Here is a 70599-nt window from a genome sequence, read left to right on the forward strand (position 1 = left end):
CTCTTATATTTCACTCAATTGAAATAAAAATTTAAGTAATAAGGTGGTACACAATACACTCTTAAATAGTATACTTTTCAAAGTAATTTAAGGTCTCTATAGATAAATTTCAAAATAAATACTTAGAAGAGAAAAAAAAGTTTTTCATAAGCTAGAATTTTTCTTTATTAGTTTCTTCAAAACTTGTTTGTAACTTATATATAAGCTCCTCTAAAAAAACTTATATATAAGCTAATTGTAGTTTATAAAAAAATATTTAATTTTTTATAAGTATTTATAAAAAAAATTATCCAATCAAACTCTTACATTTACTTTACTCTGCATAGACACGTAAATCTATTCAAATAACTTGAATCCCACCAAGAAATTACTTAAAAACAAAAATAATTTAAACATTAAAACTATACAATAATATAATTTCATAGAATTATAATTTATGAAATATATCTCTAAAATATAAGCAACAAATAATCCTAAATTGAATCTTGATTTTTGCATATGAAATAATCCGGATCTTAGGTTTTTTCTGGTAAATACATATTTTCTCTCCTATTTTTTCCCATTTGTAGTTTAATTTTCAATATATACTACTTCAATCTCCCCCATAGAAAAGAAGGGACTGACTTCTTTCTTGACAAGGATCCTGGATAAATCGCGCATGCTCCAAGGACTTCACGGAATTAGGAGGCACACAGGTAGCAAGAGAAATGGGGTAAGCAGGACCTCAAAAAAACAAGTTTTGATTTCCTGAAAGATCCCCACGCTGCGGGATGAACCTCGCCATAAGAAAAGACTTTCTGTCTCCTTTTTGTTTTCTTTTAATTTAAAATATTATATTATATAAATTTTTAATTAGTTTTAAAATTACTTATTTATTAAATTAAATTTTATAATTTTGTTTTTTTAAAGAAAAAATATACAGATAAAGAAAAATAAAAAAATTAGATAAAATTAGAGTACAATTTTTTAGTTACGTTGTATGTACCTTTGTAGTTAAATTTATATGCTATTGATATTTTTTTTATGTCCGTTGATTAAAAAAATAAGAAAATTAGTTAGTAGTATTAAAATAAACTAAAGAACACAGTAAAAAAAGTAATTGATACATTTATCTTATACAATAGACATAAAATTAAATTTCAAAGAGTAACAACTGCTATATTGAAAATATCTTTAAATAAAAATATATTGAAAATATCTTTAAAAATATTTATTTAGCTTTAAAAACATTTTTGGTTTAAGTGATAAGAATTGATATTTTTATTATTTATGACTTGCAGATCTGAAAAGAAAAGATTAAAATATCCAAAAGATATTGATAACCGTTAAATATGAACTATTTTTTATAATAAAAATATCTTTAAAGATATTTAGGGTGTGTTTGGTTTGCATTTTCATTTTCTGTTTTCATTTCCTTTTTTCATTTTCTGAAAACCGTTTTCATTTTCAAAAGATTTGAATTCTGAAAACATGTTTGGTTTGATTTCTTGTTTTCTGTTTTCATGAAATAAAAATACTGAAAATTTATGATATATTGACTTATTGTCTTTTTGTATTTTTAGATTTGCTTAAAACTACATTAATTGTCACCACAATTTCATTTTAACCGGAATGAGGTTTCTAAACGAAAATTTATTGTGTTCATTTTCTAGTTGTTTCCTGATTTCATTTTCACTGAAAATGTTTTCAGAAATCAATCCAAACACATTTTCATTACCGTTTTTTGTTTTCAGTGAAAATGAAAACAGAAAACAACCAAATCAAACACCCCCTTAATTAGCCATTACTTTTTGTTGCAACTTCGAATCAATGTGACAAAAATATGAACGAGATTGGTGGGTCCTCATCCAAGGAGAAAGAGGACGACAAAGGGTCATCCCGTTTCAACTCACATTCGTAGTGCGATGGGCGAACAAGAAAATGACTGGAAAAGTAGAAAAAAATGTGGAATATTGTCCTAATATATCTCTATCTTTAAATTTTTTCTTAGCCAAGTATAATTGTTTAAGTATTTTATTGATAATACAATATAATGTTCTTCTATAAATAAGTTAATAAACAAAAAATCTTTTTATTTTTAATTAAATCTAATGACATAAACAAATTAATTATATTTAATAATATAATTATATTAAAAATAATGAAAATTCAGATTTTAAATAAAAATATTCACCTAAAAATATGTTAAGTAAATTAAATAATAAAACAAAAATAATTATATTTAATAATATTATTTTCTTTAAAAAAATTAGAAAACAAAATTATAAAATTTAATTTAATAAATAAGTAATTTTATAACTAATTAAAAATTATATAATAAAATATTTATATTTTATAATATTTTAAATTAAAAAAAACGAAAAGGAGAGAAAAAATTCCGTGTATATTGAAAATTAAACTGTGAAGTAATGTAGAATGAAAAAAAATTTACCAAAAAAAAACTGAGACATGCAGAAAGTTTTCACAATCTTTCAATGAGAATCATGTTTTCGGATATTCCTCAATCAATAATTGAAGATTAGTTCTTTTTAAAATTCAGAGATCATCAAAATCAAAATGGTTTTTGTCTCTTCCATAAAATATTCTTCATACACATAACCAGACATCATAATATCATACTCCTAACAATTACCAATCAATCAACTGTACATAATGGAACCTAAGTTGCATAAGGGGTTTAATTGAAATTTTTGAAAGAATCTAACTTGAGTGATTCAAAGAGAGATCATCAACAATGAAAAGTTAAAGGAATATATCTAAGTTCAACATGCATGATGAAGAGAAGGGGAAGGGATATTCATATTATACTACAGGGAATGAAGGAAGGAATGGAATTATTTGGTGTGTCGCGGCTTCACCACGAAACATGCAGGACACCTAATCAAACCGTTGGAATTGCAAGACGAACAGCTCCTGAATCCGCCACTCTTCTCTCCGAACACTTTGTGGCTTCCATCGCACTCGTCGCAAACCACGAATCTCAGCCCTCCGCACAAATCACACATGTTCCTCTGTGACTTCGGCAACCGTCTGATCAACTCGTGCAACTCGCCGTTCTCGTAGAGCTTCCTCACCTCGTCGGCACCGCCGATGTACACGCCGGCGACGAAGACGCTCGGCAGCGGCACGCTGCGGCGGACGAGGATCCGCTGCAGTTCCTCGCGGAAGCGCTCGTCGACGCTGACGTCGCGCTCGTCGATCGCGACGGCGAAGCCGCGGAGGATAGATCGGACGGCGCGGCAGTCGTCGAAGGTGCGGCGGACGACGCGGAGGCTAGTGTAGTAGACGACGACGGCGGTACGGTCGGAGTCCGGAGGCGGTTGGACGGCGGAGGAGGCGGCGCGGGGGCTGCTAAAGGAGCGGATGAGGGAGGGAGAGACGATTAGGCGGCGGAATAGAGAGGGAGGTTCAGGTTCGGATTCGAGTATGGATTGGATGTCTTTGAAGGAAGAGCAGGAGATGGTGCAGGATTGGGATCGGTTTGAACGCGAAGCTGTGGTTCGGATACGCCATGGTAGCCACATTGAAACAAGCAGGTTTTGTTCTCTGTGTGTAATTTGTGGTGTGGTTTTATGAATGAGTGTTACTGTTTAGTGTGTAGAGTGATGAGTGATGAAAGAAAAAGAAAAGATAAAAAGCAGTGTGTGGGGTGGGGTTGGATTCGTGTATGTATTTGTATGTACGGATAATAGGTCAATTAAGGCAAGGGTCATCCTCATTAATGATTAGCATGTTTCTTTTTCTCAACCTTGTTGTGTATTTTTTTGTTTCTTTTTCTCTCACTCATGTTTTATTAATATTAAGTTGAAAAATGCTAATGAGTGTCTTTTGAATATTCAACTTAAAAGTATAAATATTTTATTGAATAATAGAAAAATTATATTATTTATTATTTTTTTATATATTTTCTTATAGTTTATATAATAAATATTTTTCTCTTCTAATTTCTTAATATATATGAAGGATACATATTAATTAAATACTAATAATTTTAATTTTATATTCTTAAATACTTTTTCTCAACCTTGTACAAATTACCAAGCACACTAATCATTAATCAACTACTCAGCCAGAATTATTTCAATTTAACTATTTTTTTAATTATGCATTAAATATTTTAGAAGAATAATTTTGTCACCCACAATAAGAATATTTAGCTTGAATGAAATTGTCAAAAACAAAATATACTTATGTTATATATATATATATATATATATATATATATATATATATATATATATATATATATATATGAGAAGAAATAAAAATTACATCCGTATAATTTTAATAATTATTATATTATTTTTATATATAAAATGTAATTTTTATTGATTTAACCATTAAATTATATCTAAATATTATCAAGATTTTATGTGTCAAATTTTATCAAAATTGAATAATATAACAAAAGAAGATAATCAAATGATTCATATTTTAATATATTTTGAAGTATTTATATTATGTTAATTTTAATCTATGTTAACGAGACAGTGAATAAATTTAGGATAATATGAATTTTTGCATATGTAATTCATATGAAAGAAATTTTTAATCTAATAATGAGTTTTAAAAAAATACCATCTAATTAAAAGTTACAGAATAATGTAATAATAGTCAAAGTTACACAATACATATAATTGGTTTAAATGAAATTTAATAAATATAAGTAAAATTATAAATCAAATAGGTATAATTAATAAAATGGGATGTAAATTTGAAATTATATAAAAAATGTAATATATATATATATATATATAAAAATATCACTCTTTAAAATAAAATAAATTAAAAAATTTAACTATTATAAAAATGGTCTTTTATTATACTCATAATAGCATCTCCAATGCATTTAAGGAGTTACTTATTTTTAATATTATTACTTAATTTATTTTATTATTGAAGATGATTCACAGCTTAAAATTAAACTTTGATGGTTTATATAAACAATAATTATTTATAGATAAAAATATATCTTTTTATCATTTAAGAGTTCCTTAAATTTATACCATTAAAACAAAATATATATAAATTTTTAATGATAATATAACATTATAAGAACCACTTAACATAAATAAAAAACTCAAATTATTTAAATTTCAGATTATAGATGTTCTAGTATACATCATTCTATTACTAAAAATATTGGCATTTAATATGGATAAAGATACAGACATGCACCCAATTTTTTTTCCCCACTCATTGTCCACCCGAAAAACATGGTTTTACACACACACATTAAACATATTTATAAATGTGATTAACTATGTGGGCGTATAATAAGAGATGGATACTCATTTAATATATAACAGTTATTATAGTAAAAAAAAATCATTTTTTAATAATATACCAAATAAAATTTTCATGAAATCCTTCCACTTAATAAATAAAGAAAATATTAAACCCCTTTAACTTTATAAATCATTAAATATTTTGACTCTTTCATTTAATACTATGTTCATAAAATATTAAAAATTATAAGAAAAGTTTTAGAAAATATAGCATTACTCATATTTAATAATATATCAAAATTATAATCATTTCTACTATTGTAGGATAATTCCTTCTCGTATAATTACCTTTCTGGCCTAAGCAAAATCTCAGTCGTGGCTAATTTGCACAAAAATCTTTAGTGTTTGACTTAAGGTCTGACTTTATAAATATGGGTACCTAAAATTGTCTTGGAAAGTAGTGAAAGTTTTAACTTTCATCAAATAAAGTTTTATTTACATATTAGTTTTATATTTCTTTAAATATTAAATAATAATTTAATTTTTACATAAGTTAGTTTAAAGATTTTTACACGATCAAATAAATTAGAAATCGTTTTAGATATAATTTTTAAAGTAATTCTTACAAACATAAACAATTTTATCATATTTTATGATCATCTATGATTAAATAATTGCGTAAAAATATTTAAACATCAATTATTTTAATTAAATTATCATAAAAGTAACATAAGTAATATGAATCGTTAATGAGAAAATCAACGGTTGATATGTCAGCACATACAAAGCTAATTTATTTTCTAAAATAAATGATTTTTTAAATAGAATAAAGAGTTTTATGATTTTTTTTAATTTAAATTATTTTTACTTGAAATAAATATATATTTTTTTATTTTTTAAAAAAGCAAATTCTATTGCTTATTAAAAAATGTTTATTTTAAAATTATCTTTTAAAGTTTAAACAAGCTCACCCACGCTAATATAAATTATTGATTTTTTTATAACATTCAAATTTTTTTACTTTATTCTTTTTAAAGTTTTTAAAAAACTAGAATCACAAACTATAACCATGAGTGAAAATTTGAAAAGTGATTAAAGACATTTACAATTAGATAGTAATAAATATTTATAAATTTTATACCAATTTTTAATTGTTTTGAAGAATAAAAAAAATGTACTAAAATTTTATTTTTATAAGTTATTTGAATCATTAATTAGTTATTAATAATAAAGATTTTATCAAATTAAAAATAGGCATGTTAAATTTTAATTTTTTATGCTTTTGTTTAGGCCATTAATTAGTAAATGATGGCAAAGATTTTACGAAAATAAAAATAAATATTTTAAAAACTTGGAATCATATTTTATCGTTATATTATCATAATTATTTAAAGATTTAATTAATCATTTAATCCCTATGCTTTTCAAATTTATCAATTTTAGTTCCTATAGTTGATAAGTAAATTTTTTAGTGACAAAAATTTATATTTTAATTATCAAAGGATCCAAAGGTGCTGTTAAAATTTTTTAACTAATAGAGTTAAAAAAAAAGGGTTTAACGGCAAAAATATTTTGAGAAAATATAAACTTAAGATTAAAAAATTCACTTATTAATTATAGAGATTAAAAGAGATAAATTTAAAAATTATAATAATTAAACGAATAATTAAATCTTATTTAAAATAACCTATCATTATTAATGAGAAATGGATAAGAATAGACGTTATGACGATTCAAACATGAATTCAAGTACAATGTTATCAACATATGATTGTAATTTTCATGCCTATAATGTTTGACCCACAAATGCTAAAAAATAATGATAATGCAGAGGACGATGAGAATAGTAATGGTAAGAATCTCGTGCCACAATGCAGACTGGGAGGCGGGAGCTATACATCTCCGATATACATAGACTAATTAATTTATATCATAAGAAACTAGTGCAGAAAAGATATATATATATATATATATATATATATATATATATATATATATATATATATATATATATATATATATATTTGAGTGTTACTTGTTTTAAAAGATATAATTATTATTAGAAGTTAAAATGTTATAATGATTTATAATATATTAATATTTAAAGATAAAATTATCCAGAAAAAAGATAATATCAAATGAGACTTTTTTCTTTATAATAGTTGTAGATAATAATTTTCTTTGTATTTTTTTTCCTAAATAAATGTCTCATCTACAGAATTTCCATTGACAGTTTGCCAGCCAAATTTTCCTTCTTTAAAACATTTTTCTATCAGCATTCCTTCCCCAAACTTGATGTACAACTTTTTATTTTATAAATGTATTAGAGTAAAATAAAAATGATTAAGCTCTCATAGTTTGATGGTATATATAAAAATTCGTCATCACTGCCAAAAAAGAGTAAAATAAAATAAATGATGAGCAACCCTATTATTGATCATTCATTCAGTTTCTAGGGCCTTGGACGCCAAAAACTCTTCCTACCAACAAGAAACTGATTTTGATATAACGTTACAGACCAATGAAGTGAACGCAGGACCGGACCGAGCTTGTTAATTATTTCCATAGAGTCCTGAACCAGGAGATACCCATCTGGTCTCATTATTCGATCTATCTCCACAGCCACAACTACAATGTCACATCTGACAATAAAGATTATTGCAAACTGTGAGAATCATAATTAACACATATTTATGCTACAATATGATAGAACTTTTTATCTTTCCTACTATGTAGCATAAATATAGTAGGAAAAAAAAATTCTACAAGAGAAAGCATTAGACACATATAACAATATAGAAGAACTAAACTAATGTAATTCTAGATAATAACAAGAGAAAGCACTAGCCACTAGACACTTTAGTTCTAGACATTAGTTTCCTCAATATGTGTACCTTTGCATAAGATGTTTGAAGAGAAAGCTAGCATGAACAAGATCATAAGTCCGAGGATATGTGTTTAAGGACTCGCACCAATCATGGTACATTCCTATTAGCCCTCTGTCAAATATAGTAGTAAGAGTATCTGGCATGTCAATGGGTACTACATTCATCACCCAGACTGGTAGATCAATGAGTGCTGCAGCAAATCTGAGGGGAAAAAAAATGCATGGTATCAGTTCAAAGAAAACTTGGAAGGTATTAGATTAATGAGCAAATTTTAGTTTATGTAATGACAAACATATATGTGAACGTAAAGAGAAATGTTAGCAGTACAGAGTCTCTTTTATCGGTTGAAATTTATTGTAATCTTAATTAATGAACCTCTACCATTTTACAGTTTTTAATAAATTTTAACCAATAATAAAAAGTGCCTTAAAGAATGTGTTGCTAGCATTCCTTAAACATAAATGTCAAAGAAGAGTGACATAATAAAGCTAATCTACAATTGAATATACTTTACCCTGCATAACCTGCATTCATGTCCATTATATTTCGAACACTTGACCAGTTCATAGAAAGACCATCCCTATAAACGTCTGAAACTAATTCTGACCAGTGTTTGCTGTCCTTCAAGAACATCTCGCTGGCATCGGATTCAATGGATAAGCTCGGAGGTATACTGGTAAGCCTCTCGGGCCAAGGCATTGGCCAGCTCTGCAGATTACCCTCAGCATCAACTGGAAGAGGTATAAGGCAGCTACTGAGTTTGGTATACCTAACCACAATCATGCAAAGAAAATTAGCAGAGATAGAAGTTAAACTAACACTAACAGTGATATGGTACATGAACATTTTCTATTGTCTCCTTTTGAACAACATATGTTATAAATTGATGCAAAATGTCAGGCCATTCCATACTGTGTATATATACACATATCAAAAAGCTAAAGCATCATACATGTTGGCATTACAGAAAAATAAAATTTGGTGGAAATATAAATGTCAAAAAAATACAACCAAAAACTTTAGCATATATACCATGATGAGATACTTTTCCTATCGCTAGTTTCACATAAAGGAGGAGTTCTCTCTTTGCGTTCCTGATAACAGGAAGTTGAGGTAGGCTTTTGGTATATAACAAGCCCAATTCCAGATGAATCAAGAGTCTTAGCCACAACAGTCCAGCACATTGCTTTTGTTACGGTCACCATGGCTGCAGAAAACAAGAACAACATTCATCATTGGAAAAATTTGCATGTTTTGTAACATCCTTCAAGAAATCATAAACTATGGTTCTTTCAATTTTTTTTCTCATCACATCATTGTTCACGTCTTTCACTTCTCTTTCTTCCCTTCTCATCTCTCCTTTCCTCCTCAATAAGGTGTATATATTCCAAAGAGGTGTAAAATAATCTTTTTTTTTTCAAATGACAAAAGAGGCATATGCATAGGGAGTGAGGGACAAACCATTCCATACTTTCTGATCTCTTTCATCATCGCGATAAACTGGTGTGGCAGACCATGCAAAGAAACCACCAGGTCTAAGAATCCTATTGAGCTCAAACAACGGTTTGCCACCTACAGATTTGTGAACAAACACTCTTGTCATATAAAAATAATACAAATAGAACTTGGAAGTCAATTAGAAGAAGGTTGTCCTGATATGGACATAACTAAGTCACAACACAACTCAGAAGAATGGAATTCAATAAGTACCATCTGCATCCCAATGCACCCTGCATCTTGCACAATGAATCAAATCAAATCCGTTGTCAGCAAATGCCAACTTTTGGGTTCCAATGACAGAAAGAGTTGCAGGAATTCCTCGTTCCAAAGCAAACTGTATCTGAGCTTCGTGCTCATCCTTTGGTGCAAATGACATGGTAATAACATTTTTGTCCAGAAGATAGCCGCCAAAGCTAGCAACTCCACAACCAGCATCAAGAACAACCCTGATATTCTTTCCCCATTGGATTGCTGGTAGTGTCTGACATAAAACAAAAGTCATTCAGAAAACTACAAGACATAGTAAGCATTCAAAAGCTACATACTAATCTAGCTATTTCAGTGGAACATGTGTAAGATACTAATTAAGTCATTTTCTACAGCTCTGATAGAACGTGGGTTTTTGTTGGCAGTGTGAGATTTTTCTACTATCATAAAATATCCTTGAAGATTTTGTGGTTGTTTGTAAAATTGGTTGAAGGCTACTTGTGCTCGATAAAGCAACTTGTAGCTGTAAGCCAATGATGCCTAGTTTTAGGTAGCCATAATTTTTTTTCTTTTGCTTCCATGTTGCTGTTCTGTTTTCAAGGTTTTTTTCTTCTCTTTTCTTTTCAACATGGTATCAGAGCCTCATTGATCTTTCGGGTCTTCGAGGTAGAGAAAATCAGATTAATATATTGAGGGAGTGCAAAAAAGGCTGCTAGTCATTTTTGACAGCAGAGTTTCATTGATCTTTCGGGTCTGTGAGGTAAACAAAATCAGAGTTAATGAGGGAGTGGAAACTGAGGTCAGATTTGGATCAGTTTTGCTCTACGCTTCTACCCTTATGCCATGGTGCTGATCGCATATTACAGCCCAAATGCTTATATAAAAAGAGGCTGTATGTCGCCATATGTCAGCAGTATGATATCCCCGTTTATGCCAAAATAATGCCATGAAAGCTGCAAGAAGATGCCAATGTAGATCAGCTTGAAGTATTGAAGAAAAATCTGAAGGAGGAGTGTTGGCGGTGTGAGATTTTTCTACTATCATTAAATATCTTTGAAGATTTCGTGGTTGCTTGTAAAATTGGTTAAATGGTTACCTGTGCTCAGATAAAACAACTTGTAGCTGTAAGCCAATGATGCCTAGTTTAAGGTAGCCATAATGTGCTGTTTATTTCATCCAATGAGGGACTTGTTAGTTCTCTATTTAAAGCCTTGCTGTAACAAGTTTAATGTGCCCAAATTCTGAGTTCAGTTTTGCTCCACCCTTTTGTATGTTGCTGTCCCATATGAGAGCTTCATAATCATAATATATGAAAAACCAGGTTGCATGTCTATTTTGACTGCGGTGATGCTGCTTCCATGTTGCTGTTCTGTTTTCATTGTTATTTTCTTCTCTTTTTTTTCAACATTTTTAAGCCTAACTCAACCTTATAAAATCGGATTCTATGGTGAAGATTATTTTTCACTTATATAATCTATCTTGATAATATCTTTAGTCAATGTGAAACTTTAACAATTGTTCTTTTTGTCTACTGCTATTTGTCATGTGTCACTTTCAACACACCTCTAGGAGTCACCACAATTTAGTTGACTTTTCAAACAAACTCCTTCCTCGTAAAAGCCAATTCTAAGCCTAGAATTTTATCCCTCGACAAAATATCAATACGTAGGAAAAGCAGCATAAATTTGTTCAAATTTAACTGTACCCTAGATTCAAATATCTTAGCTCTTGGACTAAAACCATTATTATGGTAAGTGGTTCACTCTCAAAGGAACTTTCTGCAGGTATATAAAATAGAAGAAAAGAATCCACCTTGGTCCTTATCCCTCTCCTCCCAAATCTCTCTCTCTCTCTCTCTCTCTCTCATGGCTTCTCATGGTTTTGTTTTCAAATCAAAATTGAAATTTCAGTTGAGTAACCTATATTGACCTTTAATGCAAACCTTCATCACATGAATTATCAAGGTGAAACTCTAATTATAATAACACTAGAAGCACCTAAACTGAATGGATTAATTTTGTTCTGTAACTTAACTGAATGGATTAATTTCTACAGTTTCTGTATTTTTGTAACAGCTTAACATGGATGGGAAATAATGCACTTGACATATCATAGTTTAGGCAAATCATGAGAAGCCAAGTAACGATATACCTTCTCTATGAATTTAATATAATGGTTAACTCCTTCTTTGAATTGAGTACCACCTCCGGGAAAGACAAGATAATCGCCAGACTTAACCACCCAGTTTTGCTCCTTCTTGTATTCAACAAGCTTTGTATGAGGGACATTATCATACCAAATCTGAAAACCACCAGAAGTAGTACATCACTTAAACATCAAGCAAGTTTCTTCCATCCATTATAAAACACTACTACAGTCTTAGGCCAATATCAAGGAGAAATTATTACATGGTCCGAGATCCCATAGCAATGACACATGATCAAGTGTTATTAATTTATGTTTCTTTTGTAAATTGAAAATTTTGATACATGTCACATAGTGTCTCGGATTACCTAATAATTTTCTCAATGTCAAAAAGATTGAAACAGCCATAAATATTCATGCATCAAAAAAATGGAAGCAAGAAAGCATTGATTAAAAACCAGAAAATCTTACCAAACTATCAATCTCACCATGTCCCTGCTCTTAGGCCAAGGAAGGGGGACTTTATATCCTTTGGGGAGAGGCACCAAACAGTGAGGACTAGAATGAGGACAGTGCCTTTCCCTGTGCTCCATGTGCCTCCTTTTCTTGAGAGCCTTAATGGCCTTAAAGTTATCCAAACATGGTATATAATCCATCGCCAATGGACCCTTACAAGGCTTCCAATCAATGTTTGCATCAACCAAGAAAGGTTCTCCCTTGAGTGGCAATCTTTGGCGCTTAGGACTCGGCGAAGAAAAATGAGCGAGTGGTTGCGGTTTGACATCGGGGTAGAAGCCAATGGGGTCTAAGGTGGAGGTGGAGGTGGAGGTGAATGTGAGGATCGTGAAGCAAATGAGCAAGACCATGAAGGTGAAGATGAAAGGATACTTCCTCTCTTTCAATAGGCTTTCAACTGAAATTGCCATTCTTGAGGATCAAGAATTGTGTTTGCAATATTTGTGCAATGTGTTGATGGTTAATGAACTGAAATCATGGGATGGAGATGCAGTGACGGTGAAAGTGGACTGAGTTAGGTAGCTGATATGTTAGTATGTTGTGTCAGTCAAAGGTAGAAGACCCAAGATCCCATGATTCCTCACTACCCAAATGATACGCAAATCAGAATGACACATCACATTTGAAACCTTCCACTTAACTATTTTCCCAATTTGTCGTCATATATTTTTTTTTTCCTCACCATCTTATTGGTATCAATTAATCCCATTGGAATCAATAATTAATATTCGCCCAAACCATAAATACAAATAAAATTATATTTCTTTTTTAACATAATTTATTAATTGTCATATAGTATAATACACCTACTAACACTAAAATAATTTATCTTCCAGTTTATTCACCGGGGTACGGATGTTTGTACATTCAAAACTTCTAAGACTCATCAAATACTTCGCATTTTTGTTATATTATATTACCAACCATATTAATTATTTACTATTATCTTTTTTCTTTCTTTCTCTGTCTAGGTAGACATCGAAAAAATATTCAAGAATAATTTTCTTTTCTTTTTTGGTAAGGATCATTTTTTTTTTGGGTAAGGAAACATTTTCTTTTTTGACAGGCAAGAATCATTTTCTTATTCATTGGCTATTTCTTTTTTGTTTCTCTCCATCAATCATCATAGACTCTTCTCTTTATCTCTTTTATGTTTTTTTTTTATTTATTTTATGTAAAGCAGTTGTAAGTACAAATACTATATAATGTTTAACACGATAGACATCGATTTTTTTTTTTTGTTATATCATATTACCAGCAATATCAATTATTTACTAGTATCTTTTTTCTCTCTTTATCTAGGTAGACACCGAAAAAATATTCAAGAATCATTTTCTTATTCATTGGCTATTTCTTATTTTATTTCTCTCCATCAATCATCATAGACTCTTCTCTTTATCTCTTTATGTAAAGTAGATGTAAGTACAAATACTATATAATGCTTAACACGATTCTGTATACAGCCTAAAAATGTTGCAATGTTGCAAAGATAGAGACAGTCCTCTTGAAAACAATGTTGTGAAAACATACTCTAGTGACACATTTTTTAAAACATTCTTTATTTCTTTTAAATATTAATATTAGTGAAAACAATGTTTGAGAAAATGTATTACTAGTATAAATCACAAAGTTGTATTAATCCTATTTTAATAAATTTACACTCCTACTAGATGGTTTTGAATTAATTTCAACTAAAATAATAATAATAAAATAAAAGAAAACGTTACCAGAGCTCCTCCTTTTGCAAACATTTGTTTATATACCTTCACAATAAAAAAAAACTTGATTTCCAAAGTCTAAAAGAGCCAAATCTTATAAGCTGGATTAACTGGATTATATGGCTCTTACTAGAATTTTGGAAAGTAAACCAAGTATTTAGAAAATAGAAATAGCAAGTAATTATTGTGTGAAGTTAAGAGAATTACGTTCAACAAATATCTAATAATCAATAGCAAACCACGTAGAGAGCAAGGGAAGAGAAAGGCGATGGTAAATTTGAAGTAACTGTAAATCTCATTAGTTTGGGTTGAACACCCTCGTCAAGAAACTCCAAAATCGCTTCGCAAGTTACAAGACATCACTTGACATCAAAAAATAAAATACAAGACATCTCAACATAAAGTAATTCAAGCTTGTATTATACAACCGCATTTAAAGACAGTTTTGTAAAGAATAATAATAAAAAAGACAAAATTAGTAAAGCCGTACTCTGCTATCTATGCCTTACTATACCTACAAGTTTTTTGTCAGTCCGTTATCCCGGCACCATTATCCACATCAACCTCGCCCATTCCTGTATCTTCTTCCTCCTCACTGTCTTCATCACCACTGACCTCTTCATTATCTTGGCGTAGCTTAGCCATGTGCTCAGCAAGCAATTTATCATCACGTTCACTCACCTGAGAATCACAATGCAGTGTCAAACCTCCCAAAATAAGAAAGTAGTAGAATTATACTGTTCCTATACTGGCATCAAAAGATATAAAAGGAGGATCCAAAGGCAGATGGACAAAATTTTGTACATGGATCGAATATATAGTTGATAATCAAGAAAACAAATATAGAGGAAGTTGACACTCACTGCTCTAGCTGCCTCCTTAACCACAAGTTTACCCTTGTGTTGTTCTATTGCTTCAGTGCAAGAAGCTATGGCATTGTTGAGAACCAATATTCCTTGCTCCTGTCCAGACCATAACAAAATACACAAATTAGCTTCAAATACCATATACATGTTATGGTGTCTAACAGTTGTGATATTAAAATCTTTCCAGATGTTTTCCTATAGCACAATTGGAATTAAAATCTCTGCAGGGCATCAATACAGTAACAGTACCCATAGACAAGACATGACTCAAGTACGAATTGCTTATAACAGCAAAAGTAATGGTTTCTTGAGAAACCACAACTTCTAGATTTATTAACATTTGACATTAGGTTAAAAAAAAGTTCCTGTATAAAAGATATCTATTCTCAATAGGTAACAGAGAAACCAGATCAAACAAATTACATATAATATTAAGTAGCTGCAAGAGAGATGGTGAGAGGTATGTGGGGAATTTTGGTACAAACAGAAAAAAAATTTCAAGTAACTTCTAATGCGCACTCCTAAAAATATGATTGAAACAAATATTCACTCAAGTTTTTTTATTTTTTACTTAGACACCCTTAAAAACCAACATTACCAACCCACAACAGAGAAATATAATTTTACAACACTGCAATGATGTTGAAGATATGGAGTTATGAGAATGTTCAGGGGCGAATCATTTTTGGCTAATGCATGGCTTACACATCAATCATAATAGGTTAAACAATCGCCAACCTAAATCTACATCTCAAATGCCCCCAAACATTATCTACAATACAACAGTAGGGGCAAAATTCATACATCCAAAAATTATATACATAATCAAGATTTATGTGAAAATTGCACTAACCTTGTCCAGTGTCTGGGTGGTAAGAACATAAAGTGGGGGAGCAACAAGTTTAATTTTGACGGGGCAGTCATCATTTCCTGCAGCTTCAGCCTTATGCATTGCCTCCTGCATAATCAAATCATTATAAAACGTGAGAATACTTCGGAAGATAAGCTATAGGAAATAACACTTCACATAACAAATTAGATGCTTAAAAGAAAAGAAGCCAAAATAAGAAACAGGAGGAATAGAAATAATCAAGACCTTAATGTGAAGAACTCCATCAAATTGAAAACATTTCATTTCAATATCTGCCCTAATTTTCAAGGGTTGGGGGGTCATTCGTCTTCTAATATTCTTCACAAGAGAATCCTTCACTTCTTCTGATACAGCTGGCACCACCTTAGTCACCTATGAGCGACAATAAAAAAAATATTTAGTCATAAACAAGAATTGCAAGATGTGGTCAGTTTTACTCTGATAAAAATATTTACCTCTTGCCCGTCAGGGCCAACTTCCTTAACTTCACGAGTGAGAGTACTTAAAACAGTATCAGGATCAGTCACAATTATTTTGAAAGCCTGCATGGAATGAAGTTTATTCAGTAACTACAACAGTCAGGGAACCATCAAAGAATAAAATATATCCTTACCTCAAAAGCATGACCATATTTGCGATACAAAGGCCATCCAATGTGAATATAAAGTTCCTGCACATTTGAATTTAGTTCAATAGAAAAATTGAAATAGTAGCACCAGGAAAAGGAAAATATTTAATTATACGGGTCATACAAAAAAAAAAAAGTTATTGAACAAAGTGCTGAGAAATACAACCAACAAACTTTTTTACATATTAATTTACTATTATTAATGTTCTGTAAATAGATGTACCAATTGTATTATACACATATTTAGACTAATGATCCCTATTCTAAATAACACTCCTCTCTAAGATGCTAGTCAGTGACATTCACAGAAATAAGGGTTTCTCTCGATAATTCTTTATCGGTAAACATGTTTCACAGGGAAAAAGTGAGCAAATACAGCAATATAAAAATCATAAAGAAACAAGACAGAAAAATATAAAAATGAATAACAATCAAGCAAAAAAATTCCAGGGATCATTTTTAAATTTTAGGTTAAACACATAATTTAGTCCTATATGTGTTGCAGGTTGGTTCTCAATTTGGTACTTATACAAAAAAACTGAACTCAGGCCACTTTTCCTCCTCCTAAAGACAAGAATAGACTATAGCAATTAGTACCTCCAAATCGATGTTGAGGGTTTCGGCGACGTGGCGCATGATGGAGTGGACGAGCTTGCTCTTGTTGTACCTCTCCTCGCAGGCCTGGATGTCTTCTTCGGAGACCCTGCGCTTGCTGAGATCGATGTAACCCTTTTCCTTGTCGACACGGAGCACCATCACCGGCTCGATTCGTCCAACCTTGATGAGGCTGCTCACGCTCCGAATCCGACGGCGGGAGAGCTCGGAGAACAAGATCATTCCCTCGATGTTGTTGTACTCCAGCAGCGACACGTAGGCCCCCATGTCCGCTATGTTCTTCACCTGTATCATCACCGCCATGTCCACCTCCGGGTACTTCGCTTCGTACATGCGACATTCAAGATTCGGAGCCATCTTTCTTCTTTCTCTCTCAAGAAGGAGGGTTTTGTTTTTCTTCTGTAGAACTCTCTCACGATTCGCGTTTCGAACACCTTCTTGTTGGGCTCTTCTTTATTTCTGTAAATCCCAGCCCAAAAACGCACCCCTATTTTTGTTTTTGTTAAGTTTACTTCCAAATTTTTCAAATCTAATATTATTATTTTATTATATACACGAAGGCTTTATATGATTAAAATTTGTCACATGATATTTTTTGTCTCATTCTTCAATTAAATTAAATGTAATTAAATTAATTCTAGTTAGTTAAATTAAATAAATTTAATAAATAATAAATTCATATCTATTTATCTATAAAAGAATGTTGTATGTAATTAGAAGACTCTCTGACTCATTCTTCAAATAAATATAATTAAATCAATTCTAGTTAATTAATTAAATAAAATTAAATTAAAAATAGTAAATTTTTAATCATTGATTTAATAATTTCATTCTTTCATTTTTTTTTTTAAAAAAAAAATCCATTCTTCCATTTTTAAATTGATTTAATTTTTCGTTGAATCTTAAATTTTGATTTTTCACTATAATAATAAATAATAAATAAAAAGATTAAGTAAATAATGATATATAAGATAATAATCATGATATATGATGCAATATAAATTCAGCAAAAAAAAATGATGATGTATAATCTTAATATTTTCTTTTTTGAGTTTGAATTAAAAGTTCATACTCTATCAAAACTTATTAAAACAAAATAATAGGCAGATCATTGGACTGTTATATTTTGTCAATGTTTTTTATTTCAAATTCATACAATGGCTTTTTGTTTGCCATCTTTTGTTAATATATATTTTTTTGTTTGTGAAATAATAGTATTTGTTTAATATATATGATTGTGTTTGTTTTTCTTTGCTTATCAAATAGAAGCTTATGATCTTCTTATCTATATTGATAATTTGAGTTTTCGATATAAACGACAAGAACTTTGGAATAACTTCATAAATTTGTTGGAAATTCATATAATATTAACATATTAGTAATTGACTCATGTTGTTAATTGAGCAAGTCAGCACACTGTTAAGTGCCGATTAAAATAGGTCTCGCCTTTTTATCTCAAATTTGTTGTGTAATTAATTTTTTTTATCTGTGAAGTCAATTAAAATTGCAATCAATTAAAATTTATTTTTTGTTTATATATTTTGCTACCTACTTTTGATTGATTTCACCTTCTTCAATTAAATCAATTGATTTGTGCTCATAAATATATATCAATTCGTGAAATGATAAAATTTTTAAAGTAGTAAATATTAAAAAAAACAAAACTTTATTTTGAGTTTGTATATTGTATTTGCTTCATATCAATTGATTTAATTTGATGGAAGTGCATTAAAAATATCAATTCAAATACTAAAAAAAAAGATAATCAAGCAGCAACGCCCTCCTCATGCAGCAGCATCTGATCAAAGTGCCACACACCTGAAAGTTGATGCCATAAAAGAAAACACAGCGTTTAGATTCCGTTTTGTTTTTTGCTAAAACAATTTCTTTCGTTGAAAGAACTAGGGAAAGAAATATTCAACCAAGTTTTGTGTAGCTTAATTAGAATTTCTTACCATGTCCTTTACCAACTCTTCTGAGCTGAGCAACGTACTCAGAGATTTTTTTTATGGCTTCCACCTAACCCAATAAAAAAGAAGTGCTGAGTTTTAGATCTACAAAAGCTTCCTTGCAGTGTTTTGCATACAATCATGTGCAAATCATTATGCCAGTAAGCTATAAGAAAGTTTTATTAAATTGCAACGTCACTTTACCTGTTCACCCAAAAACTCGCTTTCAATAAAATCTGCCAATTGCACATCATTGTTCTTTGAGGCAACCTGTCAAACAAAATCCAACATGTTCAAAGAAATGAATTTTCACTTTTGACAACATTGAAGTGAACACAAATGAGACAAATGGCGTGCTTGTTTGGATAGCTACTATAATTGATTCTAAGACCCAAAATTATGGTGAAAATTTGAAAAAGTGGAAATGACTATTTGTTGCTTTAGCTTTCAATGTGATTTTGGAATTGAATATGAGGAAATTGAATTTAATGATCCGAACATGCTATGAACCCAAAACTAGGACCAAACAAACTTATCTTACACTGTGCAAGTTAAGTAATTTTTCATTGGTTAGCTTCTCCAACGACAGAGCAAGTTCCATTGCTGCCACAAGAAACAAACACAAAATACATTTAGTTCCAAACATACAAATTTCTGCAGGGGAAGTTCATCAGACAAAGCAAACACTTTGAACAAGTTGGCTTACATACATCATGTGTATTTGTATGCAACGTTTCTGCTAAGAATTAAAGCATAATGTATTTCCTAACATAACTAAATCAACATATGTGCATACAAACAAGATAAATGCAACGTTAAATCATAATTCATTTCATTTTATAGAATATTTCAAGTGGATGATCGAGCTCCAGATTAGGGAACATCCAAAGAACAAGATACTAAAAAACAAGTAATTGGAATTCATATGATTTAAGATGTTGTGAATGCTACTCATTTCAGTTTTGCTAAATATGTTTTCAAATTCTAAAAATATAAGCCTCAACAAACTAAAACACACATATCTCATCATTAAAATGCACAACAATGCTCCGCAAAAGTGAAAAGTTTAATTATAAATTATAAAATACATGAAAAAAACAGAACAAGGGATGACAAACACACTAACCATACAGGGCATCTCCCTTTTCCTCATGGTCAAACTCAGAAAGAGGCATCACTATGGATTGCAACTTCACTTTTCCACCTCGTTTGTTCTTAAAATTACATTAACACACACACAAAAATCTCAGTATCATTTTCTAGAAGATAAGATTGAAAATTTGCATATTCAATTGACACATGCAACATATTCTCGGAGATTGAAAGCTGTAATTTATACTTGATATTCCATTAATTTCTCAGCATGCTCCCTTTCCTCCTCGCTTGACTCCTTGAAAAACCTGTAATAATCACAATCATTAATGAACTACTCCTCACAAGGTAAATCAAAATACTACACAGCAAAACCTATAAATATATAACGAAATCATTACTTGGCAAGACCCTTGAGCGCGACATTGTCCCTATCGAAGTAGGCAAACATCGCATGATAAACATACGAAACATTGTACTCCACACTGCAAAGTGAAAAAAAAAATAAAATTAAAGACCATCAAACAAGATAAACCCATAAACAGATAAAAAAAAAAAAAACCTTCTTCATCTCGTACCCATAAAAGTCATGTTAATTTATAACGATTCATGAATATAACTAAAAGGAGACTTAATTTGTTAATTTTTTTGAAGTGAGAAAGGAAAAAAAAAAAGAGAGGAGAAAAGTTAGAAGCAGGGTAACGCACTTGATCTGTTCGTTTATGGTAGCCTCGCAGTCATCGGTGTATTTCTGGCGAGCGAGGGAAGCTTGTGGGACGGTGGGAACAAGGTCGAGCTCCTTCTTGACCTCTTCAAAGGGTTCAAAAACGACGCCGGTTAAGGGGCGGTTGTTGGTGTCCTTGGTAGCGCATGGAACCAAGTTTTTCCCCAGAGACTGAGAGTAGCGAATAATACCAGAAGAAGAAGAGTTGGGGAGAGGGAGTATATGGTCGGCGTTGGCTTTGAGGAGAGAGAAAGATGAAGCTGTTCTGAGAAGCATGGTTGCAGAGAACACAACACAACAAGGGGAATGAATGAATGAATGAATGAACTATGAAGATGCGTTAGTTGAGTAATTGAGGTAGTGTTGTGTGGTGGAGGAAGTTGATATAGACGTTGGAGTGGGCGCGTGGCATGCTCGTGGTTCGTCTCAGGATTCGTTGAAATATCTATTCTAGACTCTTCTTCTTCCTTTCCTTCCAATTATATTGCTTCTTGTTTCTTTCATCATTTTCATGGCTACGGTTTTTCTTCTTTATTTTTATATATATTTAAACGAATTGTCACACGTTTTTTGTTTTTTGGTGGCTTCTATGGTGGAGAAGGGAGTCATGTGGTCCACTCGTGAAGAAGAAAAATTGTTTGTTACAGTATAGAAAGTTTCCTCAGTGTCACTGTTCCAAGTCTCCATTTTGCCTATTGTTTTATTTCTTCCATTTCCAGTTCCGAAAAGGGTGTGTGATCATTCAATGCAGGTGGGTTCGAAGGCGCCGGAGACAAAAATCCATTCACTCCAAAAGCCTTCGCGATTCGGTATTGGGACAAAAAAGATCCGCAGCGGGTTACCGAAGCCACAGTTTCTTTTGTCCAAGGCGCCGCCGATGAACGCGGCGGCGTTTGCGAAGCTAGCCGCCGGCAACGCACTCTTCCAAGCGGCTGCCGGAATTCTGCGCCGCCGCGAAGCTCCTTTGCTTCCCGGAGGATTACTTCAAGGGGCGCAGAAGATGACCGTTGGGGAGAACAAGATGTCGGCTCTGGATATGAACGATGGTGTAGAGTAAAAGAGCATGAATGAAGAGGAAGAATGAAGAATGATAGGGCACTCCAACTCTAAAGGATCCTAGTTTAAAAAATTTCAATATGTAGGCTTTTTTCCCTTTCTTTTGTTCTTCTTTAATTATTGGGTCAAACTTATAACTCCTTGAATCTTCATTATTTGATCTTGGATCTTTCTCGATTTAAAATAATGCAAATTAAATAGAGGAAGTGGAGAAAATTCTATTAGTATTTCTCTGGTTGATCAGTAATGACAGAAATGGTAGTTACGGGGGTTGCAAAAATACACTAGGTCATTTGGTCTAGCTAATTTAATAAAAAAAAGTTAGATTGAAATTTTTTAAGAAATCTATTTAGTTAAATAAGTTAAACAAGTCTTATTAAAAATTTGTTAACCTGGCTAATAATATTTTATAATAATAGTATTATTATTAATACGATATATAATAAGATAATTATTTTATTTAAATTACATAAATTATTTTAGTAATTTGACTGATTTGAATTATTTTAACTAATGTTTGAAATAGGTTAATTTGTATAAACACAATTGGATATAAGAATATAGATTTCTTTTTCTTCCTTTGGTGAGACGTAAGATTTTGGTAGCATGGGACTATAATGTTTGTAGGAAAATTTCATTTATATCTTATAGTTTAAAATTGTCTTACTATTTTTAATGAATTTTGTTGGTTTTGTGTAAAAAAATAATATTTTTTACACTTCTTAATATAAAGATTAAGTACAACCCTAAAAATTGGCTCGTGATGAATAATATATGGAAACTTGGACTATAAAAATATAAAATAGATTAAATTAGACTTAGGTAAGACTTAACGTAACACAAATCATTTCTACCCCTAGCTATTATGATGAATTATATATTTGCTTTAACAAGTTGTTGTGATGAATAAATTTGGTGGGAGATATAAGATTTACTTGGTGGTAAATAATAAAAGAGAGAGAAATACATAGTGAGTTCAAATCACTCCACTAATAAAAACTAGTAGTTAACATTTGTTCAAAAAAAAAATTGATTTGGTGTGATGAATGGCAAAAGTTGCATAGGATGGCTATTGTTTGGTGTAATGAATTGACCTACATTATTTGCTTGTTAGCATAGTCCATAACTCCACAGCCCAGCTTGAAACCGAAAGTATTGTAACGTATTGTTATCTTAATTAGATGTTTTTGTAGAATTTAATTAAATGAAGTTGCTCAACTAATTAAATATTGTCTTTGATTCATTTGAAATGGGAAAAAAAAATTACACCTTTGGAAAATGGCTCTGCAAATTATAAAGTGCAGATTAAATTTCAATTGATTAACAATTTATCATATTGCAGACATATTTTACATATCAATAGAACTATAAAAGGGTCTTGTATTGTCTATTCTATATCTTAACATATTGCTGACTATAGAATGGCAAATTTTCGAGCAATGCTGGTGTTGTCCCAAGAGCTATTAAACAAAATTTTTATATATTGGAAGCTTAGAATGTTGGGTATAACATGAAACTAACATTACCAAACCTTTACAGTTTACAATGAGAAATGAAAAAGTAACAGATCTTTGAGACTTCAAAATTTTATAAATGAAAATGTAACATATGCTGGTTTAAATACCCACTGTAGTACTTAGTTGCCAATTTGACTTTCCTCGATGCAATGGAGTTTTCAAGAACAAGCTGTAATTGAACATAAGTCTATAACTCAAAACACTTTTCCAATAGCTGAATGCATTTCAAGACTCAATTATCTGATATAATATTTTTTTCATAATAACTCATTTACTAGAATTGATCAAGGACAAAACTCAAGCTGCAACTTTCAAGAACAAAAGCATTTACTACGTTACAATTTCTGTCACCTTCCAATCTCTACTTTCCTCTTGCAATACAACGTTCTCTGTTTGACATTCCGAGGATACACAGATCTGTTTGACATAACCTTCTTTTCGTTGCTCACACATCAGATCTGTTTAACATACTTCCATCATTTGTGATTTCATTTAGAACATGACCACTTACTTTTACTGTCCAATACTAAACAGAATATGAAAATAAGCATTAGTTTTAAATAATTATAGAATTTTACTTATGATTTAGCGTTCAAACTTCAAACATAAAAATAAGAAGAGAATAACTTTTAGTTAGTTTTTTTTTTGTTTTTTTGTAAAACAAGGAATGAATTTTATTTTATTTTTATAGGGGGAATTAATATTTTTTTTACTATATCTGGAGTTGAAGACATCTAAATGTGACATGAGATCAATGCCATTTTTCGAAGGATAATTTTATCTACAACTTTCATTAAAACAACCAAAACTGATTCTACTTGTAAAGTGTTACAGAGAATATAATGAAAAAAAAAAGTCTAATGCGAATACAACCTAGTTGGGCGTCAAAGTGTCCTGAAAATAGTTATTAAAGTTTTTCATTGCATTATATTGTTTAACTTTTAAAAGTTATTTTGATTGTCAAAAATTGATTTTTAGAGAGTAAAAAAGGTAAAAAAAAAAAAGAAAAGAAAAAGGAACTGTGCAAAGAAGAATATAGGTAATAAAAATATGAAAATAAAGAACTAAAACAGCTTACAAATATTTTGATTCTTTATTTTAAAAATGAAAAATATATTTTTAAAAACTTATTATTGTCAAACAAGTATTTTTTTTTTGTTTTTTTTAAATAGAAAACTTAATTCTTGTAAAGTCCACATAAGATTGGAGATAGTAATATAAAAGTTATTTGTATAAGAAAAAAAATATGTATGCACATATACACTGTTTAGACAACTAATTAGTAATTAGTAGAATACTTAAAATAAATTATTAAAATAAAAAGTTTAATATATTAAAATTGAAAAGCATATTATTAAATTTTAAAATAATTTAAGTTGTTAAAAAAACTACTAATTGATGTTTTTTATTATACTAAATGACAATTAAAAATAAGTGTGTGTAAATTAACAAATTTTACAACCATTTGTTAACGTAAGCACACTTATTTTTTAGTCAAAATACGTTAATAAATTTTACAGCCAATATATTTTAAGATAATCTCGATCTACATACAAGTTAGCAAGTTGTATAATTATTTTAAAATACACCCAGATATGATTTAAGTTACTCCCACAAGTTGGTGTATGTCAACAAATTAATATAACATTCAATGACTTACACCCACTTAATCTTTTAAAAAAGTAGTAGTTAGGAGTTATATATAACTATAAAATTTTAAAATACACCTAATACATAACTTGTTAATTTATATCTACTTATTTTCTAAAAAATAAGTTAACAAGTTACTCCGATAGAAACTTATATATATATATATATATATATATATATATATATATATATATATATATAAATGAAATATCTATCATTTTCTTATAGTGAATTTTGACAAGAAAAATTATATATCTTACCAACCTGTTCTCCTTAATTACTTAATTGCTAAATGCATTTTTTTTATTTCTTTTCACCGCAATCACTTAGTCTCACACTTTTTTCTTCTTCCTATCTTTTTCTTTATTATAAAAATTATTGTACGAAGATATTTATAAAATAACATTACTCGTTAATTACATAATGACACATAACCCAACTCTATCTTATGGTATATATATGGCTAATATGATTCAAGTTAACATATGGAAAAAGATATATAGTTTGATAGGGAGAAATTATCCGATCCATAGGTACCAATTTATTTATGGTAAATTGCTAAACATTTATTAATAAATTAATCAGTATCGAATAAACATTAATTAACTTGATAGCTAACTGTATGAGCGGTTTCCATAAAAAAATGCCATATCAACTCCCTAGCTTAAGTAATCAAAAGTATATCTAGATATGAACAACTTACCAAGAGTAACTTGATACATGGGAAGTTCAAAATTGAGAAATGAAACTCATCTCGTGTGGTTGCTAAGAAATAAAAGAGAATTGAAAAAATGGTGTGGCTACAATTTGTCTCATCATCTTACATGTCTATTTGGGATGAATTAATTAAAAAAAGAAGTGACAATACGATACACATCAAGACTCAAGAGTCTTCTAAACAAGACAGAGTACGTAGGGTGTGATGTTTAATTACCATTATAGTGGAGGCCGCCTAAGCTAGCTAGCCCTAATTAATACAAATGCATGCATGCAATTAAATTAATTATATTTAATGCACTAATGAAATCCAAATCTGAGTGCCTAAATAAAAATTCATCAATTAGTAAGAAATGAAAACATTCCGTGAATGCTCTTCATCTTAATTTCTCTTCTTTTATCCCTCATTTTTCTCGGACTCTATGAAAAGTCTCATTAGAAAACCAAACTCTTACACGAGGCCTACAAGGTATTACTTGAAGAAAATAAAGTGATTCCCTTAAAAGTAAAATAAAAAAAAAAAATTATGTTTTAGAATTCTTTTGTAAACTATTTTTTTTCTAGCTTCCAATAAAAACATTGGATTACTTATATTTTTAAATTGTGATCTAATTATTATGGATACGAATATTTGAATGTATCACACGCGCACACACATAACATACGAGCCTAAGCAGATAATGATACAATCATAGCTCACGAGATTAGTCCTCTTACATTTCAACTTGTTAAAAATAAAATATAGTATATGACGGGGTTCTGATGTATCTGTTTCATATTGGGCAGAATTTTCCTTGATATGAAATATATATTGCCCTTGACCCAAGAACACGAAGAAAATCAAAACCGTTGACTAAGCATGCTAAACTATGGGCCAAGACTAGCTAGCCTAGAATAGATGAATAGAATGAACTCCAGTTTCTGGGTAATTAAGAAGCTAACTAATTTGTTGATAAATCGCTTCAAATTAAAACAATCATATCATATACTAATTGTGCCCTCTCGTATATATATATATATATATATATATATATATATATATATATACACACACACACCAATTATTATGCCTTTTTTTAACAAAAATCTTTTAACCTTTATTTGCCTCTTTGACTGAGCGTATCTTTCAAGTTTTAGACCGAGTTATATATGTATTTTAGATCGGGGTCCTAAATTTACTTATCACCCTATATTATATTTTGTAAAAGTTTTTTTTTGGAAACTCGGCCCTTGAACAAATATATTAGCCGTTATCTAAAGATTTGGCAGTCAAGAAAATAAAGTTCAAAATAACAAGAAATCTCCACTTTTAAAATAATGTCCAATCAGCTCGAGTTTAAAATCTCATAACATTTCATTTTTTTAAAAAAAATCTCATAACATTAGAAAAACGGTCAATCTCATTTCAAAATACTTTAATCTTAAGTCATTTGTCAATGCAGTTAATTAGAGAAATAACACTAAATTAGGTTTTCTTGAGTTCTCACAAATTCCCTAATGAGATTGACCGTTTTTCAAATGTTATGAGATTTTTAATATGTTTGTGTCTCACATAGATAATTTTTTTTATCACCAATTTAACCTTATAATAATATCTTGAATAAAACAACATACGTACATCTTTTGATACATATAATTGATTGACTCGTTGGTGATGCGTAACTTAACTCGTTGCAAATATACAAGCCTTGGTCACTTACATATATATGTGCAGCACTCAATTTAGAGTATCCTTAAGTGTTGTTGCGTGCACAAGGCATTTATTTCCCTGTGATTTATATAAAATGAATGAATTGAGTCAAACTATATTATGCGCACAACTAAAGAAAGCTGGAGAAAGTAATGTTAACGTGTGTATTCACGTGAATGTTTTGTAATTGTATGTCTAACAAACATCCACGTAACCACGTTAAGCTTCATTTCTTGGTACGTATTAACCTGGTTCTTACAAACCCTAGTCCTATACTCTTAACTAAGACAACTAAACAGGCTATAGCACTCATTTAAGAGTCAAACAACGTGGAAACCACATTGTCAAACCCTCACTATTTCAATTTACAACCTTTGGCGGCGCCTACGATAACCTTTGGTTTATCTTCCCATGGGACCCGAATCCGCTTATTATAGTGTGTCATAAGATAATTTTGTTTTCTCTTCTAGTTCTTGGAGTTCTAACTTAAACACTAATTAGATAGTGACTATAAATTTTAGGGTTTGAGATAGTTTTTTATGATTAAATTCTAGCTATCTATCTTTTTTATTCTTTTAACATTTTTAATTGTAAGATTATATACCAACGTTTTATATTTAATTAGTTTATTTTAATATTTTACTCTTTGATAATCTATTCGATTTTATCTTATAATTAACACTGTTGACTTTAAACATAATTTTTCATTTTTAATTTATAAAAAATACATTTAACTGTGACACTAATTACAAGTATCATCAATAAAATATTTTAAGCATTACATATACTTTAAAAACAATCGTTCGTTTATTTAATACTTCTAATTAATAAGGCATTAATATATTTGGTTAGACTTTTTAAGATAAATGTCAACTAACTAATGTCTTAAAGACACTAGTTAAAGAAATAAAAGAAAAAATATTTTCAATGAAATGCATAAAAATGTCCTCTACTATGATTTTTAAATGCGTTTCATATGATTTTTAATATTTTTTTCATTTCTTAATTAATGCTCTTAAAACACTCATTAATAAGACCATTTTTTTAATACCTTCAATTGTAAAAAATGGAAAAGGTTATCGACATCAATTTTTTATCCTCCATTGGACGGTATCCTCCTTTGAAAATAAGTGTGTGTTTGGATAAATGTGTATAAAGTTCATTTTAAATAACCATTTACACTAGCAATAGAGTTTGATTATAAGAATAATGATGGCCTAATTAGGGGTAGAGTTTGAATATTATATTGAAATATTTATATTTATAAAAATGACTATTTTTTAATATATTCATACCTATGTAGGTAAAAAGGAACAATGCTTGTATATATACCCAATAATAAATATCTATATACTTATATTTATATCCACTACTAATATTTTTTTGTTTTGTTTTATTTTGAGATCACAAACATTTTTTTAAGGAAGTAATTTGAGTCAGATAAAACTCCTATGTTTCGTTTGACAGGGATAATGAAAATAAAAGAAAGATATTTGAATTTAAAAAATTGTAGAAAGTGTGACACCTAGATGAGACCCACAAGATATTTCTTTTCTATTTCATAATTCGGTGACAAGATTGGTAAAAACGTGAAAAATGATGGTATAAAACATATTAAAAATGTGTTGTGCGCAAAACCAAGCCAATATATATTATAACAGGGATCCCCTTGAATTTTACTTCAAAAAATAGAAATGTATAACATATGTAAAAGACAACAACATTTAAATAAAGAAAAAGGACGACGGGAAATAAGAAAATAAGAAAAAAAAATTCTTGACTTTTTTTGGTGATTAAATTTATTTCTAGTCTAAATGCAGCTAATAATTTGATGGTATGAAGTTAAGAAACACATAGTAAGAGTAAGACTACAGTTGCTAAGCCTATGTCATCAGGTTTGTTCACGAACGATCTGGACACCCAAGGCCTTTTTGGACCCTCTTGCAGTAACCAACTTGCGTTAGAGTGTGATGCAGAATTTCTCCTAAGAAACCTAATGAGTAATGACTAGTCACCATTGAATACGTGCCCCCAATTGCCCACTTGTACAACTTGGTTCTTTGTGCAAAAATATCCGCAAAGCACATTTTTTCAAATGCAGACATCACAAAATTCAGAAAGAATGAGTAATGAATTCTTTCATGTTAAAATTACACATGACCTTGGCATAGGAAATTAAATAAGCCAAGCCATTAATTTATTTGATAAGAAAATTTTAAAAAATAAAAATTCTTTAGAAGTTGAGTCTGATTGATAGTTGAAAGTTATACTCACAAAAAGCTAGCGGCTAGCCTCACACGGTGTTGGCCATTATAAATACACACTCCTTGTCTCTCATTTTGTCAAGTTCAGTTGCCTTGTGTTCCTAACTTTCTGTTTTCCTGCTTTATACTTTTAAGCTTTAACCCTCCAAACAAAGAATTTTTGTAGTACCCCCGCCCCCCCCCCCCCCCCCCTTTTCTTTCTTTCTTATAATCAAATGGCTGGGAATTCTCCATGTGCTTCATGCAAACTTCTGAGACGCAGGTGTACCAAGGACTGCATCTTTGCTCCTTATTTCCCTTCCAATGATCCTCAAAAGTTCGCCTTAGTTCACAAGGTTTTTGGTGCTAGCAATGTTAGCAAAATGCTTCAGGTATCTCATACACTACCTATGCCTCCTTAGCTTTTTTTTTTTTTTTTTTACTATGAAAGGTGAAATTAAAAAAAGGGATATTCAGATTTATTTTAAGCTTCTTGGATTTGATAACTTTTTGGTTCAAAATGGCTTTTAACCTCTTCTGCTATTCCACATCTACTAGTAAAATGTTCAAAATGGTATTAGTATGACAAAACTCTTACTTTGTAAACTCGTTTTTGAAGTTGAGTTAGGTTGAAACACAAATTCTAAGATGTAAAAGATGTATATAATTGCTTCAGGAACTTCCGGTTCACCAGAGAGCGGATGCTGTGAGTAGTTTGGTGTATGAGGCACATGCAAGAGTTCGGGACCCGGTGTATGGTTGTGTTGGAGCCATATCCTATCTGCAAAACCAGGTTTCTGAGCTTCAAATGCAGCTTGCAGTGGCTCAAGCAGAGATACTCTGCATCCAGATGCAGCAGGAGCCAGCGATTCCAAACCCAGAAATGGAAGACCCAGATCAGAAATCTTACCTTCTCCAAAATGAACTCCCTCAGTACCTCAACTATGCCTCTTCTAGCAATGTAATCTATGACTCTCTCTCAAGAGAGAGTATTTTTGGACATGACATGGTTTCTTGAATGCAAATGCTTCTTGAGTTCTTAGTCCCTTTTTTCAAATCATTTAGACAATCTTTTTCATGCACAAAATGTTGGCAACATATTCTTTTAGTTTTAATATACTCTTTTCTTTACTGATGGTTAAAATTTAGAAAAATGACTAATGGACACTCATAAGTTATTTAAGGCCTAGAGAGATAAAAGAGATTGAAGAAGAAAAAATATATGTATAATAAATGTTATGATGTGATAGAAAGAAAAAAAATATTTGATGTCATATCAATATTCTAAATTTATTAAAAATCATCATATATTTTTATAAGCTTTCTTTTTTATTTAATAAATTTTATAATTTTTAATATATACTAACTAATGATAAAGAATATGAGAGAGAAAAATACGTTAAAGAGTGATTAACCACCTCTTATACTATTCCATATACATATGTGAAGCATTGAAAGTTGTCTGAACTTCTAAACTATTTTTTTGAAGTTAAGACACATGAATGCAGTTTTAGAGTCAACTCTAGCACGCGGTTAAGTACCGGTGAAGTCACTCAGACTCAGAGTGTTCTTAATTAGTAATACTAGTAATTAACCCATTAAACTAATAATTAAGATGCTTGATCATTAATGCATTCAGATGAGGGTCGGTGAGCTTTTTTAAAATGGCAAACATTCTGATGATTAATTATAAATTTACCATCTCATGTAATTGAAAGACAACTCACAAAGTCTGGCAAACATAAAATCATTTTGTTTTTCCACTAGAATTGTATTTTTGTTGTTTGTAAGTACGAATAAGTGTTGAAACTCTTTTTGTGGACCTCTACTTTAGTTTTCCTTCAACACCCTGAAAAGCCGTGCCATTCTCCGTTTGAGAACATTTTATATTTTCCACTGTTATAAGGATAATGAAAAATTATATTAGAAATATACTAATGATAACAATAATTAATTTTCAATATTTTAATATTTATTTTTAACTACTCTTTTAGGATAATACTAAAAACTATTATATTTTTATGGATTAAATCAATGATAATTTTTTTATTAGACAGGATGGTATTTTTAATTATTTAAAAATTTAATTTATATTAATGATCTTTTTTGATGATTAGGGGTATCTTTTAATTATTTAGAGAGGTGGAATTTACTTACATCAGAATAATACACTCCTTATTATTCATTTTTTTAAAATTTATTAGATATAATTATGTATTTGGAAAACATGCTTTATGAAATTTAATTTATATGAAATATGTATTTTTTAAATGTGTACATCTTAAAAATAATAAAACTTGGAAACAAATTAATATTATAATAATATTAAAAAAACAAAATTAAATGACTTGGTATTATAATAACTTAATTGATTTGATAATATTATTAATTTGATTACAAATGATTTGATAATTACATATTATTTATTATTAATCTTTGTAATGTGGTAAACCAAATTATGAAAACTATATAAAGGATTGATAATTTGAGATTTGAGATTTGAGATACATTAACAACTATTTTCTGTTAATTTCTTGTTTTTCCTTTTTCTTTTTTCTTTTTGGGCATTGTCTATGAGGTTTTAACATGCTTTTTGTTCTCGAAGGACAAAAGTTATCAAGTGAAACACTTTTTGAATTTTTAAAAAACAAATAAAAAATATTGAATTCTGTGGTTTGGAGTGAATAAATTGCTAATTTTTATTATAAAATTCATATTTTGTACGAAATCGAATAAGTTTTTCTGTTAAAAATCGAAGATTATATATGTAGCATGCAAGTAAGAGATTTTGATATTCATAGGTTTAGTTTTAGTCTTTTGTATAAGGAAAAGTATCTGAATGGATGATAAAAGTAACGTAGCAGAAGATTATATAGCAAACAATAGTTAAAAAAGGAAAATGAACTGTGAGAGAAGGAAAAAAGATAGAAAAACAATATGAGCCATTGATTGAAAAGATAGTAAAATTCGATTTCACACAAAATGAAATTTAGGAGACAAATTGAACAGTAAGTCTTACTTTGCTTGTTTTTGACAAGTGTGAGAATTTGTATGCAAAGCATTTAAATTAATCAATTAAAGGAATTACATTCAAATTTCCAATTTTGTCCAAGCATAATCTTATTTCAACTAGATCACAAGATGTACACTGAGGTAGTGATTCAATGCCTTTAGATCCCTTTTGGCACTGAGAATTGTGCTTCTAGTTGACACCTAGTGAAGTGCTATTTAGTATGAACTTGCCCGAAAAGATTTATTATTAACCAATAAAAATATATAGCATTAACAAATCATGATAAGAGTTTGTTTTAATTAAACGAGAGGGACAAACACCAAGGGTGGTCGAAAAGGAAGGTCGTTGCGGTAACTATTTGGAAGCTCTTTCATGGTGATTGGTGATTGGTGTCATCACCACAAACAGACTTTCAACCATGCAATTGTGGATGAGATCCACAAGATGTGGAGGTTGAAAAGAGTAAAAGGAGAGGCTTTATGGAGCTTTTGCAATGTGGGTCAGAGACCACTAGTATTGTTATTTTTCCTTTGCTTTATGTTTTCCCTAGTATGTTTATCTTCGTCACTAACACTTTTTAGTAATGGCTAAGCCCCCTTCGACAGGAACACGAGAGGTACAAATAAGCAATTAATCACTTCAATATGCAACTCATACTTGAAGAGTAAAATTGGTACATTGGTAATATTTTTTTTTAAAAATCCAATAAAAAGGCTCTAATATGTATAAAAAAAGTGTTCGGATAAGTGTAATTTTAAAAATGTTACTAACATTGTGACACTTCAAACAAAAAAATATATGTATTTTATAGTTAGAAAGTAACAAGAGAATGTTTATAAATTGACCATAATCTCAATCCTTATTCAACCTAGGATTTTTGGTGTGATGAAACAAATAATATTATCCCAAAATTAGGAATAAATAATTTAAAAGAGTTAATGTAATGGTGTAAGATTTTGTTGTGATCATAAATTACGAGCGAGAATAGTCTCTAATCCAATGGGTTAAAGACAACCGTGATTTCTCACCAAACAAAAAAAATTCAAGATAAATAGAAAGTTTATGCTTATAATGAAATCTTAAAAAAAATATATTAAAAACTAAAAAAATAAAAAATAAGAGATGTTCTATTTGACCCTTAACTTCTCCTTCCTTCTTTGATATTTTCATATTTTTGAATGTATTCTTCACAAATTAAGTTTCCTTTGGGTCTCTTCTTTACTCTACGCATGTTACTTTCAGCCATTAGTTTATCCTTTATTGTCAAAAGTTATCAAATACTGCATGCATGATTTTCGCTTTAACTTCCATATCTAAGCTGTCCATTTCTTGGCATACCACAATTTTCTAATCATAGTAGAAAAACGTTAAAATATTTCAAGAGGTTTCCTCATTTGGATCAGCTTCTAGCTTCTAGCTAGCTGGTTCACGTGGGGGGTCTGTGCAAGAAAGTGCCCGATTTATGGGATGTGCACAACATATTATATGAGCTATTATATGTATAGGATTTCTATACCCATCTCTCCAAACAACTTTATGTCCAAAACAAAGCATTATTATCTTAAATGCTCAAGAGAAAACCAGAAAAGCCTAATAATAGTGGGCGACAACCGACTGTTCTTTAATTAAAAAATTCAGAGGAAAAAAATGGTGTAACAACAGACTTAAACTTGAAAGATTCCTCATCAAACTTTGTTTAATGTGAAACATTTTCTAGTCAAACATGAATTTTCATTCATTTAATTTATCTCTACCGAATCCACCTTGTCTTAGCACGGTTCTTGTCTGTATCTAGCTGTATACTAGTGATCCTATTCTACCATTCTAAAATCTAAACTAATCAGTGGCGAACCTTCTTTAGAATTAGGTCGGGTCCCTCAAAAGTTTCGTGTGTGATTCTAATTGACCTACTGAACTTAATTTTTTAGTTTTTTGTAATCAAAGTTAATTTGAAGAGGTTGCTACAACAACCATATGGCCCATAAATGAACTGGTACAAAAAATTTATTGGGTAATATCATTTGCCTTGCTTAATTACAAGAATAATACTAAACCTTCCCTTTTAGTCTTTACCAAAATAAATAAATAAAAAAATCCCTTTTATAGTTGTTTAATTTTAATTATTTTATTTTATCAATAAAGAGAAGAAGCTTATGTTATGGAGGAAGTACAAGGGGACCCTTTTTGTCACTGTTTGCAATGTTTGTGTCACGAGTTGTTTCTGTTAGGAAAGATTGAAGATTGAAGTAATGGTTTGTAAATTTATGTTACAGGCTCACAGCCCTGTTAGGTTGAACATTAAAAATGACTTCACATGCTTTATCCGTTAACAACTTTATGTTGAATTTGCTTTTGAATTTTTTTCATATACACACATATTAAAATACATCTTAAAATAAATAAAAAAATAAACAAATTTTAACATAAATAAAAAAGTAAAAGTAAAATGCTGTCCATTTTGATGTTCATACACTATTTTATTTTATTTATTTCATCCTTTTCAATATTAGCAGCACGAATGTGGTATTCTTGCAACATTTCAATAATTTAATTATATGGTTGCAATTAATGTGATTTTATGTTTTACTAAAAAAAAAAAACTCATGATTCATCCGAGAATGTTTCAAAATCAACTAATTTATGATCCATTTACAATGAGTTCAGTAACCATAACATTTAACTAATGTAATTTAATAAAACTAGTGTAATTAAACTTTAATTTATCAAGCTTTTGTTGAGAAAGAAGGATAGATCATGTAGAATAAGATATCTTTCCTGATAGTCAATCAAATCATTGTTTGAGGACAGTGTAGGTTTATTAATTATGACAACAATTTCTTTTCCTAAATATTTAATATTTAATGTAATATATTTTTTATACTGGAGTTCAAAATCAAAGTCGAAACAATTTCATATCAATTGATGCATAAGCTTAAAGGTAAGCTAAATCTTTGTTCACTCTAAAACTTCATCATAGTTGTGATACTTTGCACTAGTGACAGCTGCCGGTACTTCAATTGTATTTTTGTCTTGCAAGGATTTCTCTAGGCTTCGGCCAGTAATATCTGCACGATATTTTACTCGATTTTCAGGAAAAAAGACAAAGCTATAACAGCAATCAACACAATAAATCACAGCCAAAGTATTTTCCTCTTGTTCTTGAAACTTCAGTGGGACAGAGAACGTTGTAGTGAGTCAAAAGATGAGAATTAGTAGAACATTAACAATAAGTTAAACTACATAACAAGACAAAGGCACGTCCCTGTCTCTGTTGTTTATCAATCTGAAATTCTGTATTTTTTGTGTAGACAAAGACAGTGATTGTGGGAACCCGGTTTTCCTTTTGAGGGCTCGAGGAATAGGATAATACTTCCAAAACCAAAGGTTGTTTCAGAATTCAGATGCTTCGATGCTAAACAAATAAACATAAGATATGAGAAGAAAATAAAGTTTGCACCGTGTTGAATTTGAGGCAATGTAAATTTAAATATCCATTTTAAATTTTCCACATCACCATGTTTCATAGAGCCTATGTTAAAATTTCTAAAAAATGTATTTATTAAATGTATGTGTTAAATTTATTTTTCAGAAACTAATAGTATTAACTTATGAAAAAATAATTTTTTTTAATACAATTTAAAAACTTGTCTAATTAATGTAAAATATTATAAACAAGTTTTTTTTTTAATTTAAAAACACCTTTTTTTCTATTAAAAAAATCAAACTTTATATCAAAATAAGTTGTTGGGCAGTAAATTTGAAATTAAAAATTGCAACTTTGCTACGACATATGACAAAATCTATATTGAGAAGATAATTTTTTTTTATATCGTAAAAAAAAAAAAAAAAAACTCTTGGCTTTACATCACCATAGGATGTCCAAAAGTAACTCGAAATAGTTTCATAATTTCATTCATAAGCTTCTATTTCGGTCCTGTTAGTTGTATACTGAGCATGAAACTAAAGCAAGGGTTTATTAGGTGTAGTCTCTTAAGAGAAGTTGTATTAACTTACTGTAACATAAACGTGAACTGTCCAATTCCAATGTAACATTGTAATGACAATTTATGTATCTTCCTTTATTGGAGAAATAATGTTACATTCTAATGACAATTTAGGGACCTTGCTTCATTGGAGTAATGTTACATTTTAATGACAATTTAGGGATCTTCAACCTCCAATTGATAATATGGAGACTCATCCAATTCTTGAATTGTCCCATCTACCCCACAGACTTGTATTATAAATTTGAGACTAGAAGTGTCAGAAGGAACTTCAAGGTCAGAAACATAAAAACAGTTTACTTGTGCTACTCCAAGGTACTCCTTCACATCCTCTAATGTTATACCTACATCTTGTTTTGATAATTTCACCAAGTATACGTTGTACTTTAGAAATAGAAAATTCTGTCCATTTTTTAGTTTCCAAGAAATTTTAACATCAAGGGTCTTTGAACCCAGAGGATCTGATGTCCATTTTATGCAGCTTCCATCAACTAGCCAGGAAGAAGACACAGGAAAATATGACTTATAGTCAGAAGTCTTGATTGTAATATGACCAAGAAGTGCAAAATAATCTGATGGGGAAGCCAAAGTTTCATCATTGTCATTTGATCCATAGCACACTGCATGGATTTCTGTTAAAGTGTATCCATTCATTGCAACCACACCTTCATTTATAACCCATCCAGAGGATAATCCCTTATGTTCACGTGTCATAACTATTTTGCTGAATTTGCTTGAGAAACGATTCACAGCCCGGGATGTGAGAAGTACAGATGCTCTTTTGTTGCTGGTGGAAGTGTACTCAAGCTTAAGTCCCAATGAAGAATTACCATCAGATTTCACCTGCATTACTCATGAAAAAGAGGGTTCAGATAGGGATGGAACATACATAATCATTTCAGTGAATTTGACAGAATGTATATCATTCCATTGATCAAGATAACACATCCAAACACAGATGGAATTTTTCATGCCATATGGAAGCTAAAAATACCAAATGAGGTAGCATTTTTTGTCTGGAGATTAATGAGAGACAGACTGCCCACTAAATTGAACTTGACTCGAAGAAATATCGACATCAATGATACACTCTGCCCATTCTGTACAGAAAAGGAGGAGGATGCAGGGCATTTGTTTTTCAGCTGTCACAAAATTAGGCAGATATGGTGGGAATCCTTGTCTTGGATCAACATGGTGGGACCTTTTTCACAACATCCAAGGCAGAATTTCATGCAGCACTCGTTCTGCAATACACATCTTGGTATCAAGTCACAGAGATGGTTAATTTGGTGGGTGGCACTAACTTGGAGTATATGGAACCATAGAAACAGAATAGTATTTTCAAATGATAGCCCCAACACCAGTAAGATACTGGATGATGCCATTTTCCTAAGATACTGGATGATGTCATTTTCCTTTGCTGGAGCTGGTTAAGGAACCTAGAAAAAGGATTCGACAATCCTTTCCATCAATGGTCAAGTCATATCAGAGAAGGATTTTGTCATTAGTGGAAAATAGCTCCACAGATAGGGATCACCAATACATACTTAGAGTTTTGGTTCTTTAATCCATCATGATTAGTTTTGTATTAGGGAACCAAACCTCCACATGGGAGACTTCATTGGTGATTGTAAAAATCTCAGTACGACTTGTACTGAAACTTATCTAATATATAATATTATTTTTGAGGATCAAAAAAAAGATAACACATCCAAATTCCCCTTGCCTTACCTCAATTACATAACCAAGACTGATTTGCACTAAGAATCTAATAAAATTCATGCATTGGCAGGTATTCCAGATATGATGGCATTCTTAAAACCAAAAAAAACATATTGATGTGTGCAGTTTTTTCAGCAATAATGATAAAGAAGATATAACTTACAGAATAAATAAAGTGGATAGGCAAATCGTTCAGAAGAAACTCTCCTTGAAAGATTTTGCTCTCATAGTAAGTTTGCTCTTCAAGGGATCCTTTGAATGTAATGTTTCCCCCTCCACTGTATGATGCTTCCTTCAAGCTGAAATTTGAAAGCAAGTCAATAAATACTTCAGATCATGTCAGAACTAGACAATATTTACTTTGAACAGATGCGATATGCGATATGCACATTCTGTTACAATTTTCAGTTACAGGAACATTTTAAAATATTAGATATGTACCATCACTTACTCTACAGAAACTTGAATAGAGTTTGTCGGATCAACAGACTCAAGGAGTGGCTGCACACAAATATTTGAGTTAGATTACAATAAAGCTCTTAAACAAGTATCATAAATCCACAATGTTAAACATGACTTGGTTTTCCAGTTATTATAACGATGCTATTTAAAATTAGCCCCTAATCTTAGAAATGGAAAATAAGAATTCGAAAACAAGGGCATATAATCTTTTCTAGGTCATCTATCCAACAATATTAATGGTAAATAGTTGAGCCAACAATAAGAAAGAATGACTATCTGGCGCATTACACATACCTGAAAGCCTTGGCAAGAAATGTTGCACCATGTAGCATCTGATACATTATCACCATCAACTGAAATATGATAACCACGTCCCTGAAAGAAATAAAAGATATATGATATATTTGGAAGATACAATGGCAAGATTGGAAATATAGGTTACACAAGTATTTGATCTAAAGTGAGATTGCACAGAAGAAAAAATGTTAAGGTTATTTATTTATTTTTGAAGATTGCCAAGGTCTTGTTTAGGCTATTAAGATATCCTGCAAAAAATTATTTCTTTGATGGAGGTTCAGTGCTAGACTTTGTGTTCTTCACCTCTTGCCAGTTTGATGTGCACTAATCCAAAGTTTGTCTTTTTGGATATAAAATTTTTCAGTCCACCACCATCTTCCTCTTGAAATTCACAAATTATTCTTAGAATCATTTTCACTGAAATTAATTTAAAAATAAATCCTATTGAATAAAATGTGCAAAAATTCAGAATGTACAGAAAAAAAAAGCAGATGCCAAATGTACAATGAAAAAAATAAAAATACTAGGGTAGACAACAGAAGAAAAAATATAAAAGGGGACAAGATTTGCAATAGATAACCTGATCAAAATTAGTGTAGAATGGTAGTACTCCAGGTAGTTTTTGTAGTACTCCCCATGACTTTTCCACAAGACCCCACCAACTGCAATATCAATGCATGGCAATAATGCTTATTCATGAGTAAGAAATTTAAGGTTTGATCTCCGTCATTAATATAAAAGAAAGTTTGAGCATGTAGTTTGCACCCACCATTGTAACACATTTCAAAATGCATGAAAGCTTTTAGTATTTCTATGGCAATACGAATAATAGGATAAAAAAAATCTGAAATATTTCTGCTTTCATAAGTACTGTAATATATGACTTTGGCGAGTTAAAGATCAGACTCCTGGAAAAGAGAAAGTGCTCCAAGAGACTGGCATAAATCAGTGAAGTTCCTTACTCAGGATTGAATAATCAGAAACTATAGAATGAACCAACTTAATGCTAAAATGCATAATTGAGAACCTTATTTATAAAATAAGGTTCTCTTGGGGAATCAAAGTACTAACAAACTTGAAACTAAAGTTACTAAACTATAGTTTATGGTTATTTCAAAGTACAAAAGCAGATTGCATAAAAGATCATGAATTCTAAAATTATGCAAAACATCTTCACAAAATTAATATTTGCTTTGTGGGAGTGACCAGGAAAAAATGTAATCTAGAACATGTTTGAAATAAAATACCAAGCTAGTCATGTGATACATTTTAGTGAAGCAAATAATGGGGATCATCCAGATGTATTATATTATGTAATTATGTTACGTAATCCCAAAAAGAATAGAAGAGACAAAAGGACAGGTTTTATTTGTCTGAATGTATAAAATTAGTACAGAAAATTCTGAAGCTTAAAGATATGCCATCAGAATGAAATCAAAGCCTTTAAAGATATTGAAGTGCAATTTCTGGGGCAACTATAGTTTATATTCATCCTCTTCAACAAGATCCCTTCTTATAGATATTTAGAATTATAGAGATAGATTGAATTCATCATTTTTTTTTCATTTCACCTCTAGCCTTTGTGTCATCCCCAACTTAATGTTCTTTCTGTATATACAATGTTGGCTACTTCGACAGTAGATTTTTTTCCTCAAAATATTAATATGCATTAACTCAGTTAACCATGTGAAAGAAAATTTGCAATAATTTTGAGTATTGCAAAACAGGTATCTAAGTTACCTATTCTGAGCAGTCTGAAAATCTGGTGGTTGCTTTGTCTCATAGACCCAGCCAGGAGCAAATATTGCAGCAGAGACATCATTCTTTTTTATTACATCAAGAGCAACATTTACCTGAGACATACATGAGAATAAAGAAAGCACATAAACAACATTGAGATAATTACCAAGAAAAGCAAAATAACATATATTCTATTAACTTTACCAGTCACATACGACACTTGTCAAAAATTATTTGGCAGCTCAGGTTTCACAAGACTATGTCCCACAAAAAACTCCAACAGCAAGTGTTTTCATAAATAGATTTCAAATACAATGCAGTAAGAAAACAAGACTAAGTGATAATTATCTTTTTAGTAAAAGGATATCTAGTTAGAGGCAGTTGGCTGCTTCACCAAGGGAAAGGGTTCTAAATGTAGAAAGAAATTTCTCTAAAGGCAGTTATAACATTAAAGTGCATATATATTCTGAAATAACCAGAATGAAACCAATGTTCTGATGATTGAAATGTCTAGAATAATGTGCAAAACCATATTTAATAATTTTAATCATAACTATTAATCCTATTAATGAAATTGAATGCGAAGAACACAAGGTATTTCATAGCCTTGCAGCCAAAATGAGAAGTAATTATTTTCTTGAAATGAATAGATATGTTGTTGTTTGTCTGAGTTTTTTTTTTTTCTTTTTCTTATTTTGGGATGCAGTCTAATCAGAAATGAAACACTGGAGAAAGACCATGCACAGACAGGATATATGCTTAAAGTGAAATAAAACATGCAGATCATCTATGATATCTGTTGAATGTCAAATAAGCATTTTCACTAAGAATATACATGTCCAATAGACCAAATTCAGTTTCTGATCTTTGTTCCACTCACAACAATTAAGAATTTATTTCCAAACAAGTTCAAAATTGGGATAGCAGACTGTATATCACAAAGCACATACATTCCACTGTCCACCACCATATGTGTTCCTTCCAAATATATCAATTCCCATGTACACATCAAACTTTCGATCACTGGCAACAGCAGCAGAGAGCCTTGGATAGTCTTCCTACACGGTACAAATTAAAATTAACCAAGGAAAATGACAATTGATTAAACATTTGTGTCACACAAGCATGCAAGGGGAAGATAAGCAATACCTTCCATGTATAGTTCACAAATATTCCATCACATATATCAAAGAATGGCTTATTGTGTTCATTTAGTTGATCTTGCCAATTCAATTTACCATCAACTGTAACACTGTCATACCTACATGTCCAAGAAAACACATCAAAGTCAACTTCTGGTACAATCCACAGCAATAAAAAAATTGCTGACTAATCATCTAATACTCACCATATCACTAATGATCCTGGCACAGAAGAATGCATTGTTAATGATAAATGGGCTACAAACTCTTTCAAATTAGAAATTTGACCCGGATCCAAATTTACTTCCATATTTATCTGCAATTAAATGTTACTTGTTTGAATAATTGACAAGAATACCAAAAAAGCAAGGCTGTAAAGTAGGACAAAAACAGTTACTTATTTGTTTTGATTTTTGGTATAAATATGCATAAAACATCTAATATGTTTACTTCATAATGTCAATTCACCGAGAATATTTGGCGAATTTCTAAATATACAATGGTTGTGAGGCTATTTATATTTCTAATGATACACTTGACTTCTCTTCTAAAAACTGTAGATTTTACAAACTTCAGTTAAAAAAAACATATCCTAGAAATTTTTCTAGTAAAATCTCTACAATATTATTATTCCCCATTATTTTCTTAGATATTTATTTTTATATCAATCAGGGCATTATTTAGATTAAACACCATGCACCTTCAACAAAAGAGCCCAAACTCAAATCATTTCAGTCTATTAAATTTGGCACTATACGCGCATTAGGAGCCTCTTATGCACTAGTAGTGCTGGCTAACAGTTCACTTATTACTCATAAAAGGAAGTGAATGGAAATGAAATATCAATTCAATTACATAATATAAAATTGAAGTGGACTAATAGACATGAATATAAAACTAATAAGCGCACAGAGATAGAATTATTTACTAGCCACCCATCAAAGCCTAAATCAGCAGCAAGCTCTGCCAGACGTTCTGCATACATATGTGCAGTTTCCTTTGTCGAAAGCATTGTATCACAGACAGCCTTTCCCTCATCCCATTCGGTGATGAAAGTCCCCAACACCTGAAATATCAAAAGGAACAAGTACAACTAAAGAATAATCTATTTGTGTTTAATTAAAGCATGAGCTGTCAGAAACATCTTCAAGCAAGAAACAAACTCAAATGCCATAAGGCCGGAGCTCCAATAAAAGAATTAGAAAAGAAGTGCTACTAAATGATCTCGGATCAGTTGAACATTTAAACTAAACCAACTGTATAAGCCATTAAATGACCTTTAAAACTGATTGCTAATAAGCAAAGAGAGGAAACCATTTGTCAAAATTATAAAATCTATATGTGTGGTTATGTTATCAATGAATCAAACCAACTTGAAATTAGTTTGAGACTCGATTCACTTTGATAGCTAATTCGTTGAACTTCGTTCATGAACCAAAGGAACTGAACTTGAGTTGAAAATTGAACTAGCTAAATAAATGATCCGAACTTGAACTACATAAATAAATTCTAAACCGAATCATAAGTAAACTTGAATTGAATCGAGTCCAGGATGAAAAAAAAAAACAACTTCGGGCCAAATCAAGTCTAGCCAAACTTAGCAAAAACAAAAAGTTAACATTTTTCAGCAAGCAAAGCCAAAATTGTGTACTTTAAGAAAGTACCTTGACACCATGGCGATGAGCAGTGTTAGTCCAGGAAGGAGGAGGAAGAGTAACGAGGGAGTGCGAAAAGTAAACAAATACATCGATCAAATGCCAATGCCAGATGGCATAAGCATCGGGGTTGGTGCCACCTTGGACCCACTTGTCATCCAAGTAGCCCCCAGCCATGTCATGACACACGAGCAATCTGCGCCTGTTGGGCAAGGAAGAAGAAGAATTGTTCACCGAAGAAGAAGCTTTGTTGAAAGGGTAGTGAAAGGACTCAAAATACGAGCGAGACTCCAACTCCGAAAGAGTTTTTATTGGATACGAAATGGGTATTGAAGGTTCCGAATCAGAGGGTTCAGACACTACTGACTCGGATTTGGGATTGGACATGATGAAGATCAAGAATAGGAACGGTGTCTGAATTGCGTCAAGAAAGAAAAGTAGGATGTTTCGAACGTTTATTAAGAATTGGCGATTTATATAGGCTGCTCCCAAAAGCCAAGGAATCATTGCACACCAACTCTTTGTTACGCTAACTTCACTTTTTCTATGAACATGATGCTTCTTGTTGTTCTTAAGCTTAAGCATTCGCTTCACTTTTATCTGTTTAACCGGAGAAAGGAAAAGTAATTATTCTAGACTTCTAGTACTATTATTATTTGGCCGAATTGTAATTTTGTTACTGCAGCTCTCCAACTACTCTACAATTTTGCTTTCCTTCAATTTTTTAATTGTAACATTTATTCTTCCTAATTTTATAAATTTACAACTTTGGTTTCTTCCTGTATTATTAACCATTATCGCTAATTTGCAGAAAAGAGGAACAAGATAATATTGCGAAAATTTATGATTAATAATTTTCTAATTCAATTTTTGTAATAATTAATGGTTTGATTAATTTATAATTAACTTAATAACTTAATTAATCAAAATTAGTTATTAATAACCGATCAGGATGACCAAAATTACCAAAAAATAAGACTAGAGAGACCAAATATTTCAATTAAAATTTAAGGAAACCAAAATTATGAAATGACAAAAATAGATATATTTATATTTTACTATTTTATATTACATTTTTAATGTTAAGTATTTTAATATTAATCTTATATTATTTGTTAAAATATTTTTAATCAAGTTTAAAATAATATAAGAAAATACACTTAAATAAACATCATATTTTTATTATGTTAATTAGTATAATAATTAAAATAAATAATCTAATATAAAATTATTCAAAAAATGAAAGACAAAATATAATGTTTAAATAATAAATTAAATATTATAAGTGGCACAATGATTAAAATAAATAATGTAACATAAAATCTAAAATATAATAACAAAAAAAACCCTATCATCTATCATTATCAATGTGTTGATGTATAATCTTAAATTAATAAAATAAATATTATAATCATTAAATTAAGATAGTAATATAAAAATATCAAAAAAATAATATAAAAAATAAAAGAAACTAAACTAGGGTATGACCTATTATTTCATATTAAATAAGAATAAAACCCTGATTTATTTAAAAAGGATAAATATAAAATTTGATAAATACATTAAGGATAAAAAAGAAGAAAAATATAAAATGTTAGAAGTTAGCTTTTAAAAAAACTCTACTTCAAGTAGATTTAAAAAACATTGAAAAATTATTAAAAAAAAATTATTTACCAAACAATTAAATAAGTTTTTTAGCTAATAAAAAAAAGGTTAAAAGCTAGCTCAAATACCTGCCAAACATAGTCATAACCATAATGTCAAGAAATAATCATGAAGAAGTTGTCAATTGTAAAATCAATAAATCATAAGCTTATTTTTTTTTTACTGGAATATAGTATTTTGCGTTTGGTTAAATTTTACTTGATTTTTGGTACTTTGTAATTTTTTATATTTTATGTTCAACTTTGTTATTTTGTTTTAATTTAAATATTTGGAAGGAGAGCTTTACAGTGATCATATTCAACTAGAATAAGATTATATTCAGTCAACAATGTACACTATAGGTGATATGGACAAAAAAAAAAACTTTTAATGTATTTATTTTTTATTTTAGTTTCTATAACACATTAATTATTTATTTTTAGTCTATCAAATATTTTCAATTAATTAATTCAAAATGAATAAAATATTATAAGTACTAAAAATATATATTAGAAGGAATAAAATAAAATAAACTTGAGTAAATTTTTTTTACAAGGATAAAAAATTGAAATAGAAATTTTTTAAGGACTAAATTCATATTTAAATGTAAGAAATATATGCACAAATACTTTTAATAATAAATTATCAGATAAGTTTGTTTATTTTTATAATAATTATTTTAAAAGTCATAAAAAAATAAATTTGATCAGTTAATATAATAAAGCAGTACATGTCTATTAAATTTTTTTCATGTAAAATAGTTTTTATCATTTTTATATGTTCTCTGAATTTATTTATTTTAAAAATATTATTTATAATTTTTTGATGAAATAAAAAAAACATTTCTTAATAATTAAGTTGAATCGAGCTTAGTTCTTTTGGGTCGAACTGGTAGTCAAAAGTTGGAGTAGATACATGAGAACTTAGATTTGATGTCACTATAGTAAAAAAATAATAAATAAAATAGAAAGTTGAATCAAGCTTTCTATTGATTAAACAATCAAACATTTTGCTCAGAATAATTATAAAGTCAAGTTTTACAATATTTCGAGCATGACAATTATATAAGTATTATACTTATTGGTTAGTATCGCATCTCAAAGATTTCAGTTAGTCACGAATTATGAATCTGAAATATATCAATTCACAGATATTAAAAATATTGTTTTGTGAAGAAAAGATAGTTCACAATGAACTTTTTCCACGAATTTCTACAACTCAATTGTACTTATTTTCATGCAAGGTGACACAGTGGCACTAGTTGTCACGCAGTGTGACTTCGAGAAAAGAACTTCGTATCCGTACTCTATATTCCTCCAAATTCTGTTGAGAACGAGGAGCCAACAACAATCATCAATGCCTTTTGTTACTCAAATGTGAGTGTGTGCGGTGCATGTAACTTGGTATGGAGAAAATGAGTATGGCAATATCAAAAGATTTATTTTGAATTCCAAAATCTGATATTAAATGGTGAAGTGAAGTGTAAAGCAAAATTAAGATCGACATCATTCACTTTACGCACGTTAGTGGACAAGATTAAGTTTAATTCAATTCAGAGGTTTATTTTATTAAAGATCTTCATATCTTCCAATGAAAATGCTCTAGATTCTAATTGCATAGTCCCACCTTCCAAGTAATTCCATGTTACGGAAGGCGATGGTGCTGTATACTAAATAGTATATTCTTATTCATGGATTGAGTCTACTAGAATGGATCAATCACTATTAATGTGATGAATCAAGATTTAAATTTTGGTTTAAAAAAATATCTACATGATTACATTTAGTGTTTGATTGTATCTCAAACATAATTATCTTTAAAAGAATAAACTTGTGACAAATAAACAAATTGCACGTGATAAAATATAATTATCTTATTTATGGGTTGGGTCTACTAGAAGGGATTAATCACTTTTAATGTGATGAATCTAGATTTGAATTTTGAGATTACGACCATACTTTGATATTCAAGTGATTTATATAACCAAAATTTTGTAGGAAGTAATGGTTCTATTTCTAATTATAAGACTTTATTTAATTTTTTTTATAATTATTTTTAAATTTTAGATATATTAATTATTTTTTATTTTTTAGAGATTATTTATAAAAATATTATAATTAGTAACAAGAATATTATAAAGGAGTGTGGAGAGATATTTATGCTGTAACTTTCAAGATTGAATGAAGTTGATCACTATTTTATTCAGTTGCTTTCACCCTTGTATTTGAAAACTTTCCTCTCTCTCAGCTTTTGCAGGCTTAGCATTCCTCAATGCTTTCATGGACAAAAAGATTATCTTGCTTCGAAGGACTTCCAAAGGTAGAAAAAGATTATCCCATTAAAGAAACATCCTAATCTAAGTTTAATTCAACGCTTTCATGGACAAAACTACCTCAAGGCTGAAAAAAAAATGTTGTTCCCCCCTCCAACTAGGCACATGATCTGGCAAAACTGTGGGACTAATCAAAAATCACATGATCAATGTATGTAAAGACTAATTGGGGCAAATTATTTTGGATAATATTAATAATCTTCATGCTGCTCATCCAGGAAATTGTACCTTTCCACAACTTTTTGCACTGCACCACTTTCCATGTATAACAATCTGTAAATGTAATTCAGTTCATTGTTGAAGGTTTTAATGGTTGTAGCAGCAACCAAATGGAATTCGATCCTCTGAGCTCTTCAAACTTTATTACTAGTGAAAGATGCATTTATCTTTAGATTTTTCATAGAACTAGTTCATGTTATCACACGGGACAAATTAAGTGTGGGGAGTAATATTATTTTATTATTTTTGGAAAATTAAAAATAATAAATAAATATTTTTTATATAAATTAATACGACATTACAAAATACATTTATTTTAATTTCCCACGGTCAAACATGTACACTTATGACTTATTACCACAAATTGTAGTTATTTTTCCGAATTTCCTTTGCACCAATTTTGCTTCTTCACAATGTAAATGATTTATTTGGAAGTAAAGGGAAAATTAAAAAAAAATATAAAGAAAAAATCAGAATAAAAAAAACATAATGTTATATAGGCTAAAAATAGAATTGTGGTCTCATTTATATTTTTTATATGAATTTTGTCCCTTAAAAAATCACTTTAATATGATAATGTCTCTATTAGATTAAATTGAACTTTTTTTATCAGCTTTTGATTCAAGCAACAATAATTTCGACTGAGATTATATTTCTCATAATTTGGCTGACTAAATTGACTTTCATAAAATAATCATCTATCAGGTATTAATAAGTTGATTGTGTTTGTGTGATAATTTAACTGAAGGATCAATTTAGTCTAACAAGTTCTTTTAAGGGTTTAAAGTAAAACTTTTACACTTAAGGATCAAATTTAAACAAAAAATATAAATAAAGAACCAAAATTTTATTTTATATGTCATTGTAGCATGATCAGGCTAGTTAAGTGGAAGAAATGAGAAGAGTTACAATATATTTGTGTTTAATGACTTTTATATATTTTTTAAAATAATAAGAGAGTGAATAAATAAATTTTTCATTTAATTATTTTACTTTTCTTATTTCCACATTCTTATAAAAGTAACTACAACGAATATTATTACGTTGATATACTTATATATATCTTTGTAAATAATATATTTGTAATTAGTAATACATAGAATATACTCTATTTAAGATAATATTTAAATAGATAATATATAATGACCATGAAGATAATATATTGTGTATTTAAATTAATTTAATATTTAAATAGGCAATTTATAATGACCGTAAAAACTATAACATTTGTTTGTTTGCTTATGACATCTCTAATGGCAGAGAGCTCATCAAATTCAGGGAAGGGACAAAATGTGGTTGAAGACAACAAAGCGGTAAATGAAATTCTATTTAAAGATGAGTTGCAGCTAGAGTTCATAATGAGCGTGGGCATTGTGAAAGACTTTGAGTTGAGCATGCCATATATGACAAAACTGAGCAATTACAAGTGGAACCTATGCTTGCCCGTGCAAGGGTTCGAAGACATCCTCTTAGAGTTCTTTAAAGAAGGTGAAGATATTAGATAGGCAATTTCAGTGACCGTGTATGACAAAGGTTGCCATGAGTTTGATATGATGCTCAAGAAAATGGGTAAAGGATTCCAACCATTACTATGTGCCAAACCTGAGGGTGGTTCATTTTCTGCGACCAACAGTGCTTGAGGGAAAATGATCTCATCGCCTTGCGCACCTTTCGCCATGCAAAAACTGACATGTTATCCTTAGTTGTTACTTTCAAAAGAATGAGGTAAGAAATGGGAAGAATATAATAAACCTATATGATTCTTTTCCAGTTAGTTAATTTGCCATTTTGTGTATGCATGGCTCTTAATAATTATAATAGCAAGCTAAATTGCACCAGAGATTGTTGCAAAAATAGCAGTACGAATAAGATAACGGAAATATGATTGGTTACTTGATAGGAATGGACCTAGTGAGACCCAAATAGGTACTTTAAATACTAAATAACTTAGGTGTTATCCTTTTTATATTATTCAGTTTTATTTTATATTTGCTAAAATAATAGATTATGACAAGTGTATATCATCCATCAGGGTTATTATATAATGTAAGATTCGCACTCTATTGAGATATCAATGAAAAATATATATGTTTATCTTTTAGCTTTTCTTTGTAGTTCTAATGGTATAGATAGAATGGTCTCCTTGAGCCTATCATTACTAAATTTTCACAGCAGCCACCTATTAGTGTGTTAATGGGTCAAAGTCAAATCACAAATTCTTGCCTTTTGTGTTAACTAGTATAGTAACCCGTGGGCAAGAATATTATAATCTACTAGCCAAATTTTTTTGTTTGAAACTGTCATTCATTACTGAATACCTTTACAACAGCAACCATGATATCCAGAACAGCATAATCAGGCATGCATACTTTGCTTTCACAGTAATTCCTCAGTACCTGTCAACTTGGCATATTCGTTCTCATCTATGGTCCCTTTCTTCAATTTCTTCAATAAGCGGTATTCCTGCATCAACTCTTCCTCGTCTTCCATTGTCTGCTGAGCACGTCTCTGTCGGGCTGTTTTCTTCCGCGTGGCAGTGGGTGCAATTGGGGTTTTCTTCGGTTTTTGAGGTTTTGGCTCTCTCTCTTTGGCTTCTTTCTTTGCTTGCAGGTTCTTCTTCCTTTGTTTCTCCCGTGATTTATCCCTATATTATTGAAGTTAAGCCATCAGCATGGGTTTCTAAGAGAGAAAGGAAGAGTAAAGAAAATATGAATCCAGGACACTCATATTAAAGTCAATTGTAAATCTTACAAGACAAGAAAGTAAATTCCATCATTCTATGATCGTAAAAGGGGAATTGGATAGCATTGGAACAATTGATTCTTATTAGATGTACAGCCATTCATGAGTTTTAACCTATCAGATTGACTTTTTGGGAACGAAGGTTCCTGACATGGTATTAGAGACTCTTGACTAAGTGTACAGGACAGAGAGTTTGACATATTCTATCTCCATTCTTCAAATTAAAAAAGATAAATTTTAGCACAAGGTAAGGTGGCCCAGCCCTTTGCTTAAAGCCCAAAAGGCTCCTATGGCATGTTAGACATTATATTCAATTATTTATATCATTCATAAGCTTTTGGGGAGAAATGGTTCTTGACAATGCTTTTACCCAAGAACTAGAAAAGTTAAGCTATGAAAATGTTTTTACCTGTACTTAATGTCCACCAAATTGATATCTTCAACTGGCTCAAATCCATCCGTGGAAAGTGAGTGGTGTTTTACCTCCGGCATTGAAGGAAGTTGTAATAAGCCAAATCCCGTAGCCAATTTACCAATTTCAAGTTCTTTCCACCTGCAAGAGTGAGATAATTAGTTTGATAATGATGATGTTTCATTATAAAATGAAAGCAACATTAAAAATGACTCACCTAAAAATATAGGAACAGTGATGCTCTTTATAAGCACGGATGTAAGAAACAAAAGCCTTAATTCCCTTTTCCATGACATCACGATCTTTTTTTGCGGCAGAACGAATCTTAAGCAAGTTTAATCAATAGTGTTGTTATCGGAAAATTGGAAAATGGTAAATCATATACAATTTGCAGTTTGATAAATATAGGACTGGTAAGCATGTTTACTCAAACAAGCAATAAAAAAAAATTCCAAGAGTGAATGAACAAAATCAGCATTAGCCTAGGTGGCAATCTGGGCTTCATATCATGTTGTATCAGGGAATTTATTTCCACTAACTATTTAGTTGACTCTATTAGAAGTCAGAAAAAAGGATTAACTAGTTCATATATCTAATGAGTATCACTAACCATTAACCAGCATGCAAAGGATCTTTCTACTGTGTTAATACAAATATTATGACAAAATAAAAAATTAAGATTATAAAGGCCTAGAGCAAACCTGAGGAACAACATCGGTAGCATCATCAGAACATATTCTCTCTTGAAGGGGAACTCTTCTTATACGCAGGAATTCTACATAAGATTCCTCCTACACATTTGTATAGATTACATTACAATAAAATTGACACTTGAAAAGAATACTGCATGGAATATCAAAAGCATTACAGCATTAATATACTTTGACCAAACCTTTGGTAATAAGAAGACAACAGCATGACCTTGTTTACCCAGCCGAGCAGTTCGACCTACTCTATGTATGAAAACGTTTGGATCTTGAGGAGGATCATACTGCACAAGAAAAAACATTTTAACCACACTGTATGGTCTATTTTAGCAGCCAAGGGAGAGAGAGAGAGAACCAAAAAAGATGAAATGCAATAGTCAATAGACAGTATCATATACAAGGTCACAGAAGCACAGAGCTACCTGCACTATACAATCTACACCCGGTATGTCAAGTCCACGTGCAGCAACATCTGTACATAGAAGAATTCCATTTGAAAGGGTTGTAAATGAAGCTAGTGCTTTCTCCCTGGCAGACTATATGACAAAATAAATAAATAATCATGTATGTAAACAGTAAGACACTGACAAAATAATGGGAAAAAAGAAAAACAATGCTGATTAATAGAATATTATGCTTCAATATTGAAAAATGCTAACATCCAAAACTATACCTGCTTCATCTTCCCATGTAGGGGAATCAAGGAGAAGCCTTTCAAAACAGAAAGACAAGGAAGGACAGCTCCCCAATAATCAACGCATGCACAAGTCATGAAATATCTGCATTAGAGTCAAAATGATGTTGAGTAAGATAAATTATATCTGATAAATTACTCTTCTACTGCACAAATCACATCATTAATTATCAATGTGTATCTCACATTATAATTTTTTTTGAGCGATTCTTAATAAGGATATCTAGTAGCTGTGATGGCTTCTTATCTTCCTCGCATTCCAAGTACTGCAAACTCAAAAGTATGAGAGGATGAATATATAAGCAAAGGATAAACATAATTGTGTATCTATTAGCAGTACATGAAACCTATTATATGGATTCCAGTAAGACTGTAAGACAGAGAACCACAGGTAAATTACCAAACAATATTGAAATGATTCTGCTACTAAGATGAGAAAATGAAATCATTGGATAGCAAAGTTACATTTAAACTACAGCATTAGGGCATGCCTCATAAGTTTTACCTCAATGTGAAGTCCTGAAGGTGTTTTGGAAGATTCTGGTTGTTTTGATGATGCGGGACCCTTTTCTGATTTTGTTTCTGCTCGAACTTCAACCCTCACAGGGTTCCTCAATCCTGCCTTAGCAAGCTCTTCAATAGCCTCAGTTTGAGTAGCAGAGAACAGACCAGTTCTCCGAAGCTTAGGCAAGAGAGATATAATAGAAGTTATCTGCTTCTGGAATCCCATATCTAAGAGTCTATCAGCCTCATCCAAAATCAAAATCTGTAAGAATAATCATAATAATGTCAACTTGCTAAATTAGTGTGTGTGTGTGGGGGGAAGGGGGGGGGGGGGGGGGGGGGGGGTAATACACCAAATCAAATAATCCAAAGAGTAAAAAAATTTCCAAAAGATCAGAACTTCACAACAGCATGAAGTCATTAACCCATGTTCCTCTGCTAATGCGTACATAGAATAGAAGACCAGGGATCTTGAAGCAGGACGCAACAACATCAACTAAATATTATTTTGTCAACAAGACCAAAGAAATCTTCATGTCCTATGTATATAAACAATGTCAAATCATACATGAAAATGAAGCATGAAACACATACCTCAAGGTTTTTAAGATCCAAAACATCCATCCGATTCATTATGTCATATAGCCGTCCGGGCGTGCCAATCAATATGTTTGCTCCTTCCTCCTCTATTTTCTTTATGTCTGTTTTTACTTCTGCTCCACCAACGAGGAGCATGGACTTAACATTCATCAATGTTGAAATGAAGGACTGTGCAACATGATATATTTGAGTTGATAGCTCCCTTGTAGGGGATATAATTATTCCTAGCACCTACAACAAGTGTACACATAATAATGATTATACTAATTGCTTATTAGATTATTTATTGCTATTAACCTAATTATATCCAAGCTCAACAAAATAAACTGGAACTAACTAAAACACAAGTATTCCGCGATGCACGTATTCTTAAATTCCAATATCACGCTACCTTGTGAGGCTTGGGATGAGAAGAGGAGCGACGTAGAATCTCGACGAGAGGAACGACAAAAGCTAGGGTTTTGCCGGAACCGGTGGCGGCGTCGACGGCGACGTCCTTGAAACTGCAGAGCAAGGGAATGGTGGCGGCTTGGACGGGGGTGCAGAAGTCGAAGCCGGAGTGTGATAGGGCTTGGAGAACCGGTTCAGAGAGTGGCGGATTCAGGTCGGAAAAACGCACGCTCGTTAACGCTTTGTCGGGGAACTCGGAATCCATGGCGGCGCCGCCGTTCAATGTGTTCGTTGCCTTTATGCAATTTCCTTCCTTTGTTGTACCTGTACCTTCTCTCTGGGTGGGTTTATTTCATGGGTTAATGAAAAAAAATCAAAATAACAACGAAAAAAATCAAAAAGCAACTTTCTTTTACTACTAAACCCCTAAATTAATCCTCAAAATTATATGGGTTGAGCATTTTAGTACCTAAGATTTAAAAAACCCTTTGTTAGTCCCTGATTTTGCAAAAAGTCATTCTTTTTATCCTTTTCAGCTATAATTTTCACTGTCATTTTACACCAAAAAGACTAAAGTAAATGACGTTTTGTAAAGAGACAGAATAACGAAGAGTTTTTAAAATTTCAGAGACAAAAATGGTAGAATGACTAATTTGGAAATTTACTTGTTTGTTCAGATTTAGAGTGCTAAAGCCCCCCCAAAAAAAATACAGATTATATTCAGTATTTATGAATTATGTCAATGACCATAGACAGCTAAAAAATAATACTAATGGATGGAACTCTACTAGCAAGAAACCAAAGAAATAAGTGTGACATGATGGAGCCAACCTGAAACCAAAGTGTGGTATCGTTTACTTGCCACTTCGTAAAATCTACAAGCACCGAAATAAATATGAAAAAAAAACTTCAGTCAGAACTTTATAACTGCCATATCCTTACAAAGTATTCATATTTTAAAGCTAGTAAATTGTGATGTAAGAACCAATGATCCCACCAAGGTTGGCCAAGTGGTGGTGGGGTTTATGTAGTTTAAATTACCGTGGATGAGCGGGTCGATTCACTCCGCGTAAGGCCCGCTCGCATAAGTTCGTATTGGCAATGGACCGGATCAGTCTCTCTCGCTTTTTACGCGGACCAAATAAATTGGTCTGCCGTCGTCCTGTGGACCTCGCGGGTCAAACGGGTCTGTCCGCAGACATAATTTTAAAAGAATTTCAATTTTAATAAATAAAGTCTCAATAATTAGTCAATTACACCAATAAAATAAATAATGTCTTAACAAAAGAAAATACAAACAATAAATTTAAAATATGAAATTTAAACATGTACAACAACAAATGATTTCATATCTGAAGTAGTTTGAGTCTTCTCCATCTTCACATTTAAAAGTACAACAACAACAAATCAGCCCCAACAAATAGGATAAAAACAAATTGTAGAGAGAAGAGAGAAGAGAGATGTACTTTGCGTGGTGGTGGTGGGCCGAGGCTATGGTGCTGTGTGAGTGTGATTTGCACGCGTGACTATGTGGTGGAGAAAGACAGTAAGGAGAAAGTGCTCTTAGCCTTATTACAATGATAACAACTAGTGAGCTATTTTTTATACTAAAAGTATATTGAAATATCTTTAAAAATATTTATTTAACAATTATTTTTAGCTTAAAGGATAAGAATTGATATTTTTATTATTTATGACTTGCATATATCAAAAGGATAAATTAAAAGATAAAAAGATTGAGGAAATATTAAAAAGGAAGATTTTTAACATGTTATTACTTATCTTTTTTATCTTAATCTTTTATTTTTCTTATCTTATCTTTTTTATCTTTATCATCTCTTAATCTAAATCTTTTATTTTTATCTTTAAATCTTTATCTTATCTAATATATTTCTTTATCTGTTATTTTTAAAGAAAAGTTTAAAATGAAAAAAAGAAAATCAAATCTAAAAAAAACATAAAAAAATCAACTTATGATTTCAAGTCTATTGTTCAAATATGAGAGTGAGAAAATGTTGCTGCATCAAGAATGAGTATAGGAGGATATAAAAACTAAAATCAATTTAATTATTAAAATATTTTAAAAAAATATATTGGTTTTACTTTTTTATATTTAAACTTCATCATTTGATATAATTTTTTCATTAACTCTTATAATTTGAATATGTTTTTTAAAATTTCTAAATCTTTTTTAAATCTTATAAATTTATATAGTTCTTTTAAATCTTTTAAATTCATATGATATACATTAAAATTCAAACTATCATAAAAGTCTTATAAAAAAATTAGACAAATTATAATATTTTTTCATGATCTTTAAAATTTATAAAAAAATTTATACTAAAATAATATTTTAAAATCATAATCCAATAGGCTTGATTGTACGACTAATAATATATTTTTTTTCATCATTAGCATGGTGATTTTGGGGAAATTGACTAGTTAAATTTAGTAACAGCGGTAAATGTAGGAAATTAGCGAGGTTTAAGAGTGGTCCCCAACAAGATGTTTTCCATTTGTTCCTCTTCTTTTCATTTCTCTTCCTGCACCCCACACATCTCACACGATTTCACCTCCCTTCTTCACTCTCAGCTCAAAACGAAGCAGCATGGAATGGAATAAATAGGCGTGTGTTTTGACCCTTCCAACAATGGTGGCTCAACGCATCATCATCGTCATCGTCACTCTCTTCACGCTTTTTCACCTAACCTCGGCCACAGCCACTGCACCTTGCCAATTCTCTTTTCTCGACGGGAAAAAGCTCTACAATTACACCCTCTCTTCTCCCATTCGCAACTTTCCTCACGGCATCCTCAGCGAAGACGGGTCTCTTCTCCTGATCTGCCCTTAACCCCCTCTCTCTATCTCTCTCTCCATGTTTGTGTTGCTGTTCCGTCTTTTCTCCTTGTTTCTCTGTTTTCATAACCTTTTCATTGTTAGGATATACATATTTCTGTAATTTTTTTATTAATTGAATTATGATGTTTTATTATTCCTTGATTCATGTTTAGAATAATTCTATTTCCTGGGATTAGTTTAATTCATGCTATAAGATGCTTGCTAGAGTTTTGGAATTTAGTTGTTTGGAGGATTTAATTTTCACTCAAGTTAGGATTTTAACAGTTAGTATCTGGATTCTCTGCTTTATTATTGTGATTTGGCATTGTTTTACAAAGACAACATTTAAACTACATAAACCCCACCACCACTTGGCCAACCTTGGTGGGATCATTGGTTCTTATATCACAATTTACTAGCTGTAAAATATGAATACTTTGTAAGGATATGGCAGTTATACAGTTCTGACTGAAGATTTCTTTTTTCATATTTATTTCGGTGCTTGTAGATTTTACAAAGTGGCAGTAAACGATACCACACTTTGGTTTCAGGTTGGCTCCATCAGGTCACACTTATTTCTTTGGTTTCTTGCTAGTAGAGTTTCCATCCATTAGTATTATTTTTTAGCTGTCTATGGTCATTGACATAATTCATAAATACAGAGTATAATCTGTAATTTTTTTTTGGGCTTTAGCACTCTAACTCTGAACAAACAAGTAAATTTCCAAATTAGTCATTCTACCATTTTTGTCCCTGAAAATTTTAAAACCCTTTGTTATTCCGTCTCTTTACAAAACGTCATTTACTTTAGTCTTTTTGGTGTAAAATGACAGTGAAAATTATAGCTGAAAAGGATAAAATGAATGACTTTTTGCAATATCAGGGACTAACAAAGGGTTTTTTAAATCTTAGGAACTAAATTGCTCAACCCTATAATTTTGAGGATTAATTTAGAGGTTTACTAGTAAAAGAAAGTTGCTTCATTTTTGTACTCCAATGACTGAATTAGTGTTTGTTATATATGTAACTATGCAAGGTCAATCACTTCAGTCGAACTTTCTATGAACAGATGGACTTTCAAAACACAGCATATATGTTTATACAGGATACAATAGTCTTAATGTAGCTTAAAGTTTGTGCTATGTTGATCTATAATTGAATTTTGTGCATTGGTTGTTTGAGCAGCTTTGCGATGGAATGATTTTCAATCATGATCCTCCAATATGTGCTGACTGCTGGGTAAATTTTTCTCTTTTCTGTGAAGCTATTTTTTCTCTGTTGATTGACATATAGCAATCATAATTACTCGTGATTTATGAATTATGATCATACTCTATATAATTAATTATGTTTCGGATAAAATTTAGTTTTATAAAGGAATAGTTTATGGAATCACAGCAGTTGTAGATATATTTGTTGCTTGTCTTGTAATATATCTCAAATATACTATTTCCTTTTTTCTTTTCAGTACAAGATTTTTTTCATCAAGTCATTTTCCTTTGTATTTATCTATCCTTTTTAAGCTTTCTTAGAAAATTGTATAGTAAAAATTATTTCAAAGATCTGAGCCTGTATAAATAAACAGAAACTTAAATATGAAGCTTCAATGCATGCATACTTCCTCTCACATGTATATATACTTAAACAAAGAAACTCAACAACAGATAACTGTGAAGTTGTACATTTTTTAATAAGGAAGAATATGTTGTTAGATTAGTTTACCTTACAATCAAACATGATTTGGCATCGCAATCTAATAATGTATGATAAATGTTCCAAAAGATGAAGTTAATTGGAAACTATATTTAGTTTAAAACAATTAACAATCATTCAGTCTAGCCTATAGTGCCTAGTGGTCACTGTTAACATAAAATTGATGCTACTTCAAAAGGATGAGATGAAAAGGTAGATCATATCAATGATAAATAGCTTCAGGGATAGGCATTGGGTAAGGATTTTAAGGCTGTTCAAAGGTCCTGCTGCAATTTGCATTAAGTAAATTATTTCATGAAATATCTTGAAATAATGTAATATATTTAATAATTTATTGTCCCATAGTTTTACAAATCTTTCTGCTTATTTGTTTGTCTTATTGTTTGCATTAGGATTGTGGAGGGCCAAAACGTTGTGGGATGGAGTGCAATGCTCTTGTGGCAAACAACGTTGGGGGTAGAATTCCTGACATTTCTATTTTCTTCAATTTACTGTCTACTGCTTTATGCTTGTGGTAGTTGTGGGAAAACTGAATAGTTCTGCTGCTTTGTTTAGTTTTTGTACCTTGCAACATAGGCAGTTTCTCATTATGAATGGAATTATATGATAAGTGCGTGTTTGACCTTGGTATGAATTTCTCCAATTGCAGAATTGTTTCTTCAGAAGCATTTTTTTTTAGATCATCATTAAGTAAAAATGCAATTCAGGTCATTTTTGCTTCGAGTCTCTATTGCTATTTCTCTCTCACAGATAAATATATTCTACCACCACAATACACAATTTAGGCTCCATTTGGGGTGGTTCTTAAGTTTTAAAAACTAAAACCAGTTTTTAGTTTGTCATTTTAGTTTTTTTCCCCAGTTTTAAAAAGATGTCGTCAATCTTATTATAATTTTCCTTTAAAATGTTAACTTAAAAACAATGCAAGATCAGATCGTTCGAGTGAGGCTGTGGTGAGAAGATCTCAAGTGAAGCATAGCAGAAAAGAATATTCTGTCTGCATCCAAAATGGTACGTGATTGATTTCATTAAATGGAAAGTTAGAAACATGGGGTGAAGCAGGGGGGAGCTGACAAAGGTGTTGTGGTCAGTGCGGGTGGAGGAACTGCAAATGGAGGAGTTGTGGGAGGGAGAGTTGTAGGTGGGATGGAGGTGCTGGGGAAGGGGATGTAGGTGGTGGAGAGGCTGGGGGAGGGAAGCTCACTGGTGGGGATGTGGCAGTTGGCGGTGGAGACTGAGTAAGTGGAGGTCAAGAAGGACAGAGAAAGGTGGAGGAAAGTATTTAAAGAGACGATACAATTTCTAAGAACTTAAAACTAGAATTAGAATCTTTTTTCCTTCCTGTTTCCAAAAGTGAGTTACAATTTGACCCATCTTTTATCCAAACATATTTTGTTTTAAAATTTAAGTTTTAAAATAATGAACTGGATACTTGCAACAACCCCAAACAGGACCTTAGGTTAGCTAAAATGCTTCAATTTACTTTAAAAGTTTTTTATATTGAGTGATAGCATTACTGAACTTGTTCATAGTAGCTAATTGCACTTACAGAAAAATAAAAAAAATTATCAGACCTTTTCATTTCTGCAAGTTTTATTGCTAACAATATTTTTTTTTTTAATTTTGTCTTTTTTCATTTGTTTCTCATTTTTTGTACACTGCTTTTGGTATAAGAAGAACCTATATTCTTGTGTGTTGCTGATTTTAGTTACTAATTCATTTGCTTCTATGTGTTCATATGTGCATTCTTTCACTTTGTCATTGAAAATTCTGAAAAAAATATGTCCATACATGATAAAAGAAAAAATTGTTTCAGCTTCTGTACAATGGAAATATTTGTAGAGTGGTTAAGTTCTGTAGTAGAGATTATTTTAGGGTCTAAATAACATGTCCCCTTCATCATCTGTAGGCCAAGAAAATTAATTTTGGGGTTATGTCTCTACCTTGCTCAACCATTTAAAGCTTTTGATACATGAACTGTATCCAATTGAAGTCAATTTTTGTGTATATCTTAGAGTGAAATTTTAAGTAGGATGGAATCTTCATCCTCTAACAAAGTGATAAATGCAGGTTATCATGTATGCACAGCCATAGGACGTGGCCAAAAAATAGATGTTGACATTATTGGTAAGCCTAATTTTCCCATCTGTTTCTGTTTTTTTATTTGCTTTAATCCATGGTTTTCTTTTGCTAATTTTGGGTGCTTTATTTATGCTCCTCCTGTTTTGTGTATTATGCACTATTTGATTTAAGTGATTTTGAATAATGCTTCTAAATATGAAGTAACTAGATAATATATGATTCTAATGCTATTCCAATGGCAGATAAGAAAAATCCCCACACTGGTGTCATTGTTAAAATGTCGAACAGTGGCCCTAAGTACAACTGTTCTCTAGCTGTGTCTGTTCTTTGCAATTTAAATGGAGTGCAAGTAGGTTTTTTATTCTTTTTTTTTTAAAAAAATTAATTGATTAAACCAGAAATTATTAACCTGATACTGATTGGAAAGTTTCATTATAAATCTTCTGTTTACAGGGACCGCGAACTCTGGAGAGATTAGGGGCCTGTGATTATGTGAGTACTTTATTTTGGGATATCTTTTATAATTAGTGCTTCCTTTCATATTGTTTGTTATCATATGATACTATGATTTAGGTTTCCATCATCCGATCATAGTTCTTTTATGTCCTTGTGTAGTATGTATTTTTATAATTTGTTAACTTTGAAATTGAAAATCACTGACAATTGTTGGAAATCTGGGAAATGTTGAATTTAAAACAGCAAGGAATGTGATTGAATTTGTTGGATTTTCCTTTTCATCAATCTTGTAGAAACTTCATAATATTATCAAATGATATTATTGTCCATATTCCATTAGTGTGGTATATCCTCTGATATTGGCTTTCTTTTATTTACTATTATCATGTTAGTTTATCTTGCTGGCATCCTATCTTTGTCTCTCTTTTTCTGTGAATTAATTTACCAGTTGAAAGAGTAATATAAATTTTTTTTCTTATTTTTCCTTTTCCAGCTATTTTCTTCAACTACCATGTCCCTCAATGATGTGAAGACATTTATTGTTCTTTACTCATGTCCCTGTATTCTTGTCGATTTGAGTTTTAATTGTGAAATTAAAAGCTCAAAGACAAAATGTTTTTTTTCAAGCTATAGATGTTGCATATAGATGGCAGGAAAGTTGATAGATTTCACAAAATTGCAGCGCAGATCTAAGCTAGCAAGCTCTCGGCTCTAATAAACGAGATAATGAGTCTTTTTCTTATGTTTTCAATTCTTTTTTGTTCAAAATGGAGAAAACTTGACAGAAATTCAATCTCTTATTCCCCTGCATTGATATATATATCTAATGGAACCTGAAAATACGAATGGTGGCAAGGCAAAAGTTGAAAACAAAGGGCAATATGAAGGTGATATGTCTTTTTAAACAAAAGAAAACTATTATTTACTGTTGTAATTTTCTCAAGCAGGTTACAGAGCTAAAGCACCCATCTGGCTGTGCCATCATTGTAAATGTTCATGGAGGAGGGTTGGGGTGGTTTGGCACCTTACTGATCATGTAAGGGTTTTACTGTCGTGCCTGAGACTTAATTATCACAGGGGGCTGTGATTTGGCTAAATTACTAATAGTTGTTTCATCTTATCTCATTCCAGTGTTTTGTGTCTTTTTGCTGCATATCTCTTGGCTGGTATAGTTTACCGATTTTTCTTCCTCGGGATTCGTGGTATAGATGTATGTTCTCTCCTGTCCTTTTGTTTTTTACTTGTCTTGTACTCTGTTTCTTGGTAGGGTATGTATGTCTGTTTTCATTTTATTTAGTCTTAAGTTTGTTTTTTGTTTCTAAACATATGCTTTTTTTTAGTTCTTATTTTTAGTCTCTAAATTTAACAAAAGTATTGTGTTTATAGCCTCTCGTTAAGGACCAAAAACACAGTTTTTATAAATTTTAAAACAAATAAGATTTAAACAGGAATTGATTTTTAAAAATGTCATTTTCATGGACCAAAAATATATTTAGTATAAACCTTTGTGTGTTTCATATAGGTTTTGTGAATTATCTACTCCGTTATTGTTTCCTTATACTTGCTCTGTCATTTGAATCAACATTGCATAATGTAAACCTTCTGTGAGCAGTTCATAGTGGACTTTTCTTGTTGCCATTTATGTATGCATAACTTAAATGACATGGCTAAATTTTTGCATCTCACGCTGAAACTCATTCATTATTGTCCCTTCTTTTCTAATGGTGGGAAATTGCTTGTTAGTTACACACCCAGTCATTCTGTTTGTAATTTTGTTTCTTAAATGGTTTATGATGTTTTAAAAGTTTAATTCCTTGTCAATCATTCACAGCACTTTTTTAGAGCATTAAAGCCACCTTTTGTGGGACTTTTCTGCAATTGGGATTGAATATTCTTTCATTGACTCTATGTTACAGATTATCCCTAACCTGGACTTCTGGGTTAGCTTGCCTAGGAGAACACAGGTATTCTTCTACATGAATGCTTCAATTTTAGTTTTTCCAATCTGACATTAGGAAAAGATAAAATAAGTTTTTAAAACTTTAGTTCAATGATATGTACAAGAAGGTTGGGAGTTGCATTCTTCGTGTAAGCATTGTCTTTTATTTTGTCTTTGCAGAGTCTGTGTGCATCTTTGGGGAGGAAGTTTAAGGGACCGTCTGAAGGTCACCGGAGCACTTATTCTCCTGTGAACTTCTGAGATTAGATTTTCGATTCTGGATTTGTCCGATGAATTCTTTAAGGATAATCTCCAAAACGAGGCCAACATTCTGCCGACAATGCAGAAAACCCCCTTTTCAGATACCCTATTGATCAGCTCTGGGCTTCCTTGATATGGAACATTCCACAGAAATCTGTAATTCTTGTTTTGATCGTCCCTCCATGAATTTAGCATTTAACATTCTTTTCTCTCTCTGAAAGAAGAGAAAGAGGAGGAGGAAGAAGAAAAAAAGAAAGAAGATAAAACAAAAAAAGAAGGTCTAGCATAATTCTTATAGAAAAGAAGAATTGTAATGGAGCTAATCTAATCATTTTGGTAGACATTCTTTGGTTGATAATAAGATAATTGAATGAAATTGTAACTTGTTTTTTGTTACTTTGACCATTAATTCATTCTGTTTCTCATTTTGTAATCATTCTTGCATTTCTAGTTAGTTTTATATGGATGGGGTGTATGAGTGTATCTCTTCATGCTGTTAGCTTTCTGCCAATGAAGCCCGGATATATTTTAAACTACAGGTCTTTGAACCGTTTGATAAATTTTAATCAAGTCTTTAAACTTGTATTTGTTTTTTTAATTAATGTAAGTACGTATGAAATTTGATCATTCTCTTACTATATTTTACTAATTATATTGTTTAAAATATAATAGAATGAAATATAGCTTATGTAATGCTATTTATTTCATGTAGTACTCTACTTTTTCTTTCTTCCTTTCTTTTCAATTTGTAAATTATGGGGTAGAATTACTTTTACTTTTTTATTTTATCAGAAAAATACTCAAACAATGTGAACACTTCAAAAAGTTCTTTTAGATTAGAACTTGATTGCATGAGCCAACCACCCCTTTTTATAAGCTTCCTGAAAAAGTTATAGTTTTAGATAAGAGCTTGATTGCATGAGCCACTGTTGGCTATTTATGTTTATGTTTATATTACAGTAATAGCAGTGATTATATATCGAATTGAATGCTTGATAAACTTAGTTCAATAAATTATATATATTTTTGTGATAATTTTTATAAATTAACTTCAATATTTTTAATCATATAATTTAACTCCAATATTTTGTGATAGTCTTTATTTCGAAAGATTATCCAGTATTCTTCAAGTTCTACTACATTGATAAATATTAATTTGTTAGAATATTAATTTTTTTAATAGAAAATATTGAATCCGTGATTTTTTTTCTTTTTTTAGACCAATAATAATAATAATAATAATAATAATAATAATAATAATAGTAATAGTAATAGCTAGTAGTAATAATAATAATAATAATAATAAAATGTAATGTATGCATTGTATATGCAAACTGGAATCAATCATCAAATGCATACAATTAGCAATAGAACAAAGGACTATTACAACTCATTTATTTATTTATTTTTGAGGAAGATTAATATTACAACTCATTAGTCATTATTACTATGTTAGTTTACTCATTTTCAGTTGGCCCATGATTTAATTTTTTTTTCAGTGTCCAGCTAGCACAGCAGCATAATAATAATAATGATATAAATATATAATACTCTGCAGGGTCCAAATATTCTTTTGTTGCTGTGAGAATTAAGAACCAACAGAGCAGCTAAATTCCAAATGCAACGTTACCTAACGCCTAATCACCCTCTACCTAATAATTTCCAAACCCTTATTCATAACCCAGAGAAAATATCCACATATATTCGTGGACACCTTTTTGTTTCTTTGATGTAATATGTATATCCTATTTGAACAGGGAAAGCTATTATTATTATTATTATAATTTTTTTTGGTTCTTCCTCTCTGTCATTCGGTTAATTAGGATACATAATTTAACTGTGTATGACATTATTTTTATTCAAGTAGATGCATGTCTGTCTCTGGCTTTGACAAACCAGCTTTGCTAATTAATTAGTAAGGTAATCTCTGCACGAAAAAGCACGAACGAAACGTGGCTCATTATTATTGACTAACTGTACTAAGTCATATATTGAAAAATAAAATTGATATATGACGGAAATCACGGTGGATTATTGGTATAAACTTGTCTTCTCTAAGAAAAGACATATGCAGAAACTCCACAATGATGGCTTCAACTGACCAGTTTAGCTTTCACTTTTAATTTAAAATCAGAAAGAATTGTAGGTTCCTATACAAGAATATGAAATTGTTGTAACCAAAACCAACACAACTCCAACAAAGGTTAGGGTTCATGCATGCAAAAAATGATGAAGCCACCTTCTTCTTCTTCCTTCCCCTCTCTTCTCAGAGTCAAGCCTCGTCTCTCTTCTTATCTCTTCACCCTCTTAGCTTTCATTCTCTTCGCCGCCATCCTATATGGCCATGACTTTGTCTTCATCTTCCGTCCACGCCTCCACTCCAACGATCACACCACACAAACACTCTTCTCCACACCCGGTGAGTTCCCTCGTAAATCAAAGAAACTCTTTTTTCTTCTTTCTCTCTTTTTGTTCTTGGCTTTTCAGTGTTCCTAATTATTATCTCATATATATATATATATATATTTATTATTTTGATCATTTAGTCGATGTGAGATCTTCAACAACAAAGAAAGAAAATACCGAAGAAAATAAGACGGTGGTGACAAAATCGAAAAGGGAGGAAGAAGAAGAGTGTGACGTGTTCAACGGAAGGTGGGTACGCGACGAGTTGACTCGGCCACTGTACAAGGAATCGGAGTGTCCGTACATACAGCCACAATTAACATGTGAAGAACACGGTCGGCCTGATAAGGAGTATCAGCGGTGGCGATGGCAGCCTCACGGTTGCGATCTTCCCACGTAAGTAGTGCTGATTTTCTTCTCTTTTCTTTGTTCAACAGTTCTACGGAAATATTCTCTAATCTCTACCACGTAATTGGATATAATAATTTCGAAATATCTCCTATCGAAAGAAAAAATAATAGTAGTATAATAATTTCGAAATATTTCAAAAGGGAGAATGTTAAAAAATGTGTCGTGTCGTGTGTGTGGTTTTTTCACGGGTTCAAGTTGTCGGTGCGTCGGAGTGGGGTTGTTGAATTCGTTTCATGGCAGCCACGTGTGGCACTGTATGGTGGTTGAACGCTATGAATGTTGTAGTCATAACACGTCATTTATTGAATCACAATTAAATGATTGCATACCAACTATTTTGTACCAGTTAAACCATGCAATGATGGTGGAATCGAATCGGTCGACACTTGTAGTTGTAGCTCTCTTTTGTAGGACGTTATGTATGTTTTCCATTGGTGGGACCTTGTAGCAAGAACATGACATAATGAAGTAATTAATTGAGGATTCCCCAGTCCCAGTTAGACAAATTGCATTTCAATACTACTAATTTGATGTTTTGTGACATTTTCTATTTTAATTTATGTCCAAGCCAGTTAATTTCTTGGACTTGGTTTCGGGTTGATTATTATTGCAAGTTTGAAACAGAAAATTAGACATCTTAAAGTTGTGGCCACGTTTTTTCCTTCTTTCTGGAATGACTATTTGCTTTTGTGATTGAAACTAAAGGAGTTGTAGGCGTTGGTTAGATAGATTTAATTGGTAGGGTCTTTGAAGTTAAGTGTACGTTTAAGAATCCAATCCACAAGCAATGACTTTACCACAAACGAGTGGATGCCAGATGAGGGAGAAGGCTATATAATTAATTGTTTAGTCTCAATGGATCTTCTATAGACTAAACAACCAAATAGTGTAATCAGACATACCTACTTTTTTCTTGTTTAAAGTGAGAAGGAAAAATGGATAGATAAGAAAGTTAACTTCTCTTGTATACCCGTTAAGGCCGTTAAATGAAATGACGCTAATTAAGAGTTTCCAATGAGAAGATATAGAGATCAAATTAATATTGGTACTTCAGGCAAGAAATGAATCAATTCTCTTAATGAGATTAAAATGATATGAATTACGAAGGTTACATCAAAATTTAGTATGCAAATAACTTCAAAAGATACTTTTGGTCCGTTGTTTTTTAGTTATGATTCACTCTTTACACCTTAAAGAACTCAATCCATTGAATGCTTCAAGGAATCATAATTAATTTAAGCTAAACATAACACATTTTTACCAAAATGCAGATTCAGTGCCAGATTAATGTTGGAAAAGCTTCGTGGGAAGAGGATGATGTTTATTGGAGACTCCCTCAATCGAAGTCAATATGCCTCTTTGATATGCCTTCTCCATCAACTTATTCCTGAACATGCCAAATCCGAGGAAACCTTGGATTCACTCACTGTCTTTACAGCTAAGGTAGGTACACCTCTTACTACTTGCTTATGTAGAATACATAACTTCATTTCATAGTAGTGTTAGCAACAATATCATGTTAGCCTTTTTTTTTTCTCCCTCTTTGTTCATTGTGTTGTATTTAATTAGGAATACAATGCCACAATTGAGTTCTATTGGGCACCTTTTCTTCTTGAATCAAACTCCGATAATGCTGTCATCCATAGGGTAACTGATAGGATTGTGAGAAAAGGTTCAATCAATACGCATGGTCGTCATTGGAAAGACGCTGATATTGTTGTATTTAACACTTACCTTTGGTGGATAACTGGCTCTAAGATGAAGATCTTGTATGTTTCTCTACTTTACTTTACTCAAGCAATTATTTACTTTGCCCTCTATCATTTCTTTGACATTGCCATTGCAAAACATTGCTTAAAGTTTTCTCAAATTTTTAGGCTTGGATCTTTTAACGATGAAGTAAAGGAGATTATTGAGATGTCAACAGAGGACGCTTATCGTATGGCTATCAAAAGTATGCTTAGATGGGTGAGGCTGAACATGGACTCCAACAAGACAAGAGTCTTCTTTATCAGCATGTCACCATCTCATGCAAAGTGAGTATAGTTCACACACATATAATATACCAATAACACATTTTTTTGTGCTAAACATAATGGCATATCTATATTCTGATGTTGCTAACCTTTAGAGTGAGATTGATATGTACTTCTCATTATGCTATTTTCAAGAGAGTATTGTTTATTGAAGAATTTGTTGTATATGGAAGCATCAAATTGTGAGGACTCACATCGTTATGTAAATATGTGGGCAGAAGCATAGAGTGGGGAGGTGAAGCAGGAGGGAACTGCTACAATGAAACAACACCAATTGATGATCCCACATATTGGGGTTCTGATTCTAAGAAAAGCATAATGCAAGTAATTGGGGAAGTGTTTAGAAAATCCAAAATACCTATAACTTTTCTCAACATTACCCAACTATCCAACTATCGTAAAGATGCACACACATCAATTTACAAGAAGCAATGGAATCGGTTGACTCCAGAGCAATTAGCTAACCCTGCTAGCTATGCTGATTGTACGCATTGGTGTTTGCCTGGACTTCCAGATACTTGGAATGAGCTTTTGTTTGCCAAGTTATTTTATCCTTGAAAGTGAATCAAAATAAAAGATCCTTGTTAACTCGGTTCCTTGTGTGGCATGACATGAAAAATTGTAAATGGGAGGCTACAACCTACGAGCTTTAGAAATGGTAAAAGAGAAAGAATGAATGCAAAGAGGATTTGTGTAGAATAATAGTACATTAACATTGATGAAGGAGGAGATTGTATATATAAAATTGAGTTTTTTTTTCTTCTTGTAATTGGATTGACAAATTCCAATTTTTGCTAGTTAATTGTGTCCCCTAGCATTGGTGCTATGCTAACACATATATAGATGAATTGAATTGCTATGGAACATTTGTTTTAACATTAGTACTTATGAAATCAAACATTAAAATTATTTGTTTCTCTTTCTATATTGATAGTTAATGCTGTTATAACGTGCGTTGGTTGGATCTAATTCAATCTTATAAGACTGGTTTACAAGATGAGTAACTCACTTTTTTAAAAATGAAAAGTTATAGTCATGAATAAGAAGATGGTTCCAGTTATGTTGGCACTCACCTCTTGGACACCCTCAGTAAGTCATAAATATATTGAAGACGATGAAAATCGAAAAAATATGAGAAGATTATACCAAGTCCCATGAGGAGGAACAAATGAACAAAACCTGTAGTTAGGACAGTCTAATCTATTGTCCATATAATCATCTATACAAAAAGGGAGAATTGAATCCCACCAAGAGAAAGTGTTAATTGAGAGACCATAATTAGCTAGTATGTCAGCGTTGCGATTACCTTCCTTGCAAATATGAAAAATGCGAAAGAGCATTTGAGAAGTAAAAAAACAATATATAAATGTTGAACTTGAGAACCTTTCGTTGACATTTATATATTCTATTTAGACATTATTTTTTATTGATGTGAGACTTTGAGTAATTTTTTTTCAATAAATGCTGAGCTTGAGAACCTTTCCAATCTTGTATCTCAAAATAGTTGAAGTGATCCCCAACGTCTCCCACCTGTTCAAGATTCCTTTCTTTTGCATCTCTTCATTAATTTTTTTAACCATAATTAGACTCGTAGTATATATATATATAAAGTTTCAATAACTTTTCTTTGAATATAAACAACCTCATAAAATATGAAAAATGGGATCATATATAGATGTGAATCACCAATCCAAAGTTCTTCGGTCTGCATAGGACTCAGTCCCAAGTCACCAAAATCATAGACTTGTAATAAGGAGTTATAAAATTGGTTTAGTGGTTAAAGAAAGAAAGAGAAAAATATTTATTGACTAATAATTAATATTTATTGATAAAAAAATAGAGTCGACAAAGCTGATTTCTCAAGGTTGAATTACTTCCATCGTACAGATAATTTCTGCTCCAAGAATTGCACGTGCCAATCTAAATGGCTTTGTTTCATCTTCCACTTGAGAATATCACAAAAAAACACTTAACCTTAAGTTCATACATGTTCCATCTATCCAAGCCTAGAAGCAAAACTTAAAAAACAATCTGACTAAGTCCAAAATTCAAGGGTCCTACTTAATTAATTCCCTCCAAAATATACCGGAATTGTGAACCGAAACACGAATAGAGTTTGAACTTTTATTTGAAAGCGGGAGCATAGCGATCATGGAATATCTAGAAAATCGAAAAACAGCTAGTCTTAGGATTTTTATTTTTTTTTTACCAATATCAAACTAATCAAAGTGATTAAGAGAGAATGAATAGTTTTAATTAAGTTAAAATTTCACATAATTAGGTTTTATATGAGTTTTTATGTCTACTTCTCTTGGTAAATTTTAAATAAAGAGAACCTATAAAAGTCAATAAAATATA

General features: G+C 31.0%; 9 protein-coding genes across 12 annotated transcripts; 3 read left to right on the plus strand and 6 right to left on the minus strand.

The window, feature by feature from the left end:
- Positions 1-2600: 2600 nt before the first annotated feature.
- Positions 2601-3687, minus strand: LOC114381845 (uncharacterized protein At5g39865-like). Its single transcript, XM_028341068.1, has one exon. It carries the CDS (start codon positions 3522-3524, stop codon positions 2835-2837), a length of 690 nt encoding a protein of 229 aa, XP_028196869.1. The 5' UTR covers positions 3525-3687; the 3' UTR covers positions 2601-2834.
- A 3947-nt stretch (positions 3688-7634) lies between these two features.
- On the minus strand, positions 7635-13073 carry LOC114381978 (probable methyltransferase PMT23). The gene is made up of 8 exons (XM_028341208.1): positions 12457-13073; positions 11975-12124; positions 9827-10097; positions 9578-9688; positions 9149-9323; positions 8631-8885; positions 8123-8317; positions 7635-7870 (listed from the first exon to the last, which is right to left on the minus strand). The coding sequence occupies exons 1-8, from the start codon at positions 12892-12894 to the stop codon at positions 7681-7683; spliced, it is 1785 nt and encodes a 594-aa protein (XP_028197009.1). The 5' UTR covers positions 12895-13073; the 3' UTR covers positions 7635-7680.
- A 1401-nt stretch (positions 13074-14474) lies between these two features.
- On the minus strand, positions 14475-17701 carry LOC114382695 (eukaryotic translation initiation factor 2 subunit alpha homolog). The gene is made up of 7 exons (XM_028342272.1): positions 17165-17701; positions 16553-16609; positions 16395-16481; positions 16165-16311; positions 15922-16026; positions 15066-15164; positions 14475-14883 (listed from the first exon to the last, which is right to left on the minus strand). Exons 1-7 carry the CDS (start codon positions 17537-17539, stop codon positions 14731-14733), a joined length of 1023 nt encoding a protein of 340 aa, XP_028198073.1. The 5' UTR covers positions 17540-17701; the 3' UTR covers positions 14475-14730.
- A 1128-nt stretch (positions 17702-18829) lies between these two features.
- Positions 18830-21265, minus strand: LOC114381059 (ferritin-3, chloroplastic). Its single transcript, XM_028340234.1, has 8 exons — positions 20931-21265; positions 20625-20708; positions 20471-20531; positions 20258-20345; positions 19673-19734; positions 19336-19401; positions 19138-19201; positions 18830-19000 (listed from the first exon to the last, which is right to left on the minus strand). Exons 1-8 carry the CDS (start codon positions 21221-21223, stop codon positions 18948-18950), a joined length of 771 nt encoding a protein of 256 aa, XP_028196035.1. The 5' UTR covers positions 21224-21265; the 3' UTR covers positions 18830-18947.
- Positions 21266-29941: 8676 nt separating this feature from the next.
- Positions 29942-30862, plus strand: LOC114380779 (LOB domain-containing protein 12-like). The gene is made up of 2 exons (XM_028339828.1): positions 29942-30212; positions 30497-30862. The coding sequence occupies exons 1-2, from the start codon at positions 30057-30059 to the stop codon at positions 30836-30838; spliced, it is 498 nt and encodes a 165-aa protein (XP_028195629.1). The 5' UTR covers positions 29942-30056; the 3' UTR covers positions 30839-30862.
- A 5971-nt stretch (positions 30863-36833) lies between these two features.
- On the minus strand, positions 36834-44458 carry LOC114382653 (cytosolic endo-beta-N-acetylglucosaminidase 1-like). The gene is made up of 11 exons (XM_028342214.1): positions 43865-44458; positions 43129-43266; positions 42407-42516; positions 42208-42319; positions 42009-42116; positions 41059-41171; positions 39899-39980; positions 39316-39396; positions 39011-39060; positions 38723-38858; positions 36834-37680 (listed from the first exon to the last, which is right to left on the minus strand). Exons 1-11 carry the CDS (start codon positions 44438-44440, stop codon positions 36994-36996), a joined length of 2193 nt encoding a protein of 730 aa, XP_028198015.1. The 5' UTR covers positions 44441-44458; the 3' UTR covers positions 36834-36993.
- Positions 44459-49275: 4817 nt separating this feature from the next.
- On the minus strand, positions 49276-55012 carry LOC114382574 (DEAD-box ATP-dependent RNA helicase 18-like). 3 transcript variants are annotated; one of them, XM_028342093.1, is made up of 13 exons: positions 54931-55012; positions 54101-54436; positions 53704-53940; positions 53111-53371; positions 52792-52871; positions 52585-52690; positions 52334-52447; positions 52097-52195; positions 51906-51995; positions 51422-51528; positions 51202-51345; positions 50447-50694; positions 49276-49718 (listed from the first exon to the last, which is right to left on the minus strand). In XM_028342093.1, the coding sequence occupies exons 2-13, from the start codon at positions 54362-54364 to the stop codon at positions 49471-49473; spliced, it is 1998 nt and encodes a 665-aa protein (XP_028197894.1). In that variant the 5' UTR covers positions 54365-54436; positions 54931-55012; the 3' UTR covers positions 49276-49470. The 3 variants fall into 3 exon arrangements, with proteins under 3 accessions (XP_028197894.1, XP_028197895.1, XP_028197896.1); XM_028342094.1 differs by lacking the exon at positions 54931-55012 and having other exon boundaries at positions 49487-49735; positions 54101-54584; XM_028342095.1 differs by lacking the exons at positions 49276-49718; positions 54931-55012 and having other exon boundaries at positions 50120-50694; positions 54101-54575.
- A 1611-nt stretch (positions 55013-56623) lies between these two features.
- LOC114380917 lies at positions 56624-63797 on the plus strand. 2 transcript variants are annotated; one of them, XM_028340048.1, is made up of 11 exons: positions 56624-56925; positions 57446-57488; positions 58123-58176; positions 59043-59106; positions 60721-60777; positions 60975-61081; positions 61186-61224; positions 62136-62224; positions 62320-62398; positions 63105-63152; positions 63308-63797. In XM_028340048.1, the coding sequence occupies exons 1-11, from the start codon at positions 56750-56752 to the stop codon at positions 63386-63388; spliced, it is 837 nt and encodes a 278-aa protein (XP_028195849.1). In that variant the 5' UTR covers positions 56624-56749; the 3' UTR covers positions 63389-63797. The 2 variants fall into 2 exon arrangements, with proteins under 2 accessions (XP_028195849.1, XP_028195850.1); XM_028340049.1 differs by lacking the exon at positions 62320-62398.
- Positions 63798-65424: 1627 nt separating this feature from the next.
- On the plus strand, positions 65425-69150 carry LOC114380895 (protein trichome birefringence-like 33). Its single transcript, XM_028340011.1, has 6 exons — positions 65425-65807; positions 65935-66190; positions 67477-67648; positions 67775-67974; positions 68083-68241; positions 68460-69150. The coding sequence occupies exons 1-6, from the start codon at positions 65606-65608 to the stop codon at positions 68797-68799; spliced, it is 1329 nt and encodes a 442-aa protein (XP_028195812.1). The 5' UTR covers positions 65425-65605; the 3' UTR covers positions 68800-69150.
- The last annotated feature ends 1449 nt before the right edge of the window (positions 69151-70599 follow it).

Source organism: Glycine soja, chromosome 13, assembly GCF_004193775.1.
Source record: "Glycine soja cultivar W05 chromosome 13, ASM419377v2, whole genome shotgun sequence".
Classification (NCBI taxonomy): domain Eukaryota; kingdom Viridiplantae; phylum Streptophyta; class Magnoliopsida; order Fabales; family Fabaceae; genus Glycine; species Glycine soja.

Coding starts and splice junctions, on each gene's coding strand:
- LOC114380779 (XM_028339828.1), top strand. CDS start 30,057: ATGGCTGGGAATTCTCCATGTGCTTCATGCAAACTTCTGAGACGCAGG. Junction 30,213..30,496: donor ATGTTAGCAAAATGCTTCAG/GTATCTCATACA, acceptor TAATTGCTTCAG/GAACTTCCGGTTCACCAGAG.
- LOC114382653 (XM_028342214.1), bottom strand. CDS start 44,440: ATGCTTAAGCTTAAGAACAACAAGAAGCATCATGTTCATAGAAAAAGT. Junction 42,320..42,406: donor CCAGGATCATTAGTGATATG/GTGAGTATTAGA, acceptor TTGGACATGTAG/GTATGACAGTGTTACAGTTG. Junction 39,061..39,315: donor TTTCTTGCCAAGGCTTTCAG/GTATGTGTAATG, acceptor ATTTGTGTGCAG/CCACTCCTTGAGTCTGTTGA.
- LOC114381845 (XM_028341068.1), bottom strand. CDS start 3,524: ATGTGGCTACCATGGCGTATCCGAACCACAGCTTCGCGTTCAAACCGA.
- LOC114382695 (XM_028342272.1), bottom strand. CDS start 17,539: ATGGCTCCGAATCTTGAATGTCGCATGTACGAAGCGAAGTACCCGGAG. Junction 15,165..15,921: donor CCACCCAGACACTGGACAAG/GTTAGTGCAATT, acceptor TGGTCTGGACAG/GAGCAAGGAATATTGGTTCT. Junction 14,884..15,065: donor TTAAGGAGGCAGCTAGAGCA/GTGAGTGTCAAC, acceptor TGTGATTCTCAG/GTGAGTGAACGTGATGATAA.
- LOC114380895 (XM_028340011.1), top strand. CDS start 65,606: ATGCAAAAAATGATGAAGCCACCTTCTTCTTCTTCCTTCCCCTCTCTT. Junction 67,649..67,774: donor TCACTGTCTTTACAGCTAAG/GTAGGTACACCT, acceptor GTATTTAATTAG/GAATACAATGCCACAATTGA. Junction 67,975..68,082: donor GGCTCTAAGATGAAGATCTT/GTATGTTTCTCT, acceptor TCAAATTTTTAG/GCTTGGATCTTTTAACGATG.
- LOC114381059 (XM_028340234.1), bottom strand. CDS start 21,223: ATGCTTCTCAGAACAGCTTCATCTTTCTCTCTCCTCAAAGCCAACGCC. Junction 20,709..20,930: donor ACCATAAACGAACAGATCAA/GTGCGTTACCCT, acceptor TTCACTTTGCAG/TGTGGAGTACAATGTTTCGT. Junction 19,735..20,257: donor AAAGGGAGATGCCCTGTATG/GTTAGTGTGTTT, acceptor TTCTTGTGGCAG/CAATGGAACTTGCTCTGTCG.
- LOC114380917 (XM_028340048.1), top strand. CDS start 56,750: ATGGTGGCTCAACGCATCATCATCGTCATCGTCACTCTCTTCACGCTT. Junction 59,107..60,720: donor TGTGGCAAACAACGTTGGGG/GTAGAATTCCTG, acceptor TGATAAATGCAG/GTTATCATGTATGCACAGCC. Junction 60,778..60,974: donor AATAGATGTTGACATTATTG/GTAAGCCTAATT, acceptor TTCCAATGGCAG/ATAAGAAAAATCCCCACACT.
- LOC114382574 (XM_028342093.1), bottom strand. CDS start 54,364: ATGGATTCCGAGTTCCCCGACAAAGCGTTAACGAGCGTGCGTTTTTCC. Junction 52,872..53,110: donor CTTCAGGACTTCACATTGAG/GTAAAACTTATG, acceptor TTGAGTTTGCAG/TACTTGGAATGCGAGGAAGA. Junction 51,529..51,905: donor CTACCGATGTTGTTCCTCAG/GTTTGCTCTAGG, acceptor AACTTGCTTAAG/ATTCGTTCTGCCGCAAAAAA.
- LOC114381978 (XM_028341208.1), bottom strand. CDS start 12,894: ATGGCAATTTCAGTTGAAAGCCTATTGAAAGAGAGGAAGTATCCTTTC. Junction 9,324..9,577: donor AGATCAGAAAGTATGGAATG/GTTTGTCCCTCA, acceptor TGTTTTCTGCAG/CCATGGTGACCGTAACAAAA. Junction 8,886..9,148: donor AGGAAAAGTATCTCATCATG/GTATATATGCTA, acceptor GATTGTGGTTAG/GTATACCAAACTCAGTAGCT.